The sequence below is a fragment of the Sipha flava genome, unplaced genomic scaffold, assembly GCF_003268045.1.
Source record: "Sipha flava isolate LNK unplaced genomic scaffold, YSA_version1 232_pilon_pilon, whole genome shotgun sequence".
NCBI classification, from domain to species: domain Eukaryota; kingdom Metazoa; phylum Arthropoda; class Insecta; order Hemiptera; family Aphididae; genus Sipha; species Sipha flava.
Genome location: NW_020272869.1, coordinates 1,049,133 through 1,121,221, shown reverse-complemented (window position 1 = coordinate 1,121,221; position 72,089 = coordinate 1,049,133). Strand labels below are relative to the sequence as shown.

Genomic DNA, 72,089 nt, shown 5'->3' with positions numbered 1-72,089 from the left:
GTGACAAAACAATGCAGGTCTTCACTATTTATAACCAATGTCAATACCATTGATTATAAATAGTACTATTTACGTCTCACCGAGGACCGACCGCTGACGTTTAGCAACGATTAAAAATAATATTATTTTATTCCATTATAATTGACAAAATTCCTTATCGCCCTCTATCGGCAAAAGTTTCTTACGCAGCATATTTTGTATTGCAGTGAGCTATCTATACTATTTATAATCAATGATGTTACTAAAAGTTCTAGATAAAAGAAAAAAAAAACTTTCTCTTACGACTAAATTTAATGATTTCAATACTGACACAAATATATTACGGATGTGTTGTTTGTTCTACAACTTCTGTTGGTATAGCAATTTGTAAAGAAAATAAGAGCTATCGACCTGCAATCTCAAAACTCAAAACACCGAAACTTTGATTTGTGACACTCCTGCACCAACAAATAAAAATGCGATTTATTAAACATGTAGTTAAAATTGCAATATATATAAATTGATATAACACTTTTTTTCAATAATGTTGTGATTTGAGAATTTTAAATTTTTATGAGTAAACCGTTTTAAATATATTTTGAATTATATATTGAGTACTAAAGCAATTTTATTTAACATATTTATGAATAAATTCATCTTCTGGTGTAATACATCAGATTCATATATAAATAATTATGTTGTTTTTATTTTATATTAACAGAATTACCACAAGGTCATTTACATACCAAGATAGTATGTTAACAAGGTTGACGTTACAAGATCCATTGAAAACCACACCCATTTCTGAATGAACATAGAATAAATATGAAAGTGGAAACCAATAAAATGTATGTATGTAATTTTTACTGCAGGTATACGGGTGTGAAATTATTCTTTTTACTAAAAACTTATTGGGCAAACAGTTAATGTTTTTGTCTCTGTAAGTAAATTTAAAACTTTTTATTTTATTGAGCGGTTTATTATTTTAATCTAGTGAACATCATTTTGAAGTGTGTTTAAACGACAAATGCGAACTTCTTCATTAAATTGTGCTGATTTTAAATTGTTCAAGTCCAGCTCACCACAGCGATTTTTAATTACTGTATTCAATTATAAGGTAACTGCAATAAAAGTTATGTTGACAAAATTTAACAACTTAAATATCCCAAACTCATTGAAACTATTTGAAGGGATATGGGAAAAACAATAATAGTCAATATTCCTAAATTGTTTAGTATTATAGTTGTATAATTTCAGAACTCAAAACACTGAAAGATAAAGTACAAAATAATTTAAAAAATGTTTTATGGTAATACAACTATTTTTGATAAAGTTAATAAAAAAAATTAAATTAACTTTTTAAAAAAATTAATAAATAAATAAAATAAATGACAAGATGATATAATTATCAGATTTTTTTCTTTTTTTTTTGATTGTTATCATTTTTCCTCGTAAGTCTACATTTATTGTTTACTTAAGATTTTAATCTTCTTGACTCATAACTATTTTTTACCTACCTTTTATAATGTAACTATAGAAATAATTTATTTAATTATTATATTAATGTTTGTCATTTCTCAAATAACCAAATAATACTTTAATTGGAAATTATTTATGCCGAAATCATAATCATCATATAGTTAACGTCACCAGAGAGGGTTATAATGGATTTTTACTATTATCTTTTTATATTACAGAATATAACTAATCGTCTGTTGTTTTTATGGCTTATATATCTTACTTTTTACAATAAAAGTTGCATACAATCGTTGTCAGTACACTAGTTACGGGTTTTGACCGGAGCCTTACGCCCGCGAGCATAAGGACCATGTTAGGATCCGCGGCCTCTATTGAGTAATGTGTTTGTTTAATTATCTAGTGTTTGTCATGAATGCTGCTGAAGTAGATACTTCAAACTTGGGGGGATTATAATTTCCGGAGTGGTAAGACGGTTCGACGTACAACCTCCTCCTTTTCGTGATACCAGTGGTACTAACATGGTTATATGTTGACGTTGATGAGTTAACCCTGGAAGTTATACCCTTTTCGCTATTTTGGATACCCAAGCCAACTAGTGACGGGTCGTAATCGTTATTAATACAATAGCAGATTCTATTTTCTTCTTCTTCATTTTTTAAAGGCCATTGCAGCCAATTACCGCAACACAAACCTTTTTCCACTTGACTCTATCCTGCGCTACTGTTTCTCCATATGGGTGGTTCCTTATATTACTGTTGTAATTCTGTATTGTTTTTTATTTTATATTGTTGTGTAGTATGAGTAGTCTTTTTTGCCCATAAATTCTTTTTAATATTCTTCTTTCAGAGATTGTTATTTTGTCTTCATCGCCTTAGGTTATTGGTCATGTATACATGTATATAAAATAACTGATAATTCCCTTGTATAGTGTAATTTTTTGATTTTATTGATCCTGTTTTGATTTAAAGACAATCGTTAATTCATAATAGCATTTATTCATTGCAGTGGTACTAATTTTAATTTTTTCATGACTTATTTTTGCTATTATATTGTAAATTTATTCCTATCTATACGACCAGGTATTTAAAACAATGTACTCTTTCTTATTTATAATTCTCAAATTTTGAATATTTCTATGATTTTTCTCGACTACCGTTTATAATACTATATTAAAGAGTATTGGGAATAAAGCATTCCTCTGTCGAAGTCCGGTCTTAACTCAAAATTTATCTGAAATATGCTGGTTGAACCTAACTTTACATCTCATTTTGTCCATTTGAACATTTTCACTGTTTTGGTTTGTATCCTAAAGGTTATATTTGCATTTCATAGCACTTCTCCACTGAATGAATCATATTTATTTTTTAAACATGATGTTTATAATTAATAAATATGTCATTTCGAATTCATAATGTTTCTCAACTAATTGTCTAATAGTGAAAATATAATCTATAGTGGATTTACTATTTATAAAATCATATTGGTAGTCTCCAACGATTTCTTAAATATAAGGTGTTTTTTTTTTTTAATGTGATTTTCTTTAAGGCGTAATTCTATTTATTTATTTCAGACTCTATTTGAAAATTAGTTAATGAAAAATATTGAATGTATGAAAAAAATATTTCAAGATAGTAATCCATTTAGTCAAGATTACCTTGTCTACACCACACAATTTAGAAAAAAAGGAATGAGTATAAGAACATTGAATGAAAATCAAAATTTTAAACATTCTTCAAACTGAAAATATTTATAATTTTTCTAAGGTAGATCGTGAAATTATCACAAATTTTTGATTGTGTATACGAAAATGTCGTTAATTTTCTCATTGATTGCAACCATCCAACATTTAATAATTACTGTTGCACTTGGATTAATTTTTGCGTTGTTATTATATATATATTTTACTTGGACTTTCGACAAATGGAAAAATCTCAACGTACCTTACGTTCGTCCTATTCCATTATTTGGCAACTACTTGAACAACGTACTATGCATCAATCATCCAGCAGACACGTATAAACTAATTTATCGTAAATTAGCTGGTCACAAATATGGAGGTTTTTTTCAAATGAGAACACCGTACTTGATGATACGTGATCCAGAAATGATTACCAACATACTTAATAAAGACTTTTCGTATTTCCCTAATCGTGGTATTTACACGGACTATTCAGCTGATCCCATGAGCGAAAACTTGTTTTTTTTGTATTATCCGAGATGGAAAATAATTAGAAACAAAATAAGTCCAGCATTTTCGCCTGGAAAATTAAAACAAATGTTAGATCAAATAAAAGAATGCAGTGATACGATGATGGAGAATATTTACAAAAAGTTGGACGATATTTCAAACGAAATTGAAGTCCGGAGTATTCTGGCTAGATTTTCATTAGACGTTATTGCAACTTGTGCTTTTGGACTGATATTAAATAAAAATTATGAAGATCAATCTGAATTCCATATGTATGGAAAAACCTTATTTCAACCATCTCCTAGGATTCTGATAAGAGAATTGTGTTTGATGATTTCACCAAAACTTTTAAAAATCTTGAGATTTCCGAATTTTCCGCCGAAGGCTTCTGCATTTTTTCACAGAATTTTTCACGAGACCATTTCACATAGAGAGAAAAATAATTTAATCAGACATGATATCGTGCAAAATCTAATACAAGCGAGAAAAGAATTGGTTTTGAACCCAAATTTATCACAAGATGGTAAGTTTATTTTTCAAAATTGTATGAGAATACAATTTACTTGCAATTATATTATGTATTTATCATTTTTAGAAAAGTTTACTGAAACACAAATTGTAGCAAATGCATTTGTTATGTTTGCTGCTGGATTTGAGACTGTATCTACAGCTCTTTCTTTTTGCTTGCATGAACTATCATTAAAAAAACACATTCAAGATAAGGTTCGTATGGAAATCAAAACAAAACAATCTAAACACAATGGAGTGCTGGACAGTGAATTTTTGAAAGAACTCCATTATTTAGATATGGTGATAGCTGGTAATTAAATACATATTGAAATTAAGTATTTTGATTAAAAGTTGTGTTTAAAATTATTGACTTGTATATTAAATTATACGTATTCTTTGTCTTCTTTATTACAAATAATTATAGCATTAATAAGAGCATAAATAATTTTAATCATTCATTTTTACATTTCTAAGATAGATTTTAACATAATTGATTTTAAAAAGTTATATCTAATTATGAATGGGTACATAACTGTTTACATTTTTAATTAATTAATGAATCAGTAACATTGAATTAGGTTTTAAAATAAATAATTTATAATTTTCAGAAACACTTCGAAAATATCCTGCAACATTTGCTTTGTTTAGAGAGGCTGTTAAAACATATCACGTTCCAAACGATTCACTAGTGATTAAAAAGGGACAGAAATTAATAATTCCCATCATGTCTCTTCATAATGATCCAAAGTACTTTAATGATCCCGAAGTATTTGACCCGGATCGTTTTTTACCTGAAGAAAAGGCTAAACGACCAAATGGGGTCTACCTTCCATTTGGGGATGGACTTCGAGTATGCATCGGTATGTAAATATTTGAAGAAAAAAAATACAGTACATTTTTGATTTCGTACTATGTTTGTTTTTTTTTTTTTTAGGAAAACGTTTCGCTCAAATGGAAATGAAATTATCGTTGGTAAAAATTTTATCTAAATTTGAAGTGGAGCCATGTGAAAAGACAGAAATTCCCATTCAATTTAGTAATTTATCTATAATAGTTCTTCCGAATAGCGAAGAAGTTTGGTTAAAATTTAATAAGCTCTCAGACTGAGTACATAATCTATTTACTATGTCACACAGTAGGAAAATTGATTACCTAAGTTAGCAAAAAATAAAAAGCTTTGTTAATCTTGGTTATTAAAAGTTTTGTAAGCTTTATATATTTTTTATACTTGCCCTTAATAATTCGACACTTATTGCCTAATAATTTCACTTATCTAATTTATTTATTTATTTATTATTTACAAAGTATTGAATTTTATTTATGTATATTTATTTTCGTAGTAATACATAATATATATATTGTTGGGCCAAAGGATCAATTATTATTATTAAACCATTTAACCATTTATATAACTCTTTTCACATTATTTAGTTATCTATTGAGCAAATTATAACTTAACAGATTTGCCTGGAGATGTCGACTACTTATGTTAAAGTGTATACATTTTTATACGATCGGTCAGGTATCAAGTAAAAACAATAGGGCAATGTCATATTCAATTATTTATCTAATGTATACAGTGCACAAAAGTCACCTTCAATTTTAGTCAGTAGCCACTAGTTTGTTACACTTAGCTCTTACAATTAGTTTTAATGTTCATATAACTTGTGTTTTTACAAAAAGTTATCGACACAACAAGATCAGATTTAGATGTAATTAACCGCAGACGTTTTCGAATTTCTCTTCGTTATATCAACTCTCCATTTTTATTTCATTAGTATTTATTTCGGGCGCTTCATGCCACTTATAGGTTAGTAAGACTAAGCAATTTGTTAGAAATATAATAAAAGATGTGTGTTCATGCGAGGAATGCATTGCAGTTTCATTGAGTTAGTATAATATATTTGGGACATTTGGAAACAAGAACATCTGTCAGTCGATCGAAGACCCTGCGAAAAGTGTGCGCGCGCAGTAGTGTTGGTGAACCTACCTGAAATTGACGTTCAACACAGCCACGGTAACGAATACGGACAACGTAACCAGGACCATCGTGAAGAGGAGATACTTTCCGAGCAAGGGCACGGTGAGTGACGTGGGTGGGATGATCTCGACCAGGAGCAGGAAGAACACGGTCAGCGATAGCAGTATGGATATGCACAGGGATACCTTCTCACCGGACTCGGATGGCAGGTAAAACACCAGCACGGACAGAAACGATATACCCACGCACGGTATAATCAGGTTCACCGTGTAAAACAGCGTCTTTCGCCTGAGCGTGATGTTGAAGAATATGTCCAGGTACGGTTCCTCGCAGCATACATAGAACTTCTCGTGTCTGACTGCCGGTACGCCCATGATGTCCCATTCCACCGACAGGTAATAGTCCTGTAGATCGATGCCCACTTCGATGACGTCCGAGTCAGGCGCCTGGGATATGTGCCGTAAGTCCATCTGCAAAATGGAGGATAGTGCAAAATAAAAAATTCTGTTAATAATTACTGTGTCCATGATAAAATAGTGGTTATGTGATTATAGGACTCGCTCATATTAGCTGCGAAATAAAGGAAAGTTAGGAACACTACATTTCCGATTATTGTTCTCATTCCAAGAAAGGGATTATTAGCATATTATTATAAGGCTCCATATAACATTTGTAACCTCAAATTTTCTAAACGTTCTTTATTCCATTGTAATTAACTCTCATGTCAACCTCCCCCCTTTCTTCCATGAGTTTCGATTGATAATAATAATAATGATAATTATTACTGTGGCGGTACAACTATATGACATCTCGAGGAATTCGACCGAAATTAACACTGCACGTGACTCGAAATTTACTTTATTTTAGAGCAACTACTCCCGGTAACCGATTTATGTATAATAGTTTCTCTAGATCCGTCGGATGAATTAGATCGAAAAAAGTACAATAACGCCGTCAAGCATGATTGCTAACCATGTATCCATCGTACGTCCACGATCCAAACTTCATAGAACAAGTTTGCTCGTCGAACGGGAAATATTCGACGTTTATCTCGCAAAACGATTTGTAAATGGCCGGTGGTTTCCATACGACTTTTCCCGTATAGTGCAGTATAGCCTTCGTCATTATTGTCACTTCATAATTACCATCAGCACTGTAAACACACAAGCGATTGTTGTTATTCTAAATTTATCGGTTGTATATGAATAATTCTTCGGACGGAGTAAAGAACGGAAAATTGTATGAAATAATTTTTTAGGATAAAGGAAAATTATGATGTTCAAAGAAAATGTTGAATTTGAGGATAATTTATGTAATATTATAATTTTTCTATATTTGTGTCTAGGATTTGTTACTTGAAAAATAATGATAAATCTATTTTATTCTAATTGATATTTTTTATTTGTTAAAATTAAATATAAACGGGCCTATAAAATACAGTGATAAGTGAAAAAATTTATAATTTTATTATGTCATTAAACCATTATGCAGTACATCAGTGAACTTTTGATTGAAGCACTTATCGGGTAACGAAATTGGTTTAACTAATAATAAAAGTGGTACTGTTTACAGTGTAATTTGTATACCACGTTCCCCTCGTTGGTTTCAAATTACATGTTGATTTTATTGTTTACTATATTAGATAATGTGATAAACAAAAATTAAATCAATTTACCATTATATTTCTAGGTCAGCGATTTCCAAACTATGAGGCACGCCTCCCTTGGGATGCGCAAGTAATTATTGAGGGAAACGCAAGGCAAATATTTATATTGTATATTATATTATCATACATTTATTTTTTATCCACAATAATTTGATTATATTTAAATAATAAAAAATGTTTTATGAATTCATAGGAGGCGTGATTAAATTTTTTTATTTCGGAGATGCGTGACCAAAAAAAGTTTAGCAATCGCTGTTCTAGGTGAATATTGTGTAATTTTTAATAGACTATATAGTTATGATTTTATGACTTAAAACTATCAAGAAAAAAAGACAGAAACAGACAACATGGTTTATACACAACGGTGGTAAAAAAATATTTAAAGATAATAATATTGTATGGTGTAAGAACATGGTAAAAGTGACAAAATATCCACAACTAAATTTAGCTTCAACTATTAAATTTGATCTATACCTTTTATAGCGGTTGGAACAACAGAATTTGTTGAATGTTTATTCAATACGAGCAACGGAGTTGTTTTGTGTAAACTCATGTTTTGGTTTCTGGCATTTGAAGTTTTTTACTATAATATTATTACAATATTGCACAATCTCAATATTAAACATTAAATAATAATTATTGTTATTATTTTTAACTAATAAAAATATGATTTCAACTTAGGTAATTCTTTAGTTTTTGGATTCAGAGTAAAGCTGTATTGAATTTGCAACGAATGCACTTTTTCTATGGAATTATTTTTAGTGGTAGTCTTAAAAATATCTCATGAACCCAGAAATTTGATTCTGAAAGAATTGAAAAGTTATCTTGTTATCGAAGAGCGAAATTATTTGGTATCAAAATGTTATCAATATTTCTTAAACTTATTTTTAATTAATTTATTTTTTCATTGCATTAGTGAAGTATGCATTTATATTTTGTATTAATCTTCAGTTTTGTAAAATATTATTTTTAAAAATATTCAAATACAGATATATATATATATATATATATATACTTGTTTTCAAAAGTATTTAAAATACATATTTGAATATTTCATAAAAATATTTATATGTATTTTTAAATACTTAAAAAATTTTATAATATCGTTTTCCTTATAATTATATATAAAAAATATATAAGATTATTTAAAAAATATATTTATGTCTTATATCTGTTATGAAGCACTTGAACTCGTGTCAAATCAAAAATAAAAACGCTGAACTTTATTTTAATTCTATATAAATAATAATTATTAACCGTGCCATGGAGGGGGGGGGCTAGGGGCATATGCCCCGGACGCATGGTTTAAAGAGTTGCCAAGAATTTTAAAATTATGATTTACGATTAACGATAAATACATTAGGGTCGAATATTTATAATTTGGCCTTGGGTGCCAAATTTTAATGGCACGGCTCTGCTTCGAGTACATAACACAAAATTACTAATTTTATCTTGATAAAAACGAACATATATTTTGGATAAACACGTATTTATCGAGACAGATGTATTAAGAGTTTTACTTTTAAATAAAATCTTATCACATATCAAAAATTAATTTTTTTTATTAGTTAATTTCTTTATCAATCAACATGTTGGCTGTTGATAACTGCTAGCTCGTAATCAGTAACTATATTCTGAAATATAAAAATGAGGTAATCTAAATTATTTTCACTACTGTGTTTATTTAAAGTTATTAAATATTAAATAGAAATAACTAATGAGGAATGTTCTTAGTACAAAATAAACCATTAAAATTAATAATTCATTACACTTAAATAATATAAAATTTTCAAAATCATCATTGGTAGTACGACCTCTTTTTTAGATTTTAATGTGATAAAATTAATATAAAATTATTTTAAAATATTTTTTGATTTTAAAAACAGATACTCTGGTAAAGTATTTAAAATATTACGATCATGATTTTTTTTCAAATCTAATTGAAGTATTTAAGTACTTGAAAAGTATTCGAATTCTTATATTCAAATACTTATATTCAAGTACTTTATAAGACTGTTAATCTTTAAATCAGAGCTTACTATGTATTATTTAATGTTTATAAGTTTATAAACTTGTCTATTTAAGTCATAACGTCTTTTAAAGTTTTAAGAGACTAGATACTCAATATTACTGTTGTATACGTACGATACCGAAATAAAAATAATTTAATATTTTTTTTATGGACTATCGAAGTATTGAACATACATACAATATACTTACATATCTTATATAAACATAAAATATATTTTTTCATATTTCTTACTGTTTTAGGAAAAACAATTCACTATTAAAATTAACTAAAATATTTTAATGAATACTAGTGTACCCAATAGTATTAACTTATAAAACCTACTTATTATATAGTACTATGTCTGGCAACCAAATATGCTCAGATGGTACATGTAAGGTATCTACCCCTCCGTAATCTTCGGGATTCCATTTTAGTTTATAGTCATTCCATTCCTAAAATGAAAAATAATATTTTTAATAATTATTTTTATGAATAGAGCCGTCTGGTAAACAGTTATTACTTGTTCAACCCACACATTTGTCGTCATTATTTGATTTCTTAAGTTCTACAAACAAATATAAAATCAATTTAGTTGAATGACAATATATGATCTAGTCAAATAATAAATATCATCTAACACTCAAGTGATACTCAAAACGACTTAAATATTTTACTGTACAGTAGTATAAAATAAAGTAATTAAAATTTCATAATGATAAATGACAAGTTCTTTAAGAAACAGTACATTATTAATTTTAGCTGTCTTCTGGAAATCGCAGCAGTATAAATCCTCTGTCCGGCTGTCATCCGTTCAAGATAATTGAACGCTGTCATTAGATATAGTTCTGACAAGATAATAACATAATCTTCTAATTTCATAGCAAAAATTTGTCACGAAAAATATCAGATAAATCGGAAAACGCCCATTGGTCAATATAATAATAATATATGTTGTCCAAATAAAGAGGTTTTAAAAGATAACTCTCTCGATAACTAATATTTTCGATGTGTTTTTTGAAAATATAATAAAAGAGTCATAAAATAAATTAAATTACTACGAGTTACGTGTGAAAAAAATAAAACTATAATGTAACACGATACTATATTTTGAAACCGGGAAATCACTTAAGGCGACTTTTTTCTTTATTTTGTTCGATTATTTATACATATCTTATTTACTATTCGCACCATAGACGGCATATTCATCCCGTGAATATTTCACCCCGTGACTATATTCACTAATGATAGGCAGAAACTTCTACGTATAACGCCACGACTTTAACGGCGGGCAATCGTCATGACTTCGGAACAGATATGAGTATACAATCGATGTTTATATGTGATTGGGGTGATCGTTATTATCACTACAGTGCATTGTGATTGTGCTCGTTAAACCATCGACGACTTACTACTTCGATGATCTGCGATAGTTTCAGACCCATTTTGACTGTCAACCGATCGGAGTTATTGCCGACAGGTCTGATGAGTCGATTGTAGTTGCTCAGCAGGTCGTCGTACAACCGTTTGGCATCAGCGCTCCCGTACACGGATGCGTACCGCATAGCCAGTTGTCCGATGATGACCGAGGCGAATACTGCGCAAATGATTTTCATGGCTAAAACGAAATTATGTACTAAAGTTTTAATATTTTCAACCTATTTTAAGTACTCAAATCCTAAATATTAGTAGGTATACAAGTGTAGTACATACACACAAACCACACAAACACGACACATGAGGGGGAGGGTTATAGACCCCTTAGCCCCTTCCTGGCTACATAGCTGTGTATATGGTAATGTATATGTGTATTTTACTCGGGCGATTGATTAAAATGTATTAAATGACTATAGCTTTTAAGTAAATACTTACTGCGATGATATTAATTCTAGTCTTCAAATGTCGCGAGTAAATTATATATACCATGGTTAATCATGTTCCCAAGCCATCTAATTAGATTCTTGTTCATTATTTCGTCACTCGTAAGCGCTAGCGCTCGATTTATCTGAAATCAAATGGAAATAATATTTTGTTATTAAACTTATTGCAATGTTTAAATGGGGGGGGGGATGTACGAAGGATTAATTAAAGAAAAAATTACTTTATGTCGATGCACGACGGACTTTATATTTGTTATAATTGATGGTTTGTGTTGAATCGTTATTCAATTGCGATGAAAAATCTGTCAACGTAAAATTTCAAGCACAAAGCTGGATGTTGCACCTAATGTTTGACAGAAGTTTATTACATTATAAATAATAGCCAACGAATGCGAAACGGAACGAAAAAATATCGATAAAGTTAAATATAGCTTGCTAAAAATGTATTTTAGTCGTTCATCTATAGATAAATGTTGTTATAGAGTATCACAATCGAAGGTTCCTGAGTTATGATTCCATCAGTTTCAGTTGTGGCGGTGGAATATTTGATGGTTTACCGACCGCCAGATGAGTTTAGTCACTTATACCACAACTAGTTTTTAGAGTGGTAAACATATTAAAGAATTTAGTGATTTAGCTGTCAAAACTATAATGGAGTATTTGTTAAATAATCATTGAGATGTAAAAGTAGTGAATCAGTACAGTGAAATCTCTTTACAAATATAATATATAATATATATTATATATTATATGTACTTGTTGCCATAATGTTTATCAGAAAAGATAATTTACATTGTATCAATGCGCGTACTATATATTTTATTTTCAATTGAACTTAATAACATTAAAGATTTGAAATACGAGTACAGCTTAGTGGATTGAATTGAAATACATTTTAACTTACGTGAAAACCACTCAAATTAATTACCGTTAAAAGTACCACTAAACGAGTAGAACATAATTAATTTAATCAGTTTGGTCAATATTTTTTCGTCAGAGAAACGTTAACAATAATTAATGATATTTTATTTAAAACTATGACGTTTTATCGAGTTATCGTCACTACGCGCTATACGAAATATGACACGCGGTGAGCGCTTTCCGTCGAGTTGAGACGATAGAGCGTATCCATAAAGGGATAAACAGCGAAGTGGTCGCGCACAAGATGCGATTCGGGATAAGAATATAATTCGCGGCCGATCTCGATGGTAGACGAGACAATGGAAAACAGGGTCGATAAAATCGTAAACACGCATAAGTATCTTACACGATTGGACGAAATCAGGACTTTCGACGGCGAACGCGAACGTCTACCACAGTTATCGCATAGGGGTTGGGGCGGAGTGGTCGGGAAAACGTTACGATTTATTCGTGGTGCACTATTAACAGCCTCGATACCCGGATGCCGTACGAAGCCGCGAACCCGTCGAACCCGTTCCGCTGTTGGTCCCGCCCGACCGCGTGAACCTATCGTACGAACGTCGCGCGCGCCAAAAGCGACGCTCAGGGTCGTACGTGCGGCACACGGGTATACGAGGTGCCGATAAAATAGCTGGGACAGTACTCGGGTACGGCGCGAGCCGGCGGTAGTTTACCGTCGAAGAAATCGTTGCAACGGTACATTAATTGATTGTTTTATGCACGCGAACGGCGTACGGCGAAAACGAGTAGTTTCCCGCGCCCCCGTTCCGCTCGTCCTGCTTACAGTCTGCGACGCAACGCAATCGCGTAGTACGGCACGCGCGTCTACCCCCCGGTCACGGCGGCGGCGGTACGGATCGCGTTGAGTGGCAAAACGGTCCACGTTGCGGGGGAGGAAACCGTCATCGCGCGGCGCGTATATCGATCGACCTTGTTCTCAACGGCTTAACCGTTCGCGCGGGTCCTGCACACGCGCGCGCGGTCCTCGACGCGAACATATCTTCGGTTCTCCTCACTCGAAAAAACCGTTTCCCGCACCGGCACCGAGATCGTTGTCGCACGAGTAACCGTTCGATCCGTTTTCGATCCCGAAGCGGCCCCCGGGAACCCGGACCGCCGTTTTCGTTTTCATCATCGCCGCGATTCGCGCACCGGCGGACGGAAGGGGGGGGGGTGTCGTTCTTCCCGGACCGTAAGGGTCTTTCGACTTTTTCAGCTCACACTTACTTCGTTCGAGACGGTGCGGACCCACGACGACGACGACGACGACGACGGTGTCCTAGCCCCGGACACGAGTTCGTAGCGACGACGAGAACAGCACCCGTACATGTGTACCGAACGAGTATCGCGCCCCGGAATCGCGCGACGGTCTCGTACCCGACGGTTGGACTAATGCGTGCGCTCGGTTAGGTCCGCGTTTCGGGCGTGCACGCGGGGCGCGAACGGATGCGTGCGGCGTACGGCACTACGGGGCGCGTACGCGTGTCGGTGTGCGGGTGCGCGGGGCGTACACATCGCACTGATCTCTCGGCTGCGTGGCCCGTGCGCCGCGCATAATTCATCCGATGCCGGTCGTCGGGTCGGCGGCGGCCACTCCGGGGAGGGTTGTGCGGGTCTCGAACGTCCACGAACGGTACCGACGGCGCTGGATTGGTGGAGGGGGTGGTGATGCGGCCGGTGGACCGCGCGTGCGAGTCGATAAAGACGGTTTACGGAACGATCACGGCACTAACGGCATTCTATCCGTATGCGCGCGCCCATCGCTAGTACCTTTATGATAATATTGTTGTGCAGCGAAAACGCTGCGAGACTGAATCCTCTATTCGCGTAGGATATTTTGTGCGCGATTCAAATCTCGAACAGAAGTGAAAATATTGTATCGTAATAGAACAAATGTCTGAATCACGCGAAATCGTGTGTCGTACCGTCGTTGCGAATATAGGGAAAAGTAGAAATTAATAAGAAAAACACGTTTGTTCGTTAACAGCCGTCCAACAAACAATATAAACCTTATAACGCCGTCACCGGTTACAGTATTGCGTGCTACCGTTAGGCGTACAGATGTTTAATAATAATTATGAATAATTAAGCGAAGTATCGAGTCGGAGTCGGTCTGTTGTTTCTTAACGGTTTTGTTAAACCCAGTAACGACTAATCAAAAATAAATCGAACGTACATCATTGTTCATAACAAATGATAGATTTACCTTAATGTTTATGTTGGTTGTCAGCGATAGATTTGTAAACACGTAATTTGTTTTAATTTAATTCGTTATCTTTTGCGGTTCTGTGAAATCGGATAAAAAAATATTATCAGTTGGCTCTTAAATAGTTACGGAAGTTACGTTACAAAATCGGTGAACCACTCTTGATGAATTACTATTTTAAACATCAACGAAATAAATTCGAAACTTGTTAATTTGTGAATTCTAATAGAAATAAAATGTAGTATCTATCTGTCATAATATTTTATCCTCATTTAAGACGATAACTATGGTATGATTACGAATTAGTCTTAGTTTGGAGAATTTATCCCTTGAAATTTTCGTATCATAAAGGTCGTTTGTGTGTATAAACATCCTTATTGGCTAGGTATTACCATTTTTACATTGTTCACAAATATTTAACACTATAATAATTTTTATTATTATTAAAGCACTAATTTAATTATATGAAATATCTGTGTATAAGTAATTTAAAATATTAAAGTAAGTTGACGAAATACCTAGTTGGAATTCTCACATTTTATTTACATTTATTCCTCTTCATTATACCTACATAATCTCACATTCTTCATCAATAATTAACAGTTATAAATAGGGTTCGGATTTGAAAGTAAAAGCTTTTTTGTATTATTAATAATTGAAAATTAATTTTTATATTAAAATGTGTTTCATTTAATATCCAAGATGATGGATGTATTTTTTTGCCTTTTTTTGACTTTATTTTTTTATAAATACCGTTTTGCTTTTTGTTGTTGCCTTTTTACTTATAAATACCTTTTTTGTATTTGATTTTCAACTAATTTTATAATTTTTTACACAGCTTAGGTATTATCGGTATAAATCGATAAGAGCTTGAGAAGACGGTGCATTGTCGATGTGATGTTTAAAATTATTAGTAATCTTAATTTAGATAGTTATTTATGTATGGAGTACTCCCCAATAACTTTGGTGGATGTCGAAAGATCATTTTATATGTACAAAAATATTTTGAGCCCAAACCGTCAAAGTTTTAACGAAGATAGCAACTTATTTAAGTACATAATAGTGATTTTTTTTTATCATTATTTAGTTGCTTATTTAATTATGAAGTTATTTTTTAAATTGCTTTTTATATAAATTAAATGTCTTTTTTTGCCTTTTTTCACATTTTAAATATTTTTTTTATTGATTATACAGCCTTCAAATCCAAACCCTAGTTATAAATTATATTTATATTTAATACTAAGGTACTATTTAGTATTATGGTATTGACTAGACCCTAATATATTTTAACTTTTTATAATGTTGGATAATTCAATATCAATATCTATTTTTTTTTTTTAGTCCATTATATAAAATCCTTTATAGTTCGAAGCACAGGCGTAAACTGGGGGGGGGCAATTGCCCTCCTAAAATAAATTAGTAGGGGCAGTGCCCTTTCTGATATTTAACATACCTTGTTTTAAAATAAGTACAAAACAGATGGTTATAGCTTTACTATAACATTTTTTTTTTTTTTAAATCTTAATTTGAAATTTTCGCTTATCTAACATAATGCTAGAAAATGAATAATTTTATATAATAATATGTAGGTAGTAAGACGGTGTTTAGCCTACGATACCCTTTTCATTAGATATGTTATTATATTTTGCCCCTCCTAATAAATTTGTAAGTTACGCCTGTAAGTTCGAACGATAAAGCATCAAAATTGGTTCCGTCAAAGAAATATTTTTATAAATTTTAAATTTTGCACAAATATTCGTTTTAGGATACATATGTTGACATATGTTATATAATAATAATTGTAATTCGACATAACGGAAATATAAAGCAGCTATAAACCTAATTATATAAGTACGGATATAATAAATTCTTTAAAACGTTACACTAAACTACACTAAAACACTAAAAAAATAAAAAAATTCTCAAGTAAAATATAAGCTGAATAATTTTGAAATTTTTTTATTATATAGTATGATTTAAAGTTTAAAGTTATTATATAGTATAAAACTTCAAATTATACTTATAATAACTAAATGTCAATATTTTACAACTTATATTTTATTTGAGATTTTTTTTATTTGTTTATTTTTGAAGCGAATGAATTTGGCAATAAGAAACCGAACGCTGTGTTTCATGGCATTCACAAGAAAGGTGAGACAATACATTATTATTGCTTGGTAGTAAATTACACCTACTCGTATAGAATATAAAAACATATTATATATGTTTAACCATATAATATTGTACATAATTTTCTTAACCTAAGACGCACTTGAGCATAAAATATATTAAACAGCTTAGTCGAATTACGCAGTTATAACAGTAAAAATAACAATTTTTGCATAATAATAATAAAAATAATATATAATCCTTGTGGTTCATAGGAAACTCGTTTAAAAACAAAGTAAAAAAAAAAAGTGTTTAATTACTGTGGACTTTGACCCGAAAGCAGTGCACGTTATTATGTGTTTAACGTTTAAATTAGATACGCTGAGATAGGCTTCGGGATAGAAATATGACGTAGTGACGGCGGTAAAAGACATTATTTTTAATCGAAAACGAAACGTTACCGACAGACCGTATAGTAATACGAGCAAACACACCCCGTGCACGTACTCATAATAATTTATTAGTGTTCGCTTCAAAGTATATGTTTATTCTTCTTTTTGACACACTTTTGAAAAATAATATTCTTTCACAAAGGTCAATTTCAATCCCGGTAATAAATATTTTTCCATTTTTTTCCCCTGTAAATACTATTATTTATGTTCTATTTTTTTGATGTTATATTATTTTTACGTGCTGCTGACAAATAATACATTATTAATTAATGTCATCTATACGCAATGTTAATTTTATAGGTTTCTATTAGTACAACCAATGGGTATTAAATCGTACGATGAAGTTCCGTTGCGAAGTGCATTAGATAAGTATACGTATCGCGTTAATGTTTGTATTACAAAACATCGCAAAGGCAATAATGGTTGTGAGGTGTTTCATGATAATATTTGCACGAATTATTTTTTCGAATCAAATGTAATTAATTTCGTCAGTAGAAAGAAAGGGAAAAAACCAAAATAAAAACCGAAACCTGCGAAACCCGGATGTACGGTAAAGGGCGGTCGCCCTTCGGTTTAAGAAAATGCACAATATTCCTCGGGTCCGGGTGAAGGATCGATAAGATCCGTTTATCCAACACGATACCTAACAAAACCGTTTTCGGTAATGGTGTATCGGTGAATCGGAAAGAATGGAAAAAGTGATTTTCGAAAAAGAATTTCACCCAAAACTGTTCGCCCGACAACGTTTGGGTCCGTTCGGTCGGCGACGACGGCTGTACGTCTAACGTTGCCGCCGCCGCCACCGCGCGACAGTTCGAGGGGGCGTGCGCGCGCGGTGGCGTATAGATCGGTGGCGGCGGGCTGGCACACGCACCCACCGCCGTCGTCGTCCCTGTCGGCCGTTCAGTGTGCGCGCAGCATCCGCGACCCGGCGAACGGCTGACACGTCTCTCGGACTCGGACCCGGCACGACGGCCGCCATATTGATTGGGCGCATCGTAACACGCCTCGCGCGCGCGGAATGTCGTCGACCGCCGCCGCAAGCGTCAGCGACCACGACAACGACTCGGTCGGCGGCGACCGCGACACCGAGATCGGCGGCCGTCGCAACCATCGGCAACGCCGTCGTCGCCGGTGCCGCTTGCCCTTGTCCCTGCCGCTGATCCTGCTGTCGTCCGCGGTCGGGTCCCTGTGCAACCCGGACGCCAAGCGTTTGTACGACGACCTGCTCAGCAACTACAACCGACTGATCCGGCCCGTCAGCAACAACACCGACACCGTGCTGGTCAAGCTCGGTCTCAGGCTGTCTCAGCTCATCGAATTGGTACGTATTCTACAGTAACACGTCTCCGTTCACCCCTTGTCGCTCTTACCCTCTCCACCAACGTTTTTGCACACAAATTCTACGGAGAAAAAACGCATTCTATCGTGGTGCAACATTAGACTTTCTCGAAATTTTGTTACATAATAGGTAAAACACCGCACCGATCGGTGAAACAATTGTATCGGTCATTGTATTTCGACTGTGCAGCTCAAAGGGATATCCATGTGCTCCCAAAACGTCCGTTTTGGTTGCGATTGGTCTTCTTATTTATTTTAGGAATACACCTTCGTCCCAGTGTATGTCATTCGCGACATGGTTTTCAAAGACTTATCTAGTGATTCTATAAAATATTTGAATACCAAAAACGTTACCGTCTAAAATGCTGGATTCCATAAAACGATAAATTTGAGTGTTGTAATCCGTATTGATTGCGTTCCCCGTACCTTCGGAAGTCCAGTATCTGGTCCTCATCCGATCAGCTGTCGTTCGTGAACGTAGCACTGCATCACAAACGAGAAATCGAACTTGGCGATGTCCTGGGGACGTGGGTATGTCGTGGATTTAACTAGAGTACGGGAAAAGTCCCACGATCCACTGGTTTCGGACGATAAGCGTACGATTTATTTTACTCGTCGTGATCCACTCTACTCGACTCTGGGATCTCAAACTCCGGGTCCCCTTAACCGTTGGGTTGGGCCAGGTGTTCGGGAGTTTGGACGTCCGTATTGTCGTACCGCGTTTGGATCAGATGCAGTGCAGGCCTTAAGAACGTATACGTTTGGACAGGGACGCGTATAAAATGTTAAAACTGTCACGTTATCATCGTTACCGCGCGAAAGTACACGAGAAGTAATCGATCGTAATGATTTCCGCGTTAGACAAACGGGTTGCGCGTATTGTAACAGAATACTATGATACCGACGTGTTACGAGTGGGCACTTACGCGGTATGAATTAGATATGTGCGTGTATGGGCATGGGCTTGGTTAGCCGAACGACCTGGTTAGGATAGCAACCAAATCCTGCGAACACGAGCGAGGGGGTGTATGTTGTACGGCTTCGTCTACTGCACAATGCACGCCCACCACCGGTACATGTCATCGCTTGCACGTGTAACCGGACACTGGAATTCCACGTTTCACTGCGATTTCAGACACAAACTGCACTGATTTAATGCACGTGCATTACCTTGAGGGTGCGTACACGGTTAGGTTAGACATCACGGCGTGATGTTGCCCGTTTCGCCCCCGGACACGCGCGTACTCGGTAATCCTAACGGTTGCACTCCTGATTTCGCGTGCACTTGGAATCCGTACGAATTTATTACACGCCAACATATCGTTACTAAAATTATTATCGTTGTTGTGTTGTCGTTGTGCGCGGTGCAAAATCGTTGTAAAACGTATCGATGATAACTACGCATTTTTGGGCACACGGGTGGATCTTGCATTATAACACACACACACATTACGTAGTCTCCACTACAACATACGAGATGAGTATACTCACACTCATATCCGTCGTTGTAGGACACGTACGGGGTCAAATCGATAACAAATCGAATCGTTTTGTCCCCATGCGGTTATACCGCATCGGTTCAGTTGTAGGAGTAACATTAATCTAAATGAACCGTCCAAGTTTTGATTTAAACGCAAACTGGGTGCATACGCAAGCGTGGGTTTTAGGGGCTTAAACTAACTTCGACATTTTAAGAGAACTTAAAAAAAAAAAATAAAGAAATACGAGTAAATAAAGAAATTTTTGTTTTTGAACATGCACCTTAAATCGGTAGTTTTTATCCATGTCAAAAATGTTTGATTGGTTAACGTATATAAATCCCATTTTCTGTCCGCATTTTTTAATAGTTGTTTTAATCGTAGCTTCTAAACCTTCCGTCAAAATATTATTCAGAGTAAGCACAAGGAACTAATATTTGATAATTCGATTGGGTTCTTTGCATTATTCGCTAATTTCACAGACCAACAATGTAACACATGTAACGCATTCACGACTTGCTTTTAAGTCCACTTTATGAAATTTGATTACACACATTATTTATTTTTTACCTTTTTAAATTTAGCCAACTGTTAGAAGAATATAATGTATATGCACAGGATATAAGTACATTGTTGTAATAATTATTTTATTTATGGTCGATCGAATAAAGAGTTGCATGCGCAAAGATGTTAATTATCGATAAAATTGATAGTTAATAAATTATTATTACTATTTATAACCATTTAGGATACCAATAAACTGCGCAAAAATCAGTAAATTGAAAATAATCAAACGATACACAAATAATGATAATAATCGCATGACAATCGCTTCGTGTGCTCATCTGTAATTACACAGATCACTTGTATCGCATAAATCGCAAAAATATTGCGTCGCATGTTAATGGCTCGTATGCGGAAGGCCTTAATATAGACTACAGTAGCATGATTATAATGTTAAATAATTATGTTTGATTGATTTTAGAATCTCAAGGATCAAATTTTAACGACAAACGTTTGGTTGGAACATGTAAGTAAAACTCCTATAAATTGCTAAAAAAGTGAAAAACATCTTAAATAATTAGGATGTATGTATTAGGAATGGGAAGATCACAAATTCCAGTGGGAGCCACTGGAGTATGGTGGTGTCCAGGAACTATATGTACCGTCGGAACATATTTGGCTACCAGACATCGTCCTCTATAACAAGTTAGTTAGACATTGCAGTAAATTACATAATAGCTAAAATTTACCTCGGATCAATTTCTTTGGATAAATGTTAATATTTGTGTAACAGCGCTGACGGAGAGTACGTGGTCACCACGATGACAAAAGCTGTGCTCCATTATTCCGGTAAAGTAATGTGGACACCACCAGCTATCTTCAAATCATCATGTGAAATCGACGTTCGTTATTTTCCATTTGATCAGCAAACATGTTTTATGAAATTTGGTTCATGGTCGTATGACGGGAATCAGGTGAATGATAATTTAATAATTTAAATTCCATACATTTATGTGTTTAATTAGGATGGAAATCTATTAGTTTAATAGGTTAAGTTAATTTAAGTTTAATTACTTATTTAGTAAAGTAATTATTGCTTTTTGAATGTTAAACAATCGTAAGTATAAAGTTATAAGGAGATCAATCAGTTTTTGATGATGACATTTTAAATATAAAATTTGTTTGTACTTAATTGTTTGCTAAATACGTTGATAATGGTTTAAAAAAAATGCACAGAATCGATGAAAATTTAAAGTTTTTGAAAATATTAAATATTATGAACAAAAACGATTTATTAATTTATATTTAACTTCATATAAAATGTGTAAAGTATAATAATATATTCGTTAAACGCATAAAAACTAATAACTCCAAATTAATACTAAAAAAAAAAAAACAAGCCATAATCATTGAATATTTCATAGTTAATTTAATGGTTTCACTTTTAATTATATAGTTATGCGTTTATTATTTTTTTAAATGTCGCTAGATCATTAATTAATTTAGCAGATAATAATAGGTGTCCTATTATTGATATGTATATATATGAAATTTTGTTACCACGATTCACACAGCCCATTCACAAGATCACGAATTGGCGGTTTTGACGTATCGGTGAATTAAATGTAGAAGCTAGTCAGCATAATTTAAATGAGTATATTCAGATGATAGGTACGGTATTGTACGAACAGGACACGTTTCCACCAAAAGTGTACCTTTTCCTTTTCCACCAAATTATATTTTGGCTAATACCCATTTCCACAAAAACAATTTCTATAACAAAATTTATTAGTTAAACGTATCTAGTATAATATTACATGTGTTTGGTTTTAATATAGTCTTAATTGCACTCTGTAACGAATTTAATTTTGCGGAATTGAAAACACGATTATTTAATTACTCCCATTTAGTATCGAAAAGGTGAAGCATTATTAAATCTATATAACATAATATAATATATCTATATGTTTAAATATCATAAACTTAAGCATAGTACTAAAAAAAGAGTTTTCTCGTGTACTTAACTTAATAAGATAGATCAATGATAATCTATTAACTTGATATCATACGATTCTACGAGTAATTCATTCTGTAGATGGTGTATTTTTCATATTTATAAAAAAATAATTCATGTACTTGTAGGTGATATAGAAATGAATTCATTGAAAACATGTATCAGTCAAAATATAATTTGGTGGAAATAGATATCGGTTAAAATATAACTCAGAATCGAGTTTTAGTGGAAAAGAGATAGGTACATTTTTTGTGGAAACTTCTTTAGAAAACGAATTGAAATAAAAGTTAAATTAAAAAAACAAAATATAAGTTATTTAAAAAATAAATGTATTTATTTAACGAGTTCTTTAAACAAGTTATTTGCACATTATTAAGTCTTTAATGTAACTACGTTAATAATCACCGGAAAAAGTTAAAATTTAAACGTATTCTAAAAATAACCAATTATACTTACATTTTGAACACCACTTTGTTAAAGATGGATATTTATTTTTAACCTTATATGTCATTAAGTTAGAGTACTTAGGCCCTAAACATTCAACAAATGATTAGCTAAGCGATATTTTAGATCATTTAATCATAAACATACTTACACTTTTTTTTATAGATTGATTTAACAGGTAAAACACTTACATTTTTATTGTTTTTGACCTTTTATATTACACCTATTCAAACAGATTGTTACTATAGTCTTTTGGTTAATTTGAAGCTATTTCAAAATGTTATAACCTAGTCCATCCCTTATTAAAAACCCATAATGTTAAATCGACTGATAAAAAGCAAAACATATTGTACGTATTTTCAGTGTAAATATCATGCATATGTAAATTGCATTTTAAATGGTTATTAAAACCCCGATCTATAAACGAAAATAAAAATCCGATTCTTGAAACTTTGGTCAAATGTAAACTTCTCCACAAATAACCTTTTTACTTGAATCATCATTAAATGTAAACTCCTACACTAATAACCTTCTAAAATTTTTACCTGAAAATCAAAGATACCTATTATAATCTTCTACATAAAACTTTTCCTTTTACAAAATTGGGTATTTATACTGTCAATTTTGAAGTTTTCATTATTTCCTCCAAAATTGTGGTTTTATAATAATACTACTAATGCATGTGAATTATTTCATTTAAGATTTAATAGTAGTTTTTATCATCATCATCCAAATCTCCATTTATTCGTGAAAGTTTTGAAAGATATACAGACCGAAACATACATTAAAATTGGAAGCAGTCATACAACATAATGCAGATAGACAAAAACTATTTCTAAACATCAATTTATACTTAATCAAAAAGATAAATATACTCGAAGAGAAATTTCACATTTAGAGTTTATCTCCAAAATATGTTATAAAAATATACGCAAATGATTATGACTTAGTATTGCTTAATTGAATTTTTTATCATTTTTTTCAAAAAATTTTGTTTTAAACGTATGTGATTTTGGCTATTGTTTTATTATATTTTTCAATAAATTTTTATTTTATTTGCTAATATATTGCAAGACTGATATTTTTTACAGCAATACGAGCGGTATTAATTTTTGTAGGAGTTAAAACTATCTTTTGTAGAAGTTAATACTATCTTTTGTAGGATTTTACATTACATTTGTAGGAGTTTACCATTCCCCGAAACCTTATCTATAAGCTTACACGTGTGTACGTGATTATGAACAATGGTAATGGTCGTGAAATTATCCCGTGGTCGTAGATAAACCTCAAGCACATCGGCCAGATGGTCGGGACCAACAAAGTGGACGTGGGCATCGACCTATCGGCGTACTACCCCAGCGTGGAATGGGACATACTCGGCGTGCCGGCCGAGCGACACGAAAAGTATTATTCGTGCTGCGTCGAGCCATACATCGACATATTCTTCAACATCACGTTGCGCCGGCGGACGCTGTTTTACACGGTGAACCTGATCGTGCCGTGCGTGGGCATATCCTACTTGTCGGTGCTCGTGTTCTACCTGCCGGCCGACTCCAAGGAGAAGATCTCGCTGTGCATCACCATACTGCTGTCCCAGACCATGTTCTTCCTGCTCATATCCGAGATCATACCGTCCACGTCGCTGTCGCTGCCGCTGCTCGGCAAGTATTTGCTGTTCACCATGTTGCTGGTCGCGCTCTGCGTGGTCGTCACCATAATCATCATTAACATACATTACCGGTGAGTACGGTACTGAACGAGTGAACACCACCCGTCGTCAGAGCTTTGCGTGGTTCGTTTTTTTTTTCACCGGACTACCGGATAGAAAACATCCATAATTGTTATACTTTTTTTTTTTTATTTGACCACACGCCATGCGCGAATCATACTCATCGGATCGGACGGTCCAGGCCATGATCGGACTTATACTGTCGGATCGATTTCGTATTGCGAATAACCCGGACCAGGAGTGACTCCCCAGAGGAGACTTTGAGACTGCATATCCTCTTAAAAAAAAAAAAAAACAGCTACTTGTTAATAATAACTATTTAAAAATGTATAGAAATATTTTTATTTTTATCGAAAATACGTTATAGAGTTTTCTATATTTATTATTATAAACATAAGGCCACAAAATATAAAACCTATAGTTAGTTATTTCGATGGAAGCACTATTTTGGTAAGTTCGACGACGGTCGTACGTATTAGTGAAACTGACGTACGACCGCTTTAATCGTAAAATTTAATTGTTTATCTTGTTGGGCGGAGGGAAAGGGACGGGGAGAATAATCCGCGTATTATAGTTGTCGTGAAACTGGGTTAACGACAATAATTTCACGCCGTCGATAGTCGCTGTACCTAACCTAACTTAACCTAACCGAATTCGCAGACAAAGAAAATTGCAGAATTGAATTAATTTATAAAAGAATTTACAATTAAATAAAGTTAAATTAAATTAACTAAATATTAAATTAATTATTAAGTATAATTGATTTTCCAATAAAAAGGTTTTTTTTGATCGTTGTTGTATGGAGTTTATGTTAAATACAATAAGTCTCCACAAAATATTTACTACGAGCCGCTACTGGGCCGGACCGCTTTTAGTTATGTAGCCGACGGTCAAAAATTAAAAACCATGATTAACCATACAGCGATCGTTAAGAATTTTATCGTAAAAATATACTCAAAAACACCAAACCGCGTGGAGTTCTATCAGAATGTAAATCACTAATCCGATTGCGCACGCGATTATCGTGAATTGCAGGCAACCGAGCACGCACAAGATACCGTCATGGATGCGGACAGTGTTCATTAGAGCGCTGCCGAAAATGCTGCTGATGAGGGTGCCGGAACAGCTGTTGGCAGACTCGGCGCTGAAACAGAAACAGATGAAGACGTGTAAAAAATTAAACCTTAACTTGGCCAGGTACGCTTGAAAAAAAAATACACATTGCATTATTTACATACTCGTACTTATCATTTATTGAATTAGTTTTGAATCAAGCCGTTTATTCGCAATCCAATGAGAATAATTCGATTAAATAGGACTAATTGTGCCTCTAACTAATATCTTATCCATACGAACCCGAAGGAGAATGAAAGATTTTAAACTCTTGACTAGCTAAGATATTTTATTTTTTGCTTACGGACCTGATTTAAAAGAGATAAAGTTTAGCAACTACTAATTCACAGCAACTGCTAATGACTGTGTTTACCAGGGCTATTTTCAAACTTTTTCACTCTGGAATCACATAAAATAATATCAAAAGCTCTTAGTGGTCCAAAACGTATACACTTATGTAACTTTTTATTTACGTACACACATATTTTTAGATTATTCGCCGTTTTTTTTTGGGTGCCACACAGTGGGCCATGGATTTAAAAAATAGAACGAAATAAAAAAATAAAAACGGTATATCCTAAATTTCATTTTTGAAATTTGATAGTAAACATGTTTATCTATTAATTATTGCTATCCAACATGTAATACCGTTATTATGGTACCAACGACAATTATCTTCATTATGCGCTTAATTGAATGCGATTGTATAAATTTATTGTGTGCTTGTATTCATTGTTTGATCAATGTCGGTTAGTTTCATGTTCTGAGTGTACGTTTCAATATTTCATAAATTTAGAAAGTTTATCAGGTAAGCTTTAAGAACATATTATTATGATTCATTTAAATTTAATATTTACTATACACCAATGGTTCTTAATATGCTCAAATATTTTAAATTAAAAATCAAATATTTAAAATGTAAAATTAATTTAAAAAAAGAGTAGCACAACCAAATCTATCAGACACTATAATAAAAGTAGTCATTAATGTTATTTTGTAATTTATAGCTGCAACTACTCGCAACTTTTTTTTAAAATAAAGTTTTCTTTAATATCAATTGTAATAACTACACTATTTTTTCTGTACTTTTATTTTTTTTATTAGTAGTATACTAATAAACTTTAATTAGTATTTATTTATTAATATTTTTTTTTAGCTTTTAAAATGGACGTAAAAAACTATTTGAGCTTAAAAAATTTGAGCTTCTTATATATAAAAAACATTACTTTTCTGGTTGAAATATACTCAGAAGAAGTTTTGACCTTAATGATTGATGCGAGACTTACTAAATCGCAATACATGTTAATTAGATTAAATGTTTAACATAAGAATGATAATATTTATACCCCTTATTATAAAATTATTGAAACTAAGGTTCAATGTTATCCTGAAATTAAAAGTATGTTAATTACCGAAAAAAGTGCTTAAGTTAAACTTCAAGCCTTACCAAAACATATCGTATAATTAATTTTTTATGTAATAAAATATCTGTAAAACTAATTCAAAATATTAATCTAATTTTTTAAAATTATATTTTATAAATAATTAGGCATAGTTTTACTTTTCTACAATTTCGTTTCTTTATTTAAATTTCTGGACCTTTGTGGGCCGATTAGAACTGGTTCGGGAGCTGTAGTTTGGAGATCCTTGGTGTATACAATTGGTGCTCGGAACATTTCGGGATTTCGAGTCGTTATCAACTTCGCTCTGTTTCACCTTTAGCTAATTATTTTATGTATATTAATTGAACAATCGGAGAACTGTGTTGCAGGTGCGCACCAGCGACTTACGATAAAATTGAAATAATTTGATTTTTCCTGTTGTGCGTACACAGGCTGAACGCGGCTAGCGTGGGCGCGACGTTGAACGTGCCACCAGCGCCAGTCGCGTCGCCTCCGGCCGGTCGCCATTCGCCCACCGACTCACTGCGCCGGATCGTGGCTGCCACCGGCCGAACAGGGTGCAACGGGACAGCGGCCGCGGGTGCGGCCAGCCGAATGGTAAACGCGGCAGTGTCGTCCATCGATGACGCGCTTAACGAGGTGCCGGCTGCGGTCAGGAAAAAGTATCCGTTCGAGCTGGAAAAAGCCATACACAACGTTAAGTTCATACAGCATCACTTGCAGCGTCAGGACGAGTACAACACGGTAATGTTTATCGATATCCTGTACTGATATCCCGGTGGTGTGCTTTCGGTTTTGTTTTTTCGATATATTTTTTCCCTTTTTTTTTCTGTAACCCGTCTTCTTATTCACTCACGTTTGACGAAAACCCACAAAACATCACCACAAAAATCGCTGGGCCAATAACCTATTAGAAAATAAAGCCATCCGTAAGAAAAACATGTATATTATATGTCTCAAGAATCACAGCTTTCTGCTTCCGTGTTCGATGTAATAGCCAAATTATTGTACATAGTTCAGAACTATCGAGCTTTAAAATATATGAGTTGCAGTAATCACTACATGCCCTAACCGATTTACTGTAGACGATCAATGTTATGTACAACGTGATGAAAATTAATTGATTGTTCAAACACTAAGAAAATATTTTCTTACCGCGTTTTTAAAAAGATTTATCATTTTCGGATTTTTCGTAACATAACTGCTCTATAGGACTAGTCATATAAATGATCATAAAATAGATTAAATTTAAAAACTCAACTAGTTGTATAATTTTGTTGAACTCTGGATTAATAAAATAACCCAATAGGTATGGAAATATAATTAAATACCAGTTACAGTTATCATTTTTAATTCATGATATACTTAAAACAGTTAAAATTACATGAAATGGTCACATAGACCAATCCGATCCAATTTAAATGGAGCCAAGATAGCTTGGTATCTAGTAAGTTATAACAAACATTTTTAATAGGTTATCGAAAATGTTGAATTTGTTTGACTTTCTGAAGTGCTGGTGATTAAATGGATTTTTAAAATTCAAGGTAATCTGCTAAAAACAAAGATATCAAATTATTATTATTTATTTTTTAAATTGCTTTCAAAATGTTCAGATGTTTGTCCTTCGTTATTTTCTTTAACTTGGAAGTATTTAAGGATCAAATTATCTCTTTAATCAAACAATTTTAAATGAAGGTCGTAGTAATACACTGATATTTTATTATTAATAATTATTTAGTTCCTGTGTATTACGTAATATATTAACTATTGAATTTAGTTAATTTAAGTTCAAGCCATTGAATTAAAAATTATTTACTAAAATACATATTCAATCGAAAATCACTTCAAGAAAGTCAATATTCATCGAAGTTATAAGAGGAAATATAAAATAACTCATTTGAAGTACCTTCCATATTCGATTTTTCGTTTTAATGAGATGTTGCGAATAATACTTTACGAAGTATTGAAACAGTTATTTACAGAAAAAAAATAAAATGAAAATCCAGTAAATTTTTCTTGTATATTCTAAAAGTGAGAATTTCTCTATCAATACGAATTGTGGTAAAATTTAGTGCATCAAAGTTTTATGATTAATCCTGAAATGATGCACTTAAAAAAAGCCAAGTTAAGAAAAAAAAAAATTATTATTCAAATGTTCAGTATATTAATAATAACATTATCAGGTCCAATAGGTATATTGATACATATTTAATAGCCCATTAGTTATGTAAGATTTTATGTATTAATGATAGGTTATGAAATTAAGTATTAATATATATTTTAACATATATTTAAAATAAACACTGTTACTAGCTTTCTTCAACAAATAAAAACGCTGAAATATAATTAGTATTTCATTATTCGGTAACCTTGATCTTGTAGTAAGTTATTAATAATAACTTATTATAATTATATATTTTTTATTATTAATTACATCGCTAATTGTTATATCTCAAGTTTAAATGTTAATGAAGTTTTTTTTTTTTTTATTTTAAATATTTTTTAACATTTCCATGGTTGTATTATTTAAATGAATATATTAGTTTAATTTATTATTTATATAATTGCCAAATGGCTAGAATAAAACACGTATAAAATATTTTCTCAGGAATATAATTTTCATATTTTCTTTCGAAACAAATGGACAACACCTAATTTTTGAACATTATGATCCCGGGACAGTCGAATTGCACTTATTACCTACAAATAAATGGTCGAATTGCACTTGGATTGAAAAAAGTTGAACTGCACTCCAGTAAAAAACAGGTAGTGGTCGAACTGCACTCGTTCAAAAAAAGAATTATATTGGAAAACTCTCTAAAAGTATTACAAATCTTTCTGTTGAAAAACGCTACAGCGTACTTATTTAATAGCATTATGTATTAGTTCGTGCCATTTAGATAACGCAGATAATATTATATAATAATCACATACACACAGAAGCGTATTACCATGTTAGAATTTTTGAATACAGTTAGTCATTACTACAAAATATGATCGAAATGACAAAAAAAAATATAATAATGACAATAATTAAATTTGACGATTAAAATAAATATATACCTAATAATAATAATAATAATATGTTTAATATAATATAACATAATGTATAATCTAACGATTATAATGTAAATATATATAATTAATATATTATAATGTGATGTATAAAACAATAATTTTTAACCACGGTAATGATTACTAAATGGTAATAACCCTTCAAATGCATGATAATTTTATTGAAATCCTTTTTTGAGCCAAAGTGCAGTTCGATCACTATTTGCTTTTTACCCGAGTGCAGTCCGACCATTACCTTTTTTAAACCCAAGTGCAATTCGACTATAATAAGTGCAATTCGACTATATCCAATGATTTGAATGCAAATTACCCATTTCCCAGGACCATAAAAACAGTGATGACTTTCCCATCGTACCTGTGTGTAATAATATATATTTTTATTATGTGTCTTATGATTATAACATATATTGAAATACTGTAATCCGATTCGCGCTCGTCGAGCGTTTGTTTAAAATCTGTAATATTTTTGACGATTTAACTAATCCGCGTGTACTTTTTATAGGAAGATCAAGACTGGGGCTTCGTGGCTATGGTACTGGACAGACTATTTCTATGGATATTCACGGTTGCTTCCATCATGGGTACTATTTTGATTCTGTGCGAGGCTCCGGCACTTTATGACGACACAAAGCCAATCGATCGGGACCTGTCGTTCATTGCTAGAAAACAGTTTTTCCCGTCATCCGATTATGACTAAACAGCGTGTATTTAGATTAGGTTTTTTTTTAGGTAAAATCATGCTATTAATAAAATAAAACATAACAAATCATCGTTAAATAATTTATTATTATTTTGACGAGTATAATAAGATAAATTATTGTTATTTTCTATGTTTAAAAATTGAGATTAATTATGTTCTTTGATATAATAATTATACTACGTCTATGCACTAATCACACTTATCGAAAAAAAATTTGCTAACAGCTAATTTAAGTTTAAAAATATTTAAATTTTTACAATCGTAATTTATAAGTAATAACGCAGAACTAAAATTTAATACACTTGTAATGTTTAATTAAATTAACTATTTCTTTTATAAATACTTTTTTTTTTCTTTTTCTTTTCGAGGGGGGTAGGAGCAACATATTCCTATTGATTTTGTTATGTTATTAATTTTTAGAAACGTTTGTAGACATAGAAAACATTTTTTAATTTAATTATGTCTTATTGATACATTTTTTAATGTTATTTCTATGTTTATTGTACATATATTTAACAAAATAATATACTATTATTGTTGTACCTTTTATGTTACACAAAAAAAAAAAAACAAATTGTAATTAAGAACTCAATCAGAAGAAAATTGTTATTTCTAAATAATCATATTTTGCATAACACTATAATAATAGTTTCTATGGATATTTTATATAATTGTATTATTTATGTAAATTGTGCACCAAAAAGTTATAATTAATAATTAATTGAACGGCTCAAATATTTTTAGCGTTCTATTTATTTTGATTTATTAAAAAAAATCAAGCTATATAAATTCCATATATGTAGAAATGAATAAATAAATAAGTGTAGTCTGGAGTATTACGTATGTATTACGACCGGTTTCGAATTAAAAATTCATCGTCAGGTAATTCACAAAATCAAAAGAGTCGTGATTTTTTTACTTTATGTATTACCTGACAATGCATTATTAATTTGAAACTGGTCGTTAAATTCACATATAATACTTTGGGATATGCATTTATTTATTGATTTATTTGTTTAAATTATTTATTTCTACGCATATACTATTTATTTATGCATATCAATTCCGTTTGAACTACGATTTAAAACTGAACACAGTTCACAATACTATTTTGAGAATGAACCAGCCGCCAGATTTTTATAAAAATTAATAATTACATAATTGTGGAGTAGGGTAATTTTTTTTTTTTAACATAACTCATACTTTATCGTTAGATCGTTTTAACACTGTGGTGCAAAAAGAAACGACGCAAGAGTAAATGTAATGAATCCGATAATTACCGATAATCATAACTTTATGGTTGTGAATACACTATTTAATTCTCACGCAAAAAAATCAATGCGCGCATGGGATAGGTATCATGAGCGAATAGTGGTATGCAGTATAATTTTCCGAACACTATAAATAACATGCTTAATGTTATTTAAAGAGAAAATAGTGCGTTAGAGTAAAAAAATAGTATGTGAACGGAAAAAAAATAATAAAATCTCGCAAGGCCGTAGTAGGACATGATGCTCAAGTTACATAATCCGAAGTCGTAGAACATATTATTGTAATTGCAACAGTGTTTTCGTACCGCGGGCTAGGTTAAATAATCGTGGTACCGAACATCAGCTACATTATAATAATGGTTATCATTGGTCTCGGATTATTCGAATCCCAGTCCACGCACTCGCCTTCATCTTATCTATTAGCGAGCAACAGATGCTATAACAGTTTACCAGACACGTTTGGCCGTGAAATGCGGTCATCGCGTTCCTACGCGCATTAATTATTCGGAAATGGGTTCCTTTAACAACTGATGGGCCGAAAAGATGGTATATTTATTATAATTTTTACATTATTAATTATGTCCCAAAACACATGCTAGGCTAATAATAATTATGTATATAATTATTATCAATAAACATAAAACTTATTTTGAATTATAAATATTTTACATTTTTTTTAAAGTTCACACATCGGATATTCAATATTTATGTTCAACATTTTTAATTAAGAGACCAAATAAGTTTTTGATTATAATTTATAGTTATGTTGAATTTTTTATTTTTTTTTTATTTTAATAAACTTTCATTTATTCAACTTATCCGTGTTTTCTGTCTGCCCGATATATTATTCGACCACTCTCTATTGGCTCTACGGTTATCAGCCCGATGTCCTGATCCCATATAAATACTCACATAATTATTCCGCATATGTACATAAAATTATTTTTTTTTCATCATGTCTAGCTGATATAAACGTATAGTGTTTTGGGTGTACGCGAAAACCTACTACAAAACTCGCTTTATATAACGCGTCTCTATTATCATATTAAAACTGCGGTGAATGTGTATATTATAGGTATTGTGTTTTATTTTTTCTTTCTTTTTTTTTTTTATTAAAATAAATATTATATTGTGTAACATTTTATTTGTATCACTATACATGTACAGCTACGGTTGAATTTTTTTTAACGGATCGTATTCTTGTTTTATTTTTATTTTAACTTCCGCCTGGTGAATGTTAAAAATGTAGGTATAGGTATAAAACGTTCAAAACATTGAGCACGTTTGAATTACTTACCGTTGTCGAGATTCTACACTGGTTTGATGACAGCGCGGTTAGGTCAACAAGTTTTAGATTATTTTTAACAATATTCGGTTATCTAGAAAGGTTATTGCCTCCGCTAACAAATACCAATCTCACCTTATAATTCGATCCAGACGTATATCCAGACATATCTAAATATCTGAATAATTTATTTTTTTTTTTTGTTAAAATTCTGTCCTTTTAACCTTTAAAAGAACAGATTGTTAAACATTCAAGTGGCTGACCGTATGTTAGATTTTATACAGAGTGATTCACCAAGTGTAAAACACTCATTATCTCAAAAACTATTTATTTTTTTCAAATTTTTTTTTCTTCAAAATGTTAGATCTATGCTGTTCTTGATTTATATATTTATTTAATATTTTTCACACTTATATTTATTAGTTAAATCACCATCAACTTTTGATTTTCAAATGGCAACTTAATTTAGTAAACTAATTTAGTAAGGCTTTTTTTCTTATGAATTATCATGTTTAAATTTTCATTTTCTGTCTATCCATCGATGAGATATAATTCCTCAAAGTTAGGTGGTTTTAGGTGATGTTTGTGTGTTGATGTGTGATATCTAGTCGGTAAATACCAGAAGCTCTAAGTAATAAATTCGATATTGTTCCACTTCAAGATATATCGGTGATAATCGTTGTACCAACTCGCTACAATAACTTATTGTCGTAATATCACATTATAAGTAATTGAACCATTACTGTCACTTGTTACATAATGCATACCTACATGCGTGTAATTCCCTTGTCGTTACTACAAAATACCTGGGGGTGCAGAACAATACGGTGATGCCTGATTGGACTGATTCATGATTAGGTAAAAATCATAGATTACTCTTTGGGTAAAATAAACTCATTTCGATCAACTGTTATTTATAATATTCTGTGAACGATTACAGATATCGTTTTTCATGGTTACATGGTATGTAAGTATACCTTATACCTATTTCTCCATATATTGGATTTAAATATGACTACAAAATAAATAAAGTAAGTATACATTTTTTTAACTGTTTTATTATTTAACTAATATATTGACAAAAATATTTTTAGGTTATCAAGTTAATTGCAAGGAAGTGAAAAAAAATCTATTTAGACTAATTGTACATCACCAATGATATTTATTGAAAACTAAAAATTATGCTCGTGTTAATATTTTGTAATTTATATATTTTATAATTAATTTAAATGGGGTAACAACATCAATCATTACAACTTAAAAGATAAATTTATGTTGCGTTTGATACACATACCTACTCATGCTTAAATTGTGTAAATCAAATAAAAAATTTTAATTAGGTTTATGTAATATTTTTCTGTTTAAATTATTATTTATATGTGTTGATATAGTTTATTCAGAGTTGTAAATTGAGTGGAGAAAGATTAATTAAATATGAATTAACTAGTAATTTTATATTATTAGTATTTCATTTAAAATTATAAAAGCTTTGAAGATCAACTATCAAATGTATGAATATTATTAACGTATAAGATGAGAAAAAGAAGCAGTTGCAGTGTAAATTAAATATTAATAAATTCTTTTAAAACAGTTTGTTTACAAAATATTGTAATTATTATTTATTATTTGATATGTATACACTGCAATTACCTACTTTATTATATTGTCATCCGTATGCATAATCATTTAAGTGTAACTTAAAATCAATTTAAGTGTCACATAAGCACAGTTTTCTATATAATTTATAAAAAAAATCAGTTTCATTATAAAGCATTTATAAGTATCAAACTGTAAACACCAATTATTTTTTTACTAAAATTTTAATAAATAATTATCTTTGATAATGTCACTGTGACAAAGGTTTATCTTAAACTTTAATTTTAATACCTAACTAAATATGTATCTGCTAATTTGTCTCTTATTGTATTTCTTATCAACTTTCTTTCATATCATTCACTTGTAACTACAACAAAGTTAAAAAAATTTTAACTAGAAATTACATACATAAATATGTACACTAATATTTAAAAAACTGATATGTTACACTTTTTTATTGAATTCAAGAATAATAAAAAAAAAAAAAAATCAGCGATGTTAAAATCAAATATTACAACACAAATAACTAATCTAATTAACAAGTATATATAAAGACAACTCAATTATAGACATACATATATTTTTGTGAACATATACTACTTATAAAATTGAATGATAAAAAATGTTTAGGTTATATCAACAACGTTTTCCTATTCGTCAGTGTCCAAGTCATACAATGTTTTACCGAATATACAAATAATTAAGTATGAATGGTTTACTAAAACCAAAAAAATTGAAAACACAAATATAAACAATGATAATTCACTAGAAGTCTTATGTAAATTGATTGAGAATCCACATAACTCCTTGCGAGACATATGAAGTAATGGTCTGCATATTCTTAAGTTTAAGTTAACTATTTTTAACAAGGAACTAGGAATTATTATCGATTTGGTATCATGGTAACCATCAAAAAATTAAAAAAAAAATTATGAAATTCTGACACGGTCGTGTTGCACGAAACCACGATCTCACCCGTTATATCCCTTTGCCTTAATATCACCATTTGTTCGATTATCAATCGGGACGCCCGATATATTAATCGAACCCGTTTTCGAGGTCGGCGATGAGCCCCGAAGCGTTCGCGGATGGAGCGACGTCTGCTTTCTGCCGTCTCCGTGGCCTTTTATTATTTTTTGTTATTAATATTATTGTCATTTGACTTTTATTTTTTTTTTCTTTAAAAATCTGTTTTGTAAAATAACATTTCATTTTGTTTAATATTATTATTATTATTATTATTTAATTATCACATTAGTATTATCAATAATAATATATATTATTACCATTAATTGTGCTGTTAAATTGATTTTTTTTATTCTTTTCTTTATTAACAGATCGTTATATATTTGTATACATTAGATAGGTTATTGTGTGTGTGTGTGTTATGCATCGTGACAATCCGTAGTCCGGTCTAACGGTAATAAGACCCTACTTAGTAACACCTGATTTCCTCACAAGGTTGTTATCATCACAACCAACATTTTGCCGAAGATTTGGCACGATGTTGGCAACGAAAGCTCGGCATCATCATAGAACATATTTTAATATGGATTTAAAGTTACGTTACTGTTACAACATCATGTTGAGACTCTGGCGCCTATATTCCGAACATACAGCAAAATTTCAAGGTTAACTCAAATATTTATCAGTGAATATGATGAGGGCATCTAGTGGGGATTAAATGCAACAAGACGTGACAGTCCATTAAAATAATAAATTATAATATCTATAACAATAAAAGTCATTGTCGGAAGTAGGTACACTGATAATCATTTATAACCATTATATCTTGGGATCGAACGGTATTAAGCTTATTACTTATAAATTCTGGTTTTTATAAGCAATAAGTATTGCTGCGGCCTGAGTTACTAAGTATAACATATTTAAATACAAATACCTTCCAAAACCACACAATTTTGAGAAGCTCTATCTCGTCAACGAATTAATAAAAAATGTAAATTTAAACGTAATAATATATATAATAATATATAAGAAAAAAAGACTTACTAAATTATGAAATTTTTAGTATAGGTGGCCATTTGAAAAACAAAAGTTGATGGTGGTTTACCTAATAAATATAAGGGTGAAAAATATTAAACAAATATATAATTCAAGAACAGCATAGATCTAAGATGTTGAAAAAAAAAAATTTGAAAAAAGTGAATTATTTTTGAAATAATAAGTGTTTTACGCTTGGTGAATCACCCTGTAAGTTAGTCTTATATTATTTGAAGGCAAAACAAATTAATTGGACAACCGAATAATGGTGTATGATATTATTATTATTGAAAAATGTTCGAAATAAATTTAAAATATTTACAATGTGATTAAAATGTAAATTTCAGACTTTCGAAATAACTCTTAAATTATGTAGTATATCTTTAATATATCTTATCATTAATTATTTTTACAATATTTCAAACACACTCGCGTAATAAAAAAATATTATATATTTATGTATTTATTTATGTACAAAGTTAACTATTTAACATTATAAATAAATAAAACAGATCATGTTGAATACATTTAGTAAATATACTATTTCAATTAAAGCTATAAACCTTAAAAGTGTTTCTTATCTTTAGGATCATGACTATTCAATATCGCAAAACATTTTAATTTTGTCTAATTAATTTTTAAGATACTTTTGGATTTATTTATTTTACAATTACAAGTACACAAAAAATAGGATATAATACATATTATGCAATCAATTTTTATTATGAGTTTTATTTTAGAAAAATACTTTGATTTTGATGTTCAGTAGTTATAAAACAATTATTTTCTTGTAATAAAAATTCTAAAGTATTTTAATATAGTGAAAAAAAAAATCTAAATTATTATTTAAATTAATTAGTTTGTGTTTTTAATGAAAAATGTATGTGTACTATTTTTAGTGGAATTGATTTTTAAAACATTTAAGTTGACACTATTGAATCCTAATAATTAATTTTGTCTAGTATCAAATTATTTTTAATAAGATATTTAAGAAAATATAGTTGAATATAATTCAATGTGTTTACGAAATGTTAAAAATAGGCATCAATGTTTTAATACATTTAAATATTTAGATTAACTTCTCTAAAATTAAAATAAATAATTAAAATGTTTAACCTCTAAAAATTTTCACTAAAAGGGCTTAAAGCTTCAATGACTACTGGTACTAGTTGTACTCTAATATGACCAACAGCAATATTGGTATCTAGAACTATGCTCTCTATTATTAATATAAAGTCTAAATAAAAACTATAATAATAATTACTAATTCGTGGTCGACTTCTCAAAACATTTTTAAAATCATTCATATAACACATAGGTCCTTTAGTTTGTCGAATAAAATTGTACTAATTATTTTTTTTAATGGTATTTATCCATGTGGACTTGATTAAATCAGCTCCTTTTTCTCCTATCATATAAGCTGGTGCTACAGTATGTCCACCAGTAATGGTAGGCATTATCGAACAATCAATAACTCTAAGTTTGGATACTCCATACACCATGAGTTCTGGGCTGACCACTGCATTTCTATCATAATTTGGTCCCATTTTGCATGTTCCACACTGATGATGCATTTGCATTGTCAATCTTTGCACACAACAAGCCCAGTACAAGTCTGTTCCATACTGAAGATGCCGACAACCTGGTACGGATCGCATACTTAAGGTAGAACCTAATTTTTGAAATGGAGGTGTTTTATTTAGGTCTATGACCATTTTTATCCCTTCTACAATACGATATAAATCGACGGATTTATCGAAGAAATTGGCTCGAATCATGGGTTTGGAATAAGGGTTGGAATTTCTTAATCGAACCTGTAATTGGAACGAAAAATAAAAATAAAAAACACATTTTAACGATTTAAGTATTCAAATTAGTGAAAAAATAATATAAATACTATAGACACAAAGATATCATGTAACTTGCGCCAATGTATTATAAACATACTTGGCCTCTACTTTCCGGGTACATAAGCATTGGCCATATTGACCATCCATCTTTGTTGAGTATACCTTTGTGCAAATCATAATGAACGCTATCTGGTACTGACATGCTTCTTCTCAATATGCTGTGCCCTAAGCCTTCTTCGCCTCCCAAGTGCATAGGGACGAAAATGTATTCGATATCCGGTATGTCACCAGGATCCGTGTTATATTTTGTTTTCACATACCCCAGTCCTTCGCAACCCATGGTCGTGAGCCAGCCTGTGCCGTCGTAAAAATTAAGTGCCTCACGTATTCCTGATTTATAAATTCTGTCGGGTATTAATCCTATAGTTTGATTGATGGTAAACGCCAAGTTTGCGTACGAAGGGTGTTCTTGCAAGTTGTCCCCGACGCGCAAATCGCTTATGGTACTTATGCCTAGTGGTTCCAGATGTTCTTTGGGCCCTACACCCGAAAGCATTAAAAGCTTAGCAGAATTGAAAGCACCCGCTGATACGATAACTTCTTTTCTCGCCATCACTCGTCGCTTACTGTGTCCCTTGTCGAATTCCACGCCGAACGCGACCTTAGTACTCGGGTCTATCAGTATTTTCGTGACGAAAGCTCCTTCGACAATGTGTAGGTTCGTCATGTTCCCACGCAGATAAGCTTTAGCTGATGTCACTCGTCTGCCGTAGTTAATGGTGCCTTGGATTCGCGAAAAACCAACGTGGCTATTCGGGTCGTTATAGTCCACCACACGTAGCCCGACATCGGGAGCGGACTCCAGGAACGTTTCAACCAGTTTGGATTTGTATGGGGAATAACTAATCGGCATCGGACCACCGACTCCGTGGTAGGGCGAACGTTTCAGCTCCGGGATGGTGACGTCTTCATTTTTCAAGAAATACGGCAACACGTCATTGTAAGACCAACCCGGGTTGCCTGCTTCAGCCCAACGGTCGAAGTCTCTGACGTTGCCTCGGGTGTATATGTTGTTGTTGATGATCGTACTCCCGCCGAGCCCTTTGCCTTGCGGCCACACGCATCTTTTGTTCACCACGCCTTTGCAAGCGTTCGGTTCTTCTTCAGTCTTAAACGCCCAGTTGTAGTCCGTGAACTGAAAATAGTGAGCAATGGCTGGAATCGAGGTCGCCAGCGATTCCTGTTTACCCGCTTCGAGCAGTAAGATTTTCCATTCCGGGATCTCGGCCAGCCTACTGGCCACCGTGGCACCTGCCGCTCCGGCCCCGATGACGATGAAGTCATATTCATCTAGAATCGGTTTGCTGCCGAATAACGGGTCTTCTCGGAGTTTTATAAGGTTCGCGCGGTAACGATTGCCGAGATATGATAATACTTGGAAATTTAAGGCTAGACACTGTTGAACGGATACCAACCACCAGGAAACCGCTAAGAACGCCGAAACGTTAATGTCCATTGTACTACTGCAACTGCTTGCGTATCCGATTTGTTTTGTACATTCAGGATATCAGATCACCTTGAAAACATACGAGAATTCTATATATATATAAATAAAAAAATTAATTTACAACTAACATTTAGCTCTAAATGTAGTTATTAATTATCATTTACAACAGTATTAAAAATGCATATGAATCGCGGGGTAATCTGAAACAAGAAAAAATGTTAGTTTTGAACATTAATTTAGGAAAATTGGACGGTTGTTTTACTTCTTTGAGACCGTAAGATGTAAGTAGTTTATTTGCCCTAAGTTTATAACGGTGTGTAAATAGCGGTGTGACATTTTTGTGATGGAAATGAATCCTGAGAATATTATAATGTATTAATTTATTCAATCATTTCTATTGAAATTTGAGACGATACACGATATCGATAAACGTGGAAATCAATTGAACAATTAATATTTAAAAATATAAACCAAATATTGCACTATTTATGACTATAAACGTCCGTTCATCATTAAAATTTTAAATAAATAAATTGGATATGCTCACAGTGCGGTTATATTATAATATACCATAATAGTTGCATGTCCTGAAAAGTTTAAGTGAAACTATTATGAAAGCTGTAACAATACTTTATTAAAGTGTCACAGTGAACTATTAAAATACTAAACTACTAGTCTAAATAGATTTATATATTACTTTTAACTTGTTAATTAATGAATGTTGTACCACTTTAATTTGTTGATAAATTATTAAAATACAGGCTTATAAATATGAAATGTTCAACACATTTATTCTCAATATGAGCTTAAACAAAATGTAGAGTGATTAAAACTGATTATTAGTTTTATTTTAAAATCAGATAATTGCAACGAATTTCAATTATTATTCTTTGTTAAGAATGCTTTATATTGATTATTTTAATAAAAAAAAATTGAACAAAACAATAGCTTATGCACCTACCTATTTATTGTAATATCCATTAATGTATATTTTAAATAAAAAAAATTGATTAAACATTAGATTAATATCAGTATTAAAAAATTAAATGTAAATTAACCGTTTACCTGGGAAATATATGATTAAACATAAATGCGTAGTACCATTGGCACTAACTGAATAAAATCACAACTGTCACTACATACTATAATATTGTATACGCTTAAATCAACTCTTCTGCGCTTTCAGATATCAGGTTTCAGACTGTTTCTTTTATTCGTTATCGTATTGTTGTTTATTTATTTTCTACGGCAATTGTAATTAGTATATTTAAGTACATTTTTATAAATATTATTATAATAACAGTGAAAAATGTAATATTAATGTCATAATCATTGCGTTATTGCAACGTATTGTTTTAACAATTAAAAAAAGTAATAATTTTACTTAATCGTTAAAAAATATAACAATATGTTAAAATAACATTTATTATTTAGGTTAACGTTTATTATGGATATAAGCTCCATAGTATAATTTATCATATTTATAAACATATGTTATCCAAGTGATATGTTATGCATATATTTTGGTCTAAATATGTAATATTTTCAACTTTAAAGTCTTCAGTTAAAAATATCGAAAGTAAAGCGCATCAATAACTAAAAAAAATGTCCATCAAATGGAATTGCTATGAATTACGTATGTAACATTATACGCGTTGAAATGTTATACTCAAAATAATTGATAGTTATTATTATAATATTCGTATTATTTTTAATAAGCACACAAATGGCTAAAAAATTGCCAAGTACGTTTGTGCGGATGAATGAACGAAAATATGACCTACATATGATACAAGTTGAAGTATACAAGACAACGAGTGGTATTAATTATAATATATAAAACCTGCGGTTTTGGCGAATATTATACTCGACGATCGTTTTTCATTCATCGTGTTGTTCGATGGTGGATAGTAATATTTATTAATTAATTATTTTCGATAATAATATAATAAATAATTTACAAATATACTATCAAAATTGTACAATAAGATTATACTACGTACCTACGGTTTCCCGCGGTGCGTTGGGAGTGCCTACGAACGCATGCAGGTAACCTCGGTAACCACCCGGAACACGTGTGCAGTCGTCGGCGATCGCTCGGCTTTGAGATGCACACAAAATGTCAAGCTTAGGGCGACCATATTAAAAAATTAAAAAACGGGACAGCTGCTACTCCCCCCCAAAAAAAACCCTCATCCATATTCATTCACACACATTCGCACAAATCTCGAAAGTTAAAGTCCAAATCTCTGTCATATCATAAACAATTATTTTATTTTTACTTTACCCTTTTTTAGTAAAATAACCTAAATAATAAAATGTTTTTTTTTTAATTATTATTAAATAATATTTTCTCTTAATTATTCATCAAACAATACAATGTAGCATTTCAAAACTATAATAACTTTTTAAACAGTTATATATTTTATTTACAGGCATTAATTTAATAATTAATATTAAATTAATATTTTACATGGTTATCTTGGATCACTTAAAAATAAAATATCGTTAAAAAAAACCACGGAAAGTCATTGCTTACGTTCTTTCCTTTAAGTTTAACAGTTGGACCACACAAAACTGGTACTGCTAAACGTGGATTTGCTGTACGTTTGTAAGACGGATATAACGCACGCGGGTGTGGTATCCTCAGAACGGAGTAAATACGAAGTAATGTAGAGTACTTCCGGTAAAAAGAGTACTGTGCACAGTGCAAAAAAGTCTTATGGAGTTCGACGTGTGTACAAACGCATCACACGTTCCGCAATATTCACACTAATGTAATTCCGACCGGCGATTTGCAACCGTCGAATACGCTGAAGGAAAAATATTGTCGAAAACCATTATTGTAGTGGCGGACACGTGGCTACGGTTGGAAACTAATCTCATTTTTTACAGCCAAACATATTTTGCTGTTACATAACAATATATTGTAGTATGTGGAATATAATTCGGAGGAAATATGATCATTTTGCAGAAAAAAAAAATCATGGGTAAAAATGAAATGTATTTGTATTGATTTCCCCAAAAAAAAAAAAAATTGTCTCGTCGCTATATATATTATTTACTGTTATACGGTTAAGTTGATTCCGAAATTACTTCCGGAAAACGTTGAAGGCATGTTAAACTCATTATTAGTTATTATTTGAGATCACATAGATGATAAAACTCTATGATAAAAAAAAATATATATATATATATATATATATATATATATATCGGTCCGACTGAACGATCGGTTATTAATGTTAATATATTATATAATTTCAATCGTAATCTATGAGATTACTCGCATAAATTATGTAATAATTTATTATTTATAATACAAATTCAAACAAATCATCAGTCACGATTTTGTTTGATAACAAACTGTGATTTTGAAGTATGACACTTTTCAAGAATGTCAACGAATTGTTTAGATTACAATTATTAAAGTCTTAACAATATTACGCAGAAAATAATGTGTCATTTAAAATGTTACATACAAATTGAAAATTTGTATTCAATTTTATTAGCATATAAACATTTTATACATTTAAAATACTGTGAATTGTTTTTATTTGTCGGAATTGTTTTCGAATCCATTACTAATTGTAAATATTTAATAGTTATGTTACTAATTTTTATAGGTATTTACTTCGAAAATTAATGTTTTATTCTTATAGCCTCCATATAGCCTTGTCAGTATTTAAAATTACTTAATTTATGGCCTTAAAATTTATATCATACATTTTAATATTAATGCTGTAGAACAAAACCAAAATTAAAGTAAATTATTTAAACTTAAATCAGTTAGCAATCTATATTAAGATTACTGACCTGATGAAATTAAATTATTCGGTCATTATATCTTATTAGTGAAAAATAATTTATGTATATCATAACAGTATAAACTATGAATTCAAAAAAAAAAAAAAACGTTAACTCTAATTTAAAAATATTAGAGATATTCTATTTCCTTAATTATATTTACACCATCTGAAATCATTACAATATAATATTTATTGCAAAATGTAATGTAGGTAACTAAACAATCCGTTTAGTATCCTCGTTTTTTTTTTTTATTGTATAATATTTTGATGCTGTCATAATGTTCATTATCTATCTTTATAGAGTGGAATTTATTAAGTACAACAAAATAGAAATATTTTTTTAAGAGATTTCAGAAATGTTTATTATAAAATAATAAAGAATTTTATTTTATATTTTATTTATTTTTATTTTATTTTAATATGTTCCGATCAAAAATAACATCTTGTAAATTAACGTTGCTTATTACTTTTAAGTGTGAAAATCTATCAAAAATTATCAAAAAATATCAAATTTATATTTGTATGCATTTAGATTTTTTTATGATTTTACAAGCAGTAAAAAAAAAAAAAAAAATAAAAAAAAACTATGAATATTACTATGAATCAAAGTTTGTTTTTTTATTCCATAATATTGGTAATAAACGTAGTAAAAATATTTATGACTTTTTATAAAATAGACAAATCTCTGTATATTATTCATTTTTTTTTTTTATAAAAATAATTTATTTCGTGTTAACCAAGAACGTTTTTTACAGTACTTATAAAACTATTAGACAATTCACAATTTATTATTATAAATCTTAGAAATAAAATAATGTCTTCACTGTAATGACGATTTGTTCGTAATTTACATAAAACTGAATTAGTTATAATTATTTAGTCCATGTACTGAAATATACCCATAGTAACTTACAATACACATACAAGATAAATTAAACTTATTTAAAATCAATTAATAAATTTTTAGTGTAGGTAAGGCATAACATTTTTTAAATTATTAAAATACATTAAAATTTACCTGTTTTGATTTTTGCTATCGAGGATCTGAGGATTTTAGTTTAAATTAGATTACATTACACTGCAAGTAAAAACTAAAATTAAAACGTACGCGTAATCATAGTAATAACTGTTGATCATTGCAGGAACAATAATAAACAGATGTTTTAAAACTCATAAAATTGTACCATATTCAGTACACTAGTACAAACGTATTTTTCTCGACGTAACTACGATTAATCGTGTTTACTGTACAGCGCTTCTGCGAAACTAATAGGTTACTGAATACGACTGATCAAACTAAACGTGGTTGTTGGAAACACTATAGTTCTTTCTCTACGATATGTTATAACTGGGTGGGTAAAACATCGCACGTTAGATCACCTTAGTTAATTCGCCATTCCGCTCTTCATTTATTCCTACCTAAAAAAAATCGTGGAGCAACTCGCTAACGGATATTTATTCGTGTTCTTTTTATATATGTATTGTGTACCTTGATATCTTACCGATATAAAATATCATTAGGTATACTGTGTTCGACACGTTTTGATTGTACACATTTTATTAATATTTCTGTCGATGTGCAGGTTCCATTTGTTGCAAAATGAAAAAAAAATTGCATTGATTAGTTCACTTATCATCTTAATCATTAAATGTTTCCTCGAAATGATAATCAAATATTTTCATTTGAGCTATATTGATTTTTTCTATATTTTTTCTTCGCAATACCCATCTAGGTATGCAAAAACTAGGTTTATATCCAGCGTCAAAATAATAATTATTTTTATTTTTATATTACAAATCCATCATTCTACTAAATTATTATAATATTAACTTTATTATTTTCATAATATTTGCTGCTTTTTTTCCGGTCCGCCCTTAAACTGTTTTAAGTATAATAATTTTTGTACTATAGTTCATTGATATGATTTATCATTAACTAATAGTTAATGACCATATATTGAGTTAACTTTTAAGAAACAATATCTTTACAAAAACATATAATTATTTTCAAATTGGCAGTGTACGGAACTGCGGACTACGCATTATCTATAAATCCTTGTATATTATTATGTTGTACATTATTTCATATTCAATATGTATTTATGAATATAAATCAAAATCATTTTTTATCATACGGTACGGAAATAAATAAAATAATTTTGTTATTCATCGGTGTTATTTTAAAAACAATGTTGTGGTTTTGTAAAATTTGGTACATAAATCATATTTTATAGACCAGAATGATTAGAAATACCAATGTGTACATTGAAATGTACATAATCAAAGACAAATGATTAACAAATGTGATTGATATGGATTCACGTTTTATAATATTGAAACATTTTATTGTTTTAAATCGGTTAGTTTTTAAAAAGTCACAGTTGCACGGAAATATGTAGGTTTATTCAAATATGGTAACAAAAACGTGAGCCTTTAAAAAATATTTTTACACAATATGTCCGATAAAAACTATTTTTTTTTTTAAATGCATATTTTGATGTAGTCTGACCAATTATCCTGAAGAATCTGGATCGAATTCAAGGTCATCTATTGAAAATATTTTTTGTTATAAAATTGAACACATTGTAGACGGACAAAAATATTAACAAAATCGTTGTTTTGTTTTTACAATCAATAATTAATATTATTATTGATGCATATTATTATTATTATAATCTACTGAGGTATAAATGATAAAAAATTTTTAGTAATTTACCGTAAATAACTTAGTACCAATGGAATGTTTTAAGATTGTTTAGGATTGTATAGGTATTCATTAAAATGTCTAATAATGTATGACAATATTTTTTTTTAAATTAATTAAATTAAATAATTTTAAAACGAATTATTTTCATTGTATAAAACATGAAAATATGAAATTTGAATTAAAAAAAAAAAAAAAATGCTTTGAAAATTTCTTAATGCACATATATATTATATAGTTTTGAAAACTAAAACTTAAAAACATCTTACAGAAACTAAATATTTTGTACAGTGCCTTGTGGAAAAATAAAATCCTGGCACATTTTAATAGGAAAATGTTATAAAAACAATTTTTTTGCTATTATTAATATACAAATGAACAAGATATTATTAAACATAAACCATAGTAGGTATAATTTAAAATCAAGAAATGTGTAGTACAATACAAGTACATGCGTTAAAATATTAAATACGCATAAATGTTATTTTGCTGTTTAAGACAAATAAATTTGTTATGTCTGGCGAATTGTATTTGATTTATATTTTTATATATGTTTTAGAGAGCCTAAACGTTCTTGGAAATATACAGACTATAATGAGTACCAATTAGAGAATTTTAAGTATCTGTAATCTTTTAGTTACTCATGAATTATGATGTTCAAACTTTAATTCAAAAACATAATTTGCTACATACTTCTCTAATCATTTAAAATATTATTAAATTTAGTTGGCTTATTTTTTTTACAAATTAAAATGAAGTTAATTTTATAAAATCTTTAGATTTATAGTTTCATCACTTGAAAATTTTATTTGTAACTATTGCAAAATAAAATAATATAATGATGAACCATTTATATTTATGAACATTTTTTTTTTTTTTAATATTATTTGAGTCTTAACTAAGTGTTTTTAGTTTGAAAACTCTATGAAAACCCAATAACCAGTTTACTATAATAGTAATACCATAGTAGTATAGGAGTATATGTACGAGTGATAGTTAATCCTTTTTTGTCACTTAAAATAAAAGTAACCAATTCGATTTGCTTCAGTACTAATTTAATTAATTTGTATTGAGGCAATCTATTCAATATATTTATAAATTGTGAGTATGAATTTCAAATTAATTTTATTATTTCATAAACTAAATTTTTGTTCTATATTTGTTTATTATGTGTTATATCTTTACTTCGAAGAATTAATAAATAATTACTTTTACAATATATTTTTAACAGAATATTTTTCATACAGATTAATTATATTTCACTAATTGTCTTTGTTTTGATTTTATTATTTTATAATTAATTATACTTCCGCATTAAGTAATTTCACTAAACATTTAAGAAATAAAAATTGTTTTGACGGTCTTCGTTTCATTAATTTAAATCTTTTAATTATGTTATAGCTATTTTACAAAATACCTGTATAATATACAAATATAAAAGGTTAATTCAATAATAACTTGCACTCATTATGATTATCTAAATTCATCTTTACGAGTATATACATGTAACTATTCATATATATGTACAGATTGCAGATGTTTTATATTATTTAATTTTGCAATAATCTTGAGGAATAAACCACATCATTATTTCGCCTTGAATACACATATATAATAAAATTATTTTGTACTTGAAGACATATTGGTTCAAATTCATATAAGTTTCAAAACATAATATTTGATAAATACGATATTGAATTCTGAAATTAAGACTTATAAATTTAATTAGTAAAGAAATTCGATTATAATCATACGTCTCGTGTCTGTTATGAAACTAAAAAGCTGTGTTATCACATTGTTTTAATTTAATTTGTTAAACTAGTAACTCATTTTGTGTGTTTAGGAAACATTCCGATGAAAGCATATTTAATTGCGTTGTTATATGATGCATTTGATTTATAACTCTTATATAAAATCCTCGCTGAGGATCGATTATAAACACGATGATTTATTACTACTTCCAAAGGAATATCATTATTACTACGACTAATACGACCGTCATAGAGACACCAAAGAAGTGTCCACTGTATTTCTACCTATATATGTCCATTGCCAGAATCCTGTCCGAGGAACGAAATAACGAAGAATGAGTACAAACGTTGTCTATGTTCAGTGCCGGATTACCCACTAGGCGGAATGGCGCCCGCCTTAGGGCCTCACTTATTTAAGGGGCCATGTAAAAACGGAAAACTTTTTTTTTTTATGTAATAGTACCTGTATTTTATTTACGAATTTACGGGACAAAAGTCATTATGAAATATTTTATACATCAAGTTGTAGGTATTATATGCAGTAATAATAAGACAATTTTTTTGAAAAGAATAGAAATAATGTAATAATTAGTTAATTTTTTTTGTAAATAAAAAAACATTTAATAAGCATGATTTTATTTATTAATAATAGTTCGTTATTATAAAGGCTGTATATTTTAATTATTGGATAGTAATGTTAAAGATGTATGTAAAAAATAATTTTGTAGGGCCTAACCTAGGGTCTACAAATGTTTAATCCGTCACTGTCCATGTTTCTCTGTTTTCTTGATGATCGTTGTTTTTAATTGTTTTTATCAGTTATTTTTGTTAAAATTTATATATATTAATATATTGTAATTATACTTCTTATTTGGTAATTTTTAAAAAAATTGGAACTGTATTTGAATTAAAAAAGTGTAAATATAGATAAAGAAAATTACCTAATAAAAAAAAATGCTTTAAATAGTCATTGATTGTGTAATTTGTCTATTTAAATGGCATAATCGAAAATAATTTACTCACTTAATAATATATTCAAATACAATTTAATTGACCATTTACATTTTTATACTCCTCGATTAGTTGAATATTAATTGAAATTTTGTTATTGTTTTATTTGATTGTTCCGATAGTCGAGATGATTCAAAGAATTAAACGATTATTTAAAACATTTTAAGAATCGGTCTCTATACATTGTAAAAAATACGATGCACGTGTTCTCGTGAAGTTGTTCTCAATGACGTTCTCGCGAGTTTCCTGCGGATATTTAACATTATTATGCTAATTTTTTCGACCCATGATTTTTCATTAACAATTTCCTTTCGTCGAAGACAATTAATATTTAATCTTTTATAAAACATGTTTGTTGTTTTTTTTTTTTATACTTTTCGTCGTAAGTATGTCAAATCGTAATTCGAATTCTGTTCAGTTATTTTGTTCGTGTACAACGGTTATTACCAACGATAACCGGTAAACCATTTTTATATAAAATTATATATATATATATATATAATAAATATTTAAAAGTTATTTTATTTGGATTGTTTGACGACAGCAACGTCGAACGGAATGAGTTTCGTTTGGATTGCGCGCATCGTACGATTAAAATATAAATACGTGCCGTTAAAAACATCCGAGGCTTGTCACTGTTACGACGAGAATAATAATAATTAGCGTTTTTTTAATTTTTGTTTTTTTTTTTACGTCTTCCAGGGAACTCAGACGAATAACATAGTACCGTGCGCGCAGGTGAACACAATAAGCGTATTTTTACGACGAAACGTAAAACGGTATTGCGGTAACCCGATTTTCACGTAGCGCGCTGAAACGATATTGTTTCCGCGTGTCAGGTACCCGGGCCCGTCGCGAACACGTTTCCGCGTGGCGCGTGACGTCGGGTACGCGAGTCGTGTCTGGGGCGCACGCGCGCTAAACGTCGGAGCGGTAATCGGCGCAACGTAAAGCCGCGATCGATAGGCCGTGCGCACGTGTGCATTACGTAACGTAGTGATTGTATCGCTCCGAGCGATCTCGACGACAATCGGTACACAATGCGAGTCCGGTGGACAATACGGGCGTATTGTTGCGGCGGCGCGGGGCTCTTTGCTTTCGTTCCGGGACGCGATAATCGCGCGCGTTTCCGTTACGTTCGACCGTTCGTCGTGTCCGACGCCGCGGCGTTACGTGACGCGTCGCCTCGGATTTTCGATAAACCGCCGGTTAGGTTACGAGCGGTTACGCGGTAACGAGCGCGAGCCACGCTTTCGGGGTCGCGCGGGTTTCGCGACGTTACGACCGCGCGGAGAACCCTGCGCGGGCCCGATGCGGATCCCGTCGTCGTGCCACGGGACCGATGCGCAAGGCCGGATCAAGCACCTATTGGGCCCCGGGACTGACATTTTATATGGTCCCTTCTGACAAAATATACATTACAATGCTGCATATCGCAGAACGATACTTCTTTTTAACTATTTCACAAATTATCAATTGCATTAAAAAATTATAAAATTAATAGCTGTATACGATTTATGTCTATAGAACTACTAATTTTAGTATGATAAAAAATGTGTATCGGCTTAAAATTGTATGGGCCCCTTTCACTTGGGTACTCGAGAGGGCCCCTGGGCTACCGCCCCGGCTAGACCCTCCTTTAATCCGGCCTTGTCGATGCGTACGGTTCGCGTGTCTCGTCTTGGCCGCGAACGCAATAGTGGCGCGTGTACATAACGCGTGGATCTTGCGATTTCAAACTTAAACTTTGAACTACCGCACATCATATCTAGCGGAAACTACAGTTGAACGGGTCTCAAAAACATGTATAATATATTAGTACACAAACAAACGGTTTGTGTACAGAAATAAGTAAACGAACGCTTAGCCCGGAGTATGTTTTACAAATATAATGATACTACGTTTATTTATTTATTTGTGTACATAAACTATTTGTTTGTTTATTTTTTATATTAACTGTTTTTTACTAAATTTATTATTTTTATTTAATTTTTTATCATTTTACTATACATATCTATATATATATATATATTTTGTATTTGTATGTAATTACAATAAACTATGTCTAACTTCTTTTCCCACTTGTCTCGTACAATACTTTTTTTTTGTACTTCTTAAATCAATAATTCCGTGGCAACAATATATTATCAAAAGTAAGTATAGCGCGATAGTTAAAATATTTTAAATATTCATTTTTAATTTTAGTAATATGAAATCGACCATTTTTTTGTGTTTCAATTGTAAACACGGTTATAAACAAACTATTTTAATTTCGTATGACTGAACGCATTCGAAAAATCGTACTTATCGTGTCACGTAAGCTGTTTTCATTTGTTTTGGGTGTTTTTTCCATTTTCAAAACCGATTTTCCTATTTGTCGTGTCTACGACTGCGTTAGAATCCGTCTCACCGCACCAGTGGATACATTTGACCGAGGAATCGGGCAACGTCGTTTATGCGATAACCCGCGGTCGCCTAACGGTGTATTTTCATTGAATGGGCGACAACGGTTGTTTGGCAAAAATGTTGTTACTCGCGAGATTATTTTATAATTTTATTCAGCGGCGATCGGTGGTTAAGTTTTGTTTTGTTTGTTGTTTATTAATATTTATGACATTTTTAACTGGGTAGTACAAGTTATTGCGATATAACATGTACTAATTAAAGAAGTCATCGGTTATATTTAGCATGTTCTGCGGAAAACGGTTCAACATTCCACAAAATCCATTAATAAAAGTCTTTACATCCCTATTAGTAGCGTATCAACGGTTGTGTGTGTTCAACACAGACATTTTCCTTTTTTTTTTTATTTTTCACGCTTTCATAATAAGCGTTATGACAATGTTGATGTTGATTTTATTGATTTCATGTGCATGGACATTTATTATTATGATATCACCCCGCGACCATTTCTTAAGATATTCACTGGATCTCATCATAACGTGTATTTTACCTTACCTTGTATTTTTGGTTAGATGAAATCAGCGGTAGCGAATAGGTCTACTTCGGTCACATGTAATAAATTTTATATCACAATATGGTACGTCTAAACGTGTATCCTTGTGGTTCAGACATCTGTTTCATACTAACCTATAGTGCGAAACCTAATCGAACGTTTACATCATTGATTAAACATGGTTTTGACTTGGTCGTGACCCGAATGTTAATATCACTATGTTAATGCACAACTATCGGTTATAGTCGTTTTCTCTATTTGTGTATGTGTGTTTGTTGATTACGGCAACTACTTTGTGTATCGCAAAAATTTCAGTTATCAATTTACACGGTCGAATTGGTCGAAATCAAACTAATAAAAATGTGTCCACGTACACGGTCCGTATACGTTATCAGATCGTGGGTGTCACGTCCAATGTAAAATAGAAACAATCTTCAGCAGTGCGAATGGACGTCATATTATTTCGACCGTGAATTTATCGCTTGTTCAAATGGACTTTAAAAAAAAATATGCTCGGACCTCGAATCGACCCGATATTTCAATATTTCGATTGGATTACACACCATTGCAACTCATTGATTATTCTTCCAGTTACCGTGGCTTGCGAATAAAAAACACAACAACCTAACGGTTGTGTCAAAAGGATAGGTACCTACTCATTTTTGAAGGGCCAAAATTTAAATATTTTTTCATAAAACACGCCGAAGTTTTGTCACTGGATAGCTTATTCTTTTCAGGTACTCGTAATATATTTTAATTTTAGTATCATCAATTTAAATACGCGTATGTTAATGCTTATCAATGATGTTATTTGTACTTGACTCTCTTCGTCCCCGTTGTACACTTACACTTGTATGGATTGTGTGATTATTTCTCTCAAAAATGAAAAAAAAAAATGCTGAGCTACCGCATAGTGAGTTGTTCCCAACCGAAATTCGTTATTGTTCCGTGCCCGGTGCAACAGCTGGATCGTAGTGCAACGAAAGCAAAAATCGACCGACCTTGTACGGTAACATAGCGCCCGACCACATCATCTGTTGGCCGACGAAATTTCGTAAACACGTTTGCGCTAAAACTATCAAAACGAGTTTTTTTTCCTACTGTTCGGGATGATAGATAATATAATGTCATAATTGGCACCTACTCAAACGGTCAGATGATTTCGGGTTAATTATAAACTAAGCGCGTACCGGTAAAAAATCTCATAGGTATACGGAAAGATCATTACGTTAGGCATACCATGTTGTTGTGTTTGTTGTTTGTGTCCCGACAAGATTTTCATAGTTTTTAGCTATTTCATATACTTAACAAATCTGGTTAGTGGGCACAGTGCAGTAGTAAAACGATATCGTGAAACAAGCACAACGATTCCGACTGAACAGATGTTTGTTTCTAGATTGGTACCGTAACAATATTATGTTGCATAGTAAGGATCCTAGGAAATCATTGGCTCGATAAAACACACGAAATATCACGTACGCATAATACAAGTATAACAATGCGTGTACAAGCACGTGTATATTATACATGAGTCGACGTAAGATTAAGTATTAGCCGTGAATGCAGCGTATCGTTTTGGTACTTAATCGTTTACATAACTCACGGTTGCCCGTCGGTCATTCGTTCCCGAGGAATACAATATTTTCGTGATACGTATTATAGTCACATGCTTACAGGTAATTGTCAGTGTTACTACGTACATTTTTACGTGAAATAGGATATTAAAATTAACCCGTGGTTTTCGGTCGGTGTGTTGCAAAACAAAATGTTACAACTATCCGCATTTCGTTTTATATTATATTTTATTGGACTTTGTCGGAACATAAGAAGATTTCCTTTAAGTATGGAAATGCGCATGAAGTAGCGTCAGAGAGAAATGGTAGTGTAATAGAAGTGTTAGAACGGTACCTACATTGGTTTAGAACAATTTCAGCAATACCGTCTAGACCAGGTGAGTTATTATATATACATTTTTCCAATGTAAAAAACACTCCTTGGATATTATTATCGATTTTTGGAAGATCAATACAATCGGCGATCGTAACCCTTGAATTTTCAGTTGATCAACTAAGGTATGAGTAAGCTGAAGAACAATGTTCTGCAAATAATTAACATTCTCTGAATATATTTATTGTTTAAAAAAAATGATTCTTAGAAAGGTGTTTAGTTGTTTGCGGTAATTCCCAAAATTTCTTTGGTTTACCATTCAATGTGTCTTATTTAAGGAATCAATATAACAGGATTGAGAAAGTGGTTTGCATTGTATCCGAAGATTGAAAAAGTAATGTAATCTGAATTATTTTAAGATTTTAAATTTAAAATCTGCTTTTTTTTCTTTTATTAACAGTATTAATTCTTTGTTAAACCAAATTAGAAATCAATTACAATTATAAGAAACAATAGGAACGTGTCAAAGATCCCGTGATAAATGTTATTCAATTTACTAATAGTTGTGTTTTTTTATTTTAATATTTTATTTTATACCTTTTAGTAAAAACTATTATAGTTCAATATTTATAATATTAAATTTACACAGTTAATAAATTGAATAACAATAAGTGAAAGGTATGTAATTAAACATAATGATAAAATAGTAGATAAAGACGATAAATATTATCGGATAAGGAAATGAAACGCAGATACTGAAAATAATAAGCAAAAATAATTGAGGAGAGTTAACAATATGCAAAGATAACAATGAACAAAAACATAAGGTCAAAAATCACTCGTTTAGTGTCACTACCTGATAATAATTCATTTTGATATCTAATAATACTACATAATGAAATAATAACGTTAATGAAAGTTTTACAATTTGCGATAGAAAAAAATAAGTTTGATAACGCGTTCGATACAATAGTGACATATTTAAGGTATATTTAATTAAATTGATTACTGGAATAATTCCATATTATGAAATTAGTTGTTTTTGCAAAGTAGCAGTGAGGAGAGATATAAAGGGATTAATCACGGAATTGAAATCCGAAAGGAATTTAGATAGTGATTGCACATAATAAGAACTGGAAGTTTTATTAGTACGGGAGTTTGTGACAACAGATTCAAAACAAACAATAAATTGGTACTTGATTCTTCATTGCTAACTTCAGTCACTAGTATGGTAAACCAAATTTTGTCCACATGAGTTGAAATTGTTGGGGAGTTTGAAGAACATGACAACAACAAACATTTGGTGTCTTTTTTTTAGACGTAGAATAGTAACAAGTTTGTGACGCACATCGACTTTTATTAACACTCGGCAAAGCTTTCCTTTGTTATAGCCGTAGCGTGTAAGAACGATTTACGAAATTACATATCTAACAAAATTCGAAATAACAGAACGTGTACAGTGAACGTTCATGCGATTACTTAAGGAATGAAAAATAATAATATATAATATAATATTAATACAGACATCTCAGACCCGCCGCCATCACTATCCAACCGCATCCCACTATCGAGGTCCCAAGACCGAGAGCCAGTGGCCGGGACTAACGTGATAAGCGGCCAGGCTGTCCGAGCGACGTTTGGACGTATCGACCCCATCCCGTTGGGCGGTTACTTAAGAGACGACCAACTACCGCCTCGGGGACCATCGGGACCGATTTCGGAATACATTTTACGATTGTCGGCTACCAGGAAGTTGGGTGCTGCCTCCGAGCCCGGGGCCACCCTCTAGCTATGATTTCGCTAGATAATCAGATTGAGCAGTAGTAAGAGAGAATTCAACATCAGAATTCAGATTGAGATCGTACCGCACTGATGACGAGTTTAAAGTCGCCAACAATAATAAATTCGTTGTCGGTGTATTTCGTATAAAGTAATTCAATCGAACAAATATAATAATCGTAAATATCAAGACTGACAGATGGTGGGATACAGACTCCAACTATAATTAGTTTCTTATTATCAATAGAAATTAAAATGAAAAGTTCGATATTATTTATTGGCACAGATAACACTTTAGCGGCATACTTGTTATTTATCGCGATGAGAATACCTCTACGGCGTGGATTCGTATTTTCATTCCAATTGAAGCGAAACAGTTCATAACCATTTAAACCTAATTCAGTGCCACGGAAATGTGCAGTGAGCAGTTGATTCAGGTTAAATATTTCTTTTAAATTTTTTTTATTTATTTAAATAATTTATAATCTATATTACAGTTAGTACAATAAGTACATTTTATAGTTAATAACGGTTAGTGACAGAATATTTATGGGCAGGCACTCAGCAATACCACACGAACGGGTAAATTTTAAGTTTTATAGTTTTTTTTTTTAGTTTTTATTTTAGTAGGTTTCTGGGCCACTACCTTTTGAGTTTTCTACTTACATTACCAGGAAGTAAGGTGGAAGATAGTTGTTTTGTTAATGGGTTACTGTGAAAGTTTAAGTTGGTGTGAAATTTGAAGGAATATGATTTTTTTAATTCATTGGTTGTAGACATTTTTAAGTCTTTGTGAAGGTAATTGTCTAAGAAATACCAGAGAGAAGACGTTATTACTCGTTAGCAGATGGATTGAAACGCCTGATGCGTTTTAGTATTAGATGGATTTACAGTTCTCCATAACTGGATACCGTATGTTCAAACTGGTCGAATTGTTGTTTTACATATAATAAAATGTTGGATAGGGAAAGTTTGGATTTTAAGAGAGATCTAAGGAAATTAAGTCTAGAGTTAACAGTTTTGCGTTTAAGTTTTATGTGTGGGTTCCAGGTTAAGCATTTATCTACAATTATACCAAGATATTTAACTTAGTTTGCCTTTGGAATTGTTAGATTATTTAAAGAAATAGGTGGAAACTCGAGATTTCGTAGTAAGAAAGTTACTTAAACAGATTTGGTTTAGTATTTTTTGATTTTCCACATGTTTACCCACAAGCTGATCATATTTAAATGGTTTTTGATTACTTCACTGGCTATGACGTGTTTTCAGCGTATGTGACGAGATATATATATATATATATATATAGAAGGTCTTGGGAATATCATGCGTGAAAATTGAATAAAGGAATGGTGCGATGTTCCTTTTTTGTAGGATTCCAGTTCTGATATTGTGGCGGATTGAGTTAGTGTTGTTTAGGCAGACTGTAAAATAACGATTTGACAGATAAGATTTCATTAAAAAGAAATAAAGGGTGGGTTAGAAATTGTTTAGTTTGTACAATAGTCTATCGTGCCAAGCCCGATCAGAGGTTTGGGAGATATCAAGGAATAGTGATGTATAGAATTGTTTTTTTTACAGGGAGCTGGATATGATATCAATTGTTCTATGTAAGTGATGCATTGTCAAATGTTTTGGTTTGAATCCAAGGTTAGGTATTTAATAGTTAAAACCAAACAGAGTGAAATTACAGAGCACAATATCTAATTTTTTTCATAAACCAATAAAATAAATATTTTAGTAGTAATTAAAGAAATTTATAAAATTATAAGCCAACTAATTATTAAGGTTAGAATTAATGTTATAATTGTAGCTAATTACAATTGGAGTTGAATCTTCATTGGCATTGTACGGGTGTAACTGTTCAGTATATCAAAATTATTTTTGGTTTTTTTTTACATAATTTATTATTAGGGCCCGGATTTTTATGCAAATGCATATTCTTCTACATTTGACTTATAACAATTCTGATTAAATATCTTGACGTTTCGTAATACATAGATTCGGCTATTAATTTTTTTTATTGCATATTTTTGCATATTTGCATCAAAATACATAAAAGTTGCGTATTTCTGGATAATTACATAAAATGTGCATATTTTATAAAAAACTTATAAAATATTTTAAATTTTACTCGAAAGTTTGTTATATATTTTATCCTAAACTTATTCGTATTACTTGTATGGCCCATGGGCTTCATAGATTATCAGAAACTATTAGGGATAAATTCTCAAATTTTGATTTGTTGATATCTAATACAAAAAAGTTTTTTTGAAAGCACCTACTCAGGTAGGTACTTTTAAAGAAGTATGTCCAAACTTAAGTTTACCACCACAACCTATTATTACTCGATGGGGAACGTGGCTAGATGCCGCTTTTTATTATGGTAAGAATTTCGACAAAGTCAAAGAAGTGGTCGACACATTTAATAACTCGATCAAAAATGAACTTTCGGTAATTTTATCAAATTTCCAATGTATAACAGACACTATCAAGTGTCTAGAAAAATCGGGTGTTAATCTTGGAAAAATTCTAGAATTGGTTCAAAATATTGAAAATAATTTGAGTGAAGGAAAACGTGGTATTGAATTTGCTAAAGTGAAACTATTATTATTATTATTATTATATTATTAAATATTATATTATATTAGTATTATCAAAAAAATCCCGGATTATCACAAATAAAAAAAATTTCTGGAATTATAAGCAGAGAAATAAGAAACAATGATGAAGATCTTGCAGAGTTGTCACCAGAAGATATTTCTTGTTTAAAATACGCACCCATTGTGTCAGCAGACGTGGAAAGAAGTTTTTCGAAATATAAGGCGATGTAACGTGACAATCGTAGAAGTTTTCTATTTGATAATTTAAAAGCACATTTTGTTACATCATGTTGCTACTCATTCAATAATTAATATACATTTTTATGCTAGACCTAAACACATTTTAAATACTTATAATTAAATTGTATTTTTTTTTCGCTTAATACAGTATTTTTTTTAAATATTTGGTTTTTTAATACACAATACATTTTTTTTTGCATATTTTTGAATTTTTGTGTGCATAAATATGTGCATATTTAACAATAATTTTTGCATACAAATTCGGGCCCTATTTATTATATTCCATCATATTTTTAATGATTTAATTATAAATTACGAATTTTACATTTCTTAAGCTATAAGCGATAACTTTAAAATATAAAAAATATGAAGTGATATTTAAACATATTGTTTTCGTTCCGTCAGTGAACTGTTCTTGTTTAATTTCTTTCAAATATTTCCATATATTTCTGCTCCTCCAATACATTTTTCATAAGATCGGATGATATATATCTTAAAAGTACCTTGAATTCACATAGTTTTTATATTTATTATTTTTATTACTGTAATTGATTGATATCTGATTTTGCCGGTATAACTGTTCAAGAAATATTATATTTAAAGTATTATTTATAGTACTTCCACAAACATTCGATATATTTTCTTTCGTTATAATTCAGCTTCGTTCAGTTCAGTCGATACTTTCAACATGTATACACGTGTAATGTAATTTTGATTCGTTTTCGTATTTGTGTTGACTACCGTTAGAATTACGTTCTTTGAAATCGAACATGACCTGATTCTGTGGCGCCTCCATTTTATATCAACAACATTTATAATTTCTATGCACCAAATTTTCTCTCTGTGTTGAACACCAATTACAGCCAATTCTGTAGGTTTTCTAGTTACCTAAATAGTGTTAAATTGTCTTCAAAACCACCTGCTCAAAAACGTACGTAAAATCCAAAAATGAACCAACTGGTCAAAATATATTTTCTAAATACCCCCCCCCCCCCCCTCCAACCCTGTTAAAACAGTCTTATTCCTTGATAAGCTCGAAGATATCAATATTCTGAATAATAACATTGTTGTAAATTTTATTTATGATTCTTTATCATTAAAGACCGGATTTTGCATATAATGCATGTTCATATTTTTATAAGCAATTATATGCAGTAAATGGGTTTTCATCAATCGTACTTAAATAAATAATATTACAAATTTTTTTTTTGCATATTTTGCAAGTGCATATTTTATATAAAAACGCATGTTTTTGCATATTATGTATACACTAGGTATAAATTTAATTTAATTTAATCTTATAATTGTATGTACAATTATAATGTATACATTTTTCCACAATACAACAGTTGAAAATATTTTTAAAAATATAATATTTCGTTAGGTAGGTATTCAATATTCATTGCATACTGGTTTTTCTATCGTATATTTTTATCTTATCGATTTTGTCTAACATTATCGACTTATCGTCAATATTACAGAACACGAACTGATAATCTGACGACTGTAGTTCGAAGCGTACATTCGGCAATAGTGTTGCTAATTTGCTAAATTACTAATTTTAAAAGAAATTTCTAAAATACACCAAGGTGAGACTGTTGACTTGAAGAGTGCCTCTATCAAGCATTTTTCTCCAGAAATGTTGTCGAGTTTTAGATATGCGCCCTTAACAAGTGTTGATGTGGAACGAAGTTTTTCTGCATACAAACATATTCTCACAAACCGACGTCATAATTTAACCGAGGTCAATATAGAATATATTATATTATTGTTTTTCTAATATTGAATGAATTGTATATTTTTTTCATTTTAATTCATTTTATCATCATTATATAATTTAATATTGTAGTTTATTTATATTTTCATAATTTATACTTTGATTTTGTAACTTTACAATAAATAAATAGTTGTATAATCAAAAATTATTTTGCATGTTTTGCATTTTTTTCATGCATATTTTGACTTTTTTAATGCATGTTTGCATGCATATTTTACAATTTAAAATGCATATAAATCCAGTCTTTATTTATCATTATCTGAATTTTCGTCCGAGCCATCTTCACTAATTAATTCCCTCCTCGCTCTTTTTACACCTGATTTACAAAAACTTGATACGCCATAAATTAGATCATGTTTTTAATTTTAACCTGTTCATAAATTATCATTTTTACTATCATATATAATATTCCATTATAATTGGCTTGTAGCTGGTATACGTGCTCTTCAATTTCGTGCAATATTATTAATATACATTTACATAATGTTAATTTTTTTTTTTTAATATTTTGTAATTTAACGTATATTTAAGGCATTACTCTCCAAAATTATTTTTGATTATTGTTTACAGTATTTGCATTTAATTTTCTTACCTGGCATTTATCGTCTTAATTATTATCCATCATTATGTCTAACTACTTATCTTTTGTTTATTGTGTTTATATAACCATTTTGTACATTTAATATTCTAATTGTTGAACTGTAAATGTGCGTTTACATTATAGTTCGACATGTGAACAAACACGAGCGAATGCCACCGAATACATTCATAGGCGAATTCGTTGATGATTCGGCCGTTTACTGCGTTCGGTACTATTCGCAGTCGTTCGGGCTTTGTTCTTTAGCATTCGCATTGAATTCGCTTTGAAAACCAATGTGGTTTGAAATATTCAGTTATGGCCACAAAGTCTCGAACACAACCAATTTAGAAACGACACCTGAATATCGTTCGAACTGAAAGAGCGTTTTCTTTGGATCGTACCGCTATCCGAGTGAACGTCACCGAATGCGAACGAACCGTTCGTCGTCCATTCGCTCGTGTTCGGCAAACTGTTTACACTACTGCATTCGGTACGATTCGCTCGCGTTCGTTCGTCTTCAGACTATAATGTAAACGCACCTGAATTTTTCACTTAAATTTCTAAAAAAAAAAAAAAATTCGGTAAATTTATTTCCGTTATTCTTAATTAGCTATATTTGCTTTAGCTTTTTTACTGCTATTTAAGCAGGATACCTATTAAAATATATAAGTTAAAAATCGTCGGTGTCTTATGAAATTATGCATATTGTACACGGACTATTTTTAAGAGGTATAGTATAGACAATAATTTCAGATTTGCTGACGAGTCGTATATGTGTAGTATAAAATTACCTATAATTTATTTTTAGGTAAATTTCTTGAGTAAATTACTGGTAATATTATATTTTTATAGTAATATTGAGAAATTTATTTTTCAATACCCAAATACCCGATTGATTCGAATTAAGTAAATTAATCGAAAAAAGTAATATTAATTATTAATTATTATTTATTATTAAAACAATACAATTTTTAAATGGCACTGGACTCAACATAATTTGGTTTTTTTATTTTAAGAAAATTAATTCTTTATTTCTCCTTAAATAAAGCATTGAAATGTTTTTTATGCAATTATAGCCATTAGCCAATATAGGTATTTATAATGTTTTATAAATAATAAACAAAAGTACAAGATAAAATAATATAATTTTATCAAGAAATAGAAAATTAGAAATAAAAATATCTATTTTTGATATAATACAAAAAAAATATTTAATTTAAGAAAATAATAAGGTCTCAAATTAATAAAAAGATCCATCGAGTTTTAAAATGTATAACAATATAAGCTATATGCTATAATTTATATGTTTATACTTTTCATCATCAGTAATCGCTAATCATTAATTTATTACTTATCACTAATCAGTACGATCCAAATATGAATATCAGAATTCAGGATCAATAAGTTATGAAATTTGAATAATATGATTAATAAAATGAAAAAAAAATGAAATACTCAAAGTGATAAAGTAATTTATATTTTTTACTTTACCGCTAAATTACTTACTTCATAATACTTTACTTAAGTAATATTGCCGACTTACCTCTCTACATATGAGTGCGTAGTAAATTATCATTAGAGTTAGCGAAGTGGATCGGCGATAACGACTGGATTTTGAACACCTAATTGCAAAATAATTTCAGATTACCTACCTAATTGTCATAAATAAAAAATAAATAATAAGGGTGATTCAGCGATAATAATAAATCATTTGATGTACATACAATAATGTAAGATATTTGATTATTATTTTTATGTAGATATAAAAATAATGTAATGTACTGAGTTATCCAGTTGATGCTGGATTGGTAAATAAATTATTACAAATAAAAAATAAAACCTCTATTAGAAAATAAAATAAAATTTTATTATAATTATGGATTAATAATTATATAATTTAATAAATTATATAATAAATTTATAATTATGGATTAATTAATACTGGAAATATAATTAATAGAAAACTGTGACAAATGTAATTCCATTTTGTTTTTCCAGAATATATCATACCATTCTATTTTATCATCGAAAATGCCTACAATAAAACAGACAATATTATAATAAATAAAATTATACCTACCTTTTATTATTAAATTTGAAAAATTATTTACCCTCTGGTTTCCAACAATGAAGTAACAAAACTATGAATCTTTTTTTCCGCGTGAATCTTTTTTTTAACTTCACTTGAAATGCTTGGTCTTTGGAACGTATTTAGAAGTTCCTTATTGGTTTGAATTCTCCATTCTCTGGTTCTTGAGCCTAGACAAGGTCCATAAATTCGTCATAAACTTTTCTTTCTAATATGTCCAATCTTCTTTCCTCTATATTTCTTAGTGCCCATATTTCTAATATATAAGATGACGGGGCGTATTAATGTCATGTACATTTAAATTTAGAGATATCGTACCAAAATAGCAATTATTTGCCAGTTGTATTATTTTTCATATCACTACCTTTAACTCATTGTCTTGTGTTAAAAGAATACCTAAGTATTTAAATTGTGGTACCTTGTAGAAGACATGTCCATCTACATTCATACTCTCTCCATATTGATGTGTCCTGTTTCTTCTGTTAAGTTTCATATATTCTCTATTTTCGTCATTTATTATAAGACCGAATTTACTCGCAGCATCCATTAGTTTCTTAAAATGTACTTTTATTATCTCAATATTATCTCCTATGATGGCCATATCGTCGGCATATGCTAGCAGGTCTATCTTTGACTGTCATAATGTTATACCTTCTGATATTTTCATATCTCTAACAAACTTTTCCAAAACTAGGTTAAAAAGGATCGGAGATAATGCGTTCCCCTTCCTCAGACCAGTTGTTACTTTGAACGCTTGAGATATAGAGTACTCTATTTGTATTTTAATCTTAGAATTGTCTATGGTTGCTTTAATTAGGTGTATTAATTTTTTTGGTATATTGATCTATTTCAATATATTATACAATCTTGGTCTATGTATAGTGTCATATACTTTTTTAAAATCAACAAACAACATATAAACCTCTTGTCCAAATTACCAAATGGAATATCTGTTTTATGATAAATATTTGGTCTGTTTGGTATAAATCCTCGTGATTAGTCACCCAGGATTCCTTCAGAAATTAGTTTTATTTTATCTAGGATGTAATACCAATACGATAGAATTTTGTATGTTGTATTTATTAAAGCAATGCCTTTATAATTATTGTACTCTAGTGGATCGTTCTTTTTATGTATCGGACACACTAATGCTATTCGATAACACAATAGCAACACAACGTCTTAGAGATTCATGTTTCGAAGTTTATACCGTAGATTGTAACAATGATTTAAATCATATTGTTAAATGTTCAGGGCTGGCTCAAGGTATAGGCGAGCTAGACATCTGCTAGAGCGGCACTTTAGTAATGGCGGCATTTTCAAAATTGACTCGTATATTTTTTTTAGTTCTATCGGTATTTTATAAGAAAAATATTTAAATTAATTCATTCGTGAAAACCACTTACCTATATATTAAAATAATTTCGTCTAAAGTTATTATATTACTTTATATTACGGCCTCCGTTGGGTGTTTTCAATTATTCCAAAAATATAAATAACCACACAATCACTTCCGCGATTTCCAACAGTCGCAATAGTGATGGATTTTGAGTAATAATTATAGAAATCATTTTTAAGTCTTTTTACATATTATTTTATACATAAAATAAAAAATATAATGTTTTTTCATGTAGATATATCACATAAAAAATAGTGAGAAGGCCTAAGCTAAAATAAGAGCTCAATTTTTTTTTTGGAGGCGGCAAAATTTGATTTTTCCTAGTGCACTATTTTCGCTTTGGCCAGCCCTGTAGATACTTTTCCGTTTATAGTAGTTTGTATAATCGCGTTTTTAGTAAAAATACAAAATTTAATCGCACAACGCACCACCTTTAAATAATACGATAGGTAACTTAATGTACACGAAGGAGATCTGGAACGTTCAATATTATCATTATCGCAATTTTACGTATTTCGTGAAACAGTTTAAAATGAAACCAATTTGCGCTCACTTTGTTCAATAATCATCGAAGTATAATTTCAGTTTAATTACGATATTTAGCCATGACAATTCGTGATCTTTGAAATTAAATAGCATTACATTATATTCACAAAATTGTTCAGTAATTTTATAATATTCACGTTGAAGGTAACATATTTCATGTAAAACATACAACCTAATACCTAGCCGAGTCATGATTACCTGAATAGTATAAGTCATTATCTTGTAAGGTTTATTGACATCAATTAACATATTTATTTTGACGATTACAGTTCTGATTTCATTTCAGATTCGGACAATTAATATTAACGTCATGTTAGTTTAAGAATGTAAATTATATTTTAATAATACAAGTGAATTAATCGGTTTAACAAATAATCTGTTTTCTTATTTCGATTCTACAACTATGAAAATTACCTAATTAATAAATGTATTATGTGTTTCGTAAAATTTAACATGATTTTTGATCTTATGTGCGATTTTGGTAAGATTACGAATGGTTCATTTCGCATGCACTTAATCATTATTACATAAGTTACGAGTATTTAGATTAATATTTATTTTAAACAAATTTTTACCGGGGAGTAATGCAACATTTTATGTTATGTCTGTTAAATTGTTACTTAAGTCTAATGTAATCGTTCTAGGTTACATCTAAACAATATTTTACTTCAAACGTTGGCATTTTACGATTAGACGGTATCTGTTCAACGAAAATCCACACCAGCGACTAACTACAGTATCAGTGTGCTACTACAACAAGTTCACAAAAATGTTTTTATTCAATATGACATTTGTTATTTGATAGTGATTTCTTGTATATTAATATTACGTGAACGAACTTATCTTAATACAATTCGAATGCAAACATTGTGTTTTCATATAAAAATTTGTTAAAATAGAAATATAAGAACTGTTGATTTTATAACCTATATGGTGTTTGTTATTAAATCCTTGTAATATATATATTATACACAAATAATATTGCACATGAATATAAAAAATACAAATTTCGTTTAATGATCAAATTAAATAATATACCACTGTGAAATCAATATCTTCACTTTTATTAATATTATATTATTTATATTGTTTGATTTTGTAGTTCTATGAAATTAAATGCATTGTTCTCGTTACAACTTTCAATTTCAAATCAAGTAAGATACTGACTATATAAAATATAAAAAAGTTTTAAGAATATTTAGCCCACCAAATGAGTTATTAAATTTATCAATTTTATGATATGGAATTTTAAAATTAAAATTTACTATTGAAAACTTTATACCAACGTATATACTTAATTCAAAATTATGAGTATTGTGATTTCATAAAGTTGATGAAAATATAAAAGAAATATTTAAACTGTAAAAAGGCAAAATAAATATAATAATAAAAATGACCTGGATATTTTAATCTGTGTATTATTGTTTTAAATTTATATTTACTCCACTTTAACAGAATATTATCGCATTATGCCAAAAGTTCACTTTTTAACAGTCACAGATGGATATATTTTCCTGGCTAAAAAAGAATTTGTGAATAGAAATGAGTAGCAATCGATGTGTAATGAGGCCTTTAATGTAGGACCGGTAAAAAAATTTCGTTGGAATAAAATTAAACATTCGATCGTAATTACTGTTTGATCTATTGATATATTTACCGTTCTTTTAAAAAAACATTTTAAATGTTCAATGTAAGAAAACAAAGTAAATAGTGAAATGAAACGAAAACGTCATTAGGACCAATTACCAAAGACATATTTCTAATTTTAACTGCTTCAAATAATCAATAAAGGATGACATTCATACAGATACAAAATTCAAAAATACATTCGATATATTATAGTTATTATATACTATAGTTATAGATTCAAATAATTAAATAATGGTTTTTGAAGCATTCAACACGAATAATATACTTTTGAATTATTTTCACTTAAAATAAATAAAACTTTTTTCCTGAAAGCAAAAAAATATTATTCGGATACAAATATAATAATTTTAATTTTTAAAAATTAATCAAATAATTTAAGTAGTAAACGGTAGACTATAGATTCTAATTGGTCTTAGTAGTTTCTTTCTAGGCTCTTTATTGAGAATGTAAACTATTCTATTGTTATAAGCAATCCATATATTTGATTCAATCAAATAATTGATGAATGTACAGCTAATATTAATGTTCTTATTTATTTGACATTTTTTGGGGAATGTATTTTTTACAATTTATAGGTGAATAAAAAAGGAATTTTGAAAAATCATATTTTTAAGGTCATAACAGTTCTGGACTCATTAAACGAAACAAATTTTATTAAAATAGTTCAAAACTAAATTATAAACTAATTAAGTAATAAATAAACAATTTTTATTGGGAATTCCTTGAAATATCCAATTTTATCAAAATATAATTTTTGCCGCTTGTGAATAATTTTTGCCATTATCTAGAATTTTTTTTTATGGAACTAAAAAAAATCTTTTGACAATTGTTATATATAATTGTTAAGCATGAAATATAAAAATTCAAAATTTTATAAATATTTTACTGCAAAAATAAAGGAGATTTTCTTGATTTATATCGTTTTGTCAAAACTATATTACATAAAAGTCAATATTTTCCCTATCACTGGAAATAGATATGTATTAGAAGCTTTGTATTCAATTTTCAGAACTTTTTGTGAAACCAAAATTACTTTATTGATATTTTCAAAAAAGAAAAGCCTAACATGAAAATATAAATTTTCTATAAATAATTCTACATTTTTGAAAATTATATAATCTCTATCAAATGGTGATATAAGCATTCAGTGTATTATCATTTTTTTTTTAAGTTACGATGATAAAAAAAATTAAATTTGTCGAAAACCGAAATGCCATACATTTTGCCGTTTTTTATAACTTTTGATAAGTTTTTCTCGATAATTTAGAAAACTGTTTGGAAATTCCTTTTCAAGACAAAGTACTAACTAGACAATTTTTTCTATCAGAAATATTTAATGGTAATGATGATCAGAGCAATCTTAATCGAAGTATTGTACATTGACGATAACAAACATACATTATGGTAAAACCAACACATTCCTCATTTCATTCAGAATCTAAAATAAACATTATTAGAATATACGACTGTTATGCGATTTTTAAAACCTAATATAGTTATCATATCGAAATATTAATAACACTAATCTAAAATATTAAAGTATTTCTCAGGTGAGGTAGCGTAATTCAGCTAATAGTTAATTGAAACAATATGTTATGACGAATATTATTTATTAATAACTAGCTGAATTACCCGTCGTTGCCGGGTTTAAGTATATAAATGTATGTAACCTGCCAAGATTAAATTTTGTTAAATCTATTGAAATTTAAATTAATTAAGATTTTTGAAATAATATTTTATACATATTAATTTAGTTATTATCATAACCTATTCGATAAGTTATAGCTTACAACTACCTGAACCTCTCTACAGTTTGGTATTCTGTTGAATACATATAGCATCTCACTTCTCTGAATATTTTACCTTTTGTCAATAAGTTCACGGTCTTTTTGACTTTTAACCGAAACACTCTTGCAATTATATCATGTCGATCATATGATCTTTGATCGGGAAGTAAGAGCTCTTTTATCTCGTCCCAGCGAGGATTACATGTAAAAGTAATAAAAAGGTCAGGACGACCGTAATGTCTAACGTAGGTCATAGCATCTTGTGTTCTTTCGTGCATGTACCTTGGCCCACCAGTAAAAGTTGGCGGGAGTATAACCATTTGGCCTAACTGATAAGCTTCTATGTCTCGTCGTCCAATCGCATCTTTTAAATGAATATAGTTATCTGCACGCAATTTGGCTTGGTTGTTTTTAATGTAATTTAGTCTTTCAGTTTCAATTTTTGCGTATTCATCTATCAAATATTGACTGAAAATAGAACGATAATTAACTAAATAGTTGTCTTCCCATTCTCTGACCATTATTCTATATGAGTAAAAACTTGATGCAGAGACAGTTTTTTTAAGCGGTAACTTGGTTTTTGGAACGCGTTGTGGTATATTGATTGCATACCCATCATCCCCCCAACATAACATTAAAGGATACTGCAGTGTGTCGTATGCTCGATGTATCTCACTGATACGGTGAAGTGAGCTACTTCGGTTTTCGAGGATGATGTCTCTTCGATTAAACTGCTGATCTACTAACACTAAAGCAACTTCATTTGCCGTTGGTGCATTATACCTGCCTCTATGTTCTTCTGGTGGTTTTTTATCTGCATGTATTACAACTTTAAATGACTCTGAAGGAGGTATTTTATCGATGGTAAATTGTAATGATCAATTGTAAATTATGCGGTGGCATGTCTAGTAAATCCAATGAGTTTAAAAACTCTGTTGGATAATTTACAACTTCAGTAGCATCGCAAACTGTATCTAGATTTGTATGACACCAAGTTTTCTGGTAACAAATTTTGTATCTTGAGATTCAATTCGTTGACCTCCATATTTTTTGCTACTAAAATTGCTAACAGTAAATGAATTATATATAACAATAATTTTAATAACAATAATAATAATAATAAAAATAACTTAAAATTTAAAGAGCAAATAGGTATTAATATCATACAATAAATATTTAAATTTCTATACTAAAAAAAAAACAATGAAATAAAAACGAGATATTAATTTTATTTCTAGTACCTAATTTGTTATGTATTTCTTTGAACATTTGACATAAAAGTATTTAGAGAATTACCAAAAATTTGTTTATTAATTTATTGTCTGTGTACACTGGGATATATCTGGTCAATGAGAGCATCTTGCGAATAAATGATTGTGCAGAAATCGTTCGGTAATTTTATACATCCCATTTCATCTGTAGTAACTTTCCCATCTCCAATATCTAACCATTGTTTTGAGAATCTTTTGCACGCAGCTTTTTTTGATTGAATCGAAATCGAAGTATCGAAATCGTTCGCTATCTATCTTCTGATCATTCAGATTATTCGGATCATTTCAACCCTTTAAATTCAAAATTTCGAAAAATCCTTTCTTAACGCACGTCTACATCATAATAGCTATCTGTATGCCAAATTTCAGCCAGATCCGTCCAATGGTTTGAGCTGTGCGTTGATAGCAGTCAATCAGATTACTGTTTTATATATACAGATTATTTAATGTAATTTGATGATAATTTATGACAAATAAATGAAAAATTGAATTAAAAATTATAAAGCAACTGTTGTATTCAAAAAATAAAATAAATATGTGCCATAATTCGGGTTCGAAAGTTATTGCGCTAAAATAATTAAAATGTATTGAATTATTTCAGTAAAAAATAGCTTCACTTATAAATTGCAATAAGCTTTTTATTTACTCAAATAGTTATTTAAAAAAAAATTATACAAGTGTTTTTTTATTAAGGCTATAGTATTAAAAATCTGAGTTCTTTTACAAAATATTTCGAAATAAAAATTCATATTAACTCTGGAATAGTGATTTTACTTTAATCATTCAGAGGCTTGCAAATAAAATGATCAACATTTAAAAATATTTTATTGGAATAATTTTTATCTTATTTTTTAATTCACTTTTGTATGCCTACTTTAAAAATGATTGCGCTACACAATAAACGATTTCTTTCTCAAAAGTTCTCAAACTCGAAAGATCTTTGATTTGAGGACAGTAAATTGTGCAACTTGTGCCCAAAATAACCAAAAATTATTATTTATTATTACATTATTCTGACATATATTAATAATTTACATATCCCCCATTGTTAGTTTATTTCTTACGTAAAAAAAAATTAAAAGTATCTAAACTGAGGAAAATTAATACAATTGGAATCAAATAGAAATGTTTTTAAAAATTGTATTAAATTGTTTTAAATTTTAGATGAATATAGATTTTAATTCGTACTTGCATGTACATATCAAAAAATCCGAACAATAGAAGGAAAATTGCGAATATAACAACTTCCAAAGATAAGTCAATATTATTATATTATTATACATTAAAATTAATTATTTATTTTTTATAGATCGATCGAATGCAAAAATTAATAAAGAACTAATTTTATAGTTATAGTATACCTGTTGACCATTATCTTTATAAACACGGAATAAAGATGGCTAAAATACATTTATTTCTTATTGTACCAATGATAATATTCAGTTGTTTTGAGTAATATTCGTTTACCTTTGTTTATAGTGATCTGTTGAACGATTTACACTGGTTGGCTGAGAAATGTCATTAACAAAATTATATATATATTTATATGTATACTATAAGGAT

The 72,089-nt window shown here is 30.4% G+C and overlaps 4 protein-coding genes and 1 long non-coding RNA gene across 9 annotated transcripts in view; 3 read left to right on the top strand and 2 right to left on the bottom strand.

Moving 5' to 3' along the window:
* Nucleotides 1–14,164, bottom strand: part of LOC112683665 (acetylcholine receptor subunit alpha-like 1) — a 26,911-nt gene extending 12,747 nt beyond the window's left edge. Inside the window, exons 1-8 of one of the 2 annotated variants that reach the window (XM_025554799.1) lie at nucleotides 13,840–14,164; nucleotides 11,913–12,034; nucleotides 11,684–11,816; nucleotides 11,224–11,429; nucleotides 10,335–10,379; nucleotides 10,157–10,266; nucleotides 7,110–7,290; nucleotides 6,147–6,607 (exon numbers count right to left, since the gene is read on the bottom strand). In XM_025554799.1, the coding sequence (XP_025410584.1) occupies nucleotides 6,147–6,607; nucleotides 7,110–7,290; nucleotides 10,157–10,266; nucleotides 10,335–10,379; nucleotides 11,224–11,427 (1,001 nt within the window). In that variant the 5' untranslated portion in view covers nucleotides 11,428–11,429; nucleotides 11,684–11,816; nucleotides 11,913–12,034; nucleotides 13,840–14,164. The remainder of the gene's footprint in view (nucleotides 1–6,146; nucleotides 6,608–7,109; nucleotides 7,291–10,156; nucleotides 10,267–10,334; nucleotides 10,380–11,223; nucleotides 11,430–11,683; nucleotides 11,817–11,912; nucleotides 12,035–13,839) is intronic. The other variant, XM_025554800.1, reaches the window with a different exon arrangement.
* Nucleotides 808–5,370, top strand: LOC112683667 (probable cytochrome P450 6a13). The gene is made up of 5 exons (XM_025554802.1): nucleotides 808–1,096; nucleotides 3,029–4,169; nucleotides 4,242–4,466; nucleotides 4,765–5,016; nucleotides 5,091–5,370. The coding sequence occupies exons 2-5, from the start codon at nucleotides 3,266–3,268 to the stop codon at nucleotides 5,261–5,263; spliced, it is 1,554 nt and encodes a 517-aa protein (XP_025410587.1). The 5' UTR covers nucleotides 808–1,096; nucleotides 3,029–3,265; the 3' UTR covers nucleotides 5,264–5,370.
* A 4,093-nt stretch (nucleotides 14,165–18,257) lies between the features above and the next one.
* Nucleotides 18,258–31,269, top strand: LOC112683666 (acetylcholine receptor subunit alpha-L1). Its single transcript, XM_025554801.1, has 8 exons — nucleotides 18,258–18,703; nucleotides 21,184–21,228; nucleotides 21,298–21,407; nucleotides 21,496–21,676; nucleotides 24,440–24,900; nucleotides 25,925–26,086; nucleotides 27,837–28,149; nucleotides 30,983–31,269. Exons 1-8 carry the CDS (start codon nucleotides 18,401–18,403, stop codon nucleotides 31,175–31,177), a joined length of 1,770 nt encoding a protein of 589 aa, XP_025410586.1. The 5' UTR covers nucleotides 18,258–18,400; the 3' UTR covers nucleotides 31,178–31,269.
* A 7,024-nt stretch (nucleotides 31,270–38,293) lies between these two features.
* On the bottom strand, nucleotides 38,294–45,815 carry LOC112683693 (glucose dehydrogenase [FAD, quinone]-like). 4 transcript variants are annotated; one of them, XM_025554834.1, is made up of 3 exons: nucleotides 45,518–45,815; nucleotides 39,281–40,759; nucleotides 38,294–39,147 (listed from the first exon to the last, which is right to left on the bottom strand). In XM_025554834.1, exons 2-3 carry the CDS (start codon nucleotides 40,697–40,699, stop codon nucleotides 38,680–38,682), a joined length of 1,887 nt encoding a protein of 628 aa, XP_025410619.1. In that variant the 5' UTR covers nucleotides 40,700–40,759; nucleotides 45,518–45,815; the 3' UTR covers nucleotides 38,294–38,679. The 4 variants fall into 4 exon arrangements, with proteins under 4 accessions (XP_025410619.1, XP_025410621.1, XP_025410620.1 ...); XM_025554836.1 differs by lacking the exon at nucleotides 45,518–45,815 and adding an exon at nucleotides 41,756–41,849; XM_025554835.1 differs by lacking the exon at nucleotides 45,518–45,815 and adding an exon at nucleotides 40,819–40,893.
* An 8,676-nt stretch (nucleotides 45,816–54,491) lies between these two features.
* On the top strand, nucleotides 54,492–57,316 carry LOC112683687. The gene is made up of 3 exons (XR_003148612.1): nucleotides 54,492–54,597; nucleotides 56,332–57,024; nucleotides 57,110–57,316. It is a non-coding gene; the product is annotated as an uncharacterized LOC112683687 (long non-coding RNA).
* Nucleotides 57,317–72,089: the final 14,773 nt, after the last annotated feature.

What these genes read in the sequence shown, in the direction of transcription:
- LOC112683666 (XM_025554801.1), top strand. Translation starts at nt 18,401, where the DNA reads ATGTCGTCGACCGCCGCCGCAAGCGTCAGCGACCACGACAACGACTCG. An exon ending in GGTCGTATGACGGGAATCAG is followed by an intron (nt 21,677 to 24,439) that starts GTGAATGATAAT and finishes CCGTGGTCGTAG; the next exon opens with ATAAACCTCAAGCACATCGG. An exon ending in ATCATTAACATACATTACCG is followed by an intron (nt 24,901 to 25,924) that starts GTGAGTACGGTA and finishes CGTGAATTGCAG; the next exon opens with GCAACCGAGCACGCACAAGA.
- LOC112683693 (XM_025554834.1), bottom strand. Translation starts at nt 40,699, where the DNA reads ATGGACATTAACGTTTCGGCGTTCTTAGCGGTTTCCTGGTGGTTGGTA. An exon ending in ACCCGGAAAGTAGAGGCCAA is followed by an intron (nt 39,148 to 39,280) that starts GTATGTTTATAA and finishes TTCCAATTACAG; the next exon opens with GTTCGATTAAGAAATTCCAA.
- LOC112683667 (XM_025554802.1), top strand. Translation starts at nt 3,266, where the DNA reads ATGTCGTTAATTTTCTCATTGATTGCAACCATCCAACATTTAATAATT. An exon ending in CCCAAATTTATCACAAGATG is followed by an intron (nt 4,170 to 4,241) that starts GTAAGTTTATTT and finishes TATCATTTTTAG; the next exon opens with AAAAGTTTACTGAAACACAA. An exon ending in TTTAGATATGGTGATAGCTG is followed by an intron (nt 4,467 to 4,764) that starts GTAATTAAATAC and finishes TATAATTTTCAG; the next exon opens with AAACACTTCGAAAATATCCT.